The 70,086-nt window shown below is 37.8% G+C and overlaps 8 protein-coding genes, 1 long non-coding RNA gene and 1 other non-coding gene across 18 annotated transcripts in view; 6 read left to right on the plus strand and 4 right to left on the minus strand.

The window, feature by feature from the left end:
• Positions 1 to 10,968: 10,968 nt before the first annotated feature.
• LOC121795352 (F-box/LRR-repeat protein At3g03360-like) lies at positions 10,969 to 12,950 on the minus strand. Its single transcript, XM_042193878.1, has 4 exons — positions 12,528 to 12,950; positions 11,647 to 12,447; positions 11,347 to 11,490; positions 10,969 to 11,277 (listed from the first exon to the last, which is right to left on the minus strand). Exons 1-4 carry the CDS (start codon positions 12,642 to 12,644, stop codon positions 10,969 to 10,971), a joined length of 1,371 nt encoding a protein of 456 aa, XP_042049812.1. The 5' UTR covers positions 12,645 to 12,950.
• A 2,814-nt stretch (positions 12,951 to 15,764) lies between these two features.
• LOC121794205 lies at positions 15,765 to 22,682 on the plus strand. Of its 3 annotated transcripts, none has more exons than XM_042192269.1 (3): positions 15,765 to 16,059; positions 16,993 to 19,647; positions 20,389 to 22,682. In XM_042192269.1, exons 2-3 carry the CDS (start codon positions 16,999 to 17,001, stop codon positions 22,477 to 22,479), a joined length of 4,740 nt encoding a protein of 1,579 aa, XP_042048203.1. In that variant the 5' UTR covers positions 15,765 to 16,059; positions 16,993 to 16,998; the 3' UTR covers positions 22,480 to 22,682. The 3 variants fall into 3 exon arrangements, with proteins under 3 accessions (XP_042048203.1, XP_042048204.1, XP_042048202.1); XM_042192270.1 differs by having other exon boundaries at positions 20,680 to 22,682; XM_042192268.1 differs by having other exon boundaries at positions 16,993 to 22,682.
• On the minus strand, positions 17,611 to 17,717 carry LOC121797550. The gene has a single exon (XR_006049911.1). It is a non-coding gene; the product is annotated as a small nucleolar RNA R71 (small nucleolar RNA).
• Positions 22,683 to 22,962: 280 nt separating the features above from the next.
• On the plus strand, positions 22,963 to 25,225 carry LOC121794207. Its single transcript, XM_042192271.1, has 2 exons — positions 22,963 to 23,216; positions 23,684 to 25,225. Exon 2 carries the CDS (start codon positions 23,694 to 23,696, stop codon positions 25,020 to 25,022), a length of 1,329 nt encoding a protein of 442 aa, XP_042048205.1. The 5' UTR covers positions 22,963 to 23,216; positions 23,684 to 23,693; the 3' UTR covers positions 25,023 to 25,225.
• Positions 25,226 to 29,459: 4,234 nt separating this feature from the next.
• Positions 29,460 to 30,321, plus strand: LOC121796451. The gene is made up of 3 exons (XR_006049765.1): positions 29,460 to 29,674; positions 29,987 to 30,115; positions 30,194 to 30,321. It is a non-coding gene; the product is annotated as an uncharacterized LOC121796451 (long non-coding RNA).
• A 1,283-nt stretch (positions 30,322 to 31,604) lies between these two features.
• On the plus strand, positions 31,605 to 33,273 carry LOC121793813. Its single transcript, XM_042191850.1, has 3 exons — positions 31,605 to 31,643; positions 31,726 to 32,807; positions 32,917 to 33,273. Exons 2-3 carry the CDS (start codon positions 31,964 to 31,966, stop codon positions 33,261 to 33,263), a joined length of 1,191 nt encoding a protein of 396 aa, XP_042047784.1. The 5' UTR covers positions 31,605 to 31,643; positions 31,726 to 31,963; the 3' UTR covers positions 33,264 to 33,273.
• A 14,357-nt stretch (positions 33,274 to 47,630) lies between these two features.
• LOC121794208 (protein FAR1-RELATED SEQUENCE 4-like) lies at positions 47,631 to 51,627 on the plus strand. Of its 3 annotated transcripts, none has more exons than XM_042192273.1 (5): positions 47,631 to 47,771; positions 47,883 to 50,087; positions 50,162 to 50,218; positions 50,851 to 51,046; positions 51,166 to 51,627. In XM_042192273.1, exons 2-4 carry the CDS (start codon positions 47,979 to 47,981, stop codon positions 50,974 to 50,976), a joined length of 2,292 nt encoding a protein of 763 aa, XP_042048207.1. In that variant the 5' UTR covers positions 47,631 to 47,771; positions 47,883 to 47,978; the 3' UTR covers positions 50,977 to 51,046; positions 51,166 to 51,627. The 3 variants fall into 3 exon arrangements, with proteins under 3 accessions (XP_042048207.1, XP_042048209.1, XP_042048208.1); XM_042192275.1 differs by lacking the exon at positions 51,166 to 51,627 and adding an exon at positions 50,483 to 50,699 and having other exon boundaries at positions 50,851 to 50,983; XM_042192274.1 differs by lacking the exon at positions 51,166 to 51,627 and adding an exon at positions 50,483 to 50,714 and having other exon boundaries at positions 50,851 to 50,979.
• Positions 51,628 to 53,015: 1,388 nt separating this feature from the next.
• On the minus strand, positions 53,016 to 55,319 carry LOC121797121 (NDR1/HIN1-like protein 13). Its single transcript, XM_042195849.1, has 2 exons — positions 54,347 to 55,319; positions 53,016 to 53,219 (listed from the first exon to the last, which is right to left on the minus strand). Exon 1 carries the CDS (start codon positions 55,139 to 55,141, stop codon positions 54,365 to 54,367), a length of 777 nt encoding a protein of 258 aa, XP_042051783.1. The 5' UTR covers positions 55,142 to 55,319; the 3' UTR covers positions 53,016 to 53,219; positions 54,347 to 54,364.
• Positions 55,320 to 63,823: 8,504 nt separating this feature from the next.
• LOC121794209 (receptor-like serine/threonine-protein kinase ALE2) lies at positions 63,824 to 68,164 on the plus strand. 5 transcript variants are annotated; one of them, XM_042192278.1, is made up of 9 exons: positions 63,824 to 64,441; positions 64,775 to 64,861; positions 64,981 to 65,088; positions 65,166 to 65,252; positions 65,342 to 65,713; positions 65,805 to 66,080; positions 66,149 to 66,541; positions 66,617 to 66,860; positions 67,337 to 68,164. In XM_042192278.1, the coding sequence occupies exons 1-9, from the start codon at positions 64,384 to 64,386 to the stop codon at positions 67,950 to 67,952; spliced, it is 2,241 nt and encodes a 746-aa protein (XP_042048212.1). In that variant the 5' UTR covers positions 63,824 to 64,383; the 3' UTR covers positions 67,953 to 68,164. The 5 variants fall into 5 exon arrangements, with proteins under 5 accessions (XP_042048212.1, XP_042048213.1, XP_042048210.1 ...); XM_042192279.1 differs by having other exon boundaries at positions 64,778 to 64,861; XM_042192276.1 differs by having other exon boundaries at positions 63,825 to 64,441; positions 64,945 to 65,088.
• A 906-nt stretch (positions 68,165 to 69,070) lies between these two features.
• The window catches only part of LOC121794210 (protein HOTHEAD-like), a 4,282-nt gene continuing 3,266 nt past the window's right edge, over positions 69,071 to 70,086 (minus strand). The window contains exons 5-6 of the mRNA XM_042192281.1: positions 69,541 to 70,086; positions 69,071 to 69,383 (exon numbers count right to left, since the gene is read on the minus strand). The exon at positions 69,541 to 70,086 is cut by the window's right edge and continues 23 nt beyond it. Of these exons, the coding sequence (XP_042048215.1) occupies positions 69,329 to 69,383; positions 69,541 to 70,086 (601 nt within the window). The 3' untranslated portion in view covers positions 69,071 to 69,328. The remainder of the gene's footprint in view (positions 69,384 to 69,540) is intronic.

Raw genomic sequence — 70,086 nt, forward strand, 5'->3', positions numbered from 1 at the left:
CGAACCCATGATCTTTTATCGCTTGACCAACACACACTCTTATTTACTCGTACACATACTAAAGCGCTTCGACAAATGTATCCATCCAAAGCACCAGGACCAACACACACTCTTATTTACTCGTACACATACTAAAGCGCTTTGACAAATGCATCCATCCAAAGCACCAGGATCAGATGGTATGAATCCTAACTTTTATAAAAAAATTCTAGCATATTGTATCTCATGATACAATTCAAATAGTGATTGATTTTCTTAATGGCACCATCGAACATGCCCCTTCGGCTACAATAAACAAATATTCTGTTTAATTTTTTTGTCAACGTTGTCAATGATAGTTTTGGGAGAGATGGATAGTGGAAAAAACTAGAAGAAGACATTAATGAATAATTTAAATTAAAAATATCCAAAAGCAATAAATATATAGTACTCCCTCCATTCCGCGGTAGTTGAGTCATTTCATTTTCTGCACTCGTTTTGGAAAAATGATAATAAATAGTTAAAGTGGAAAATGAGTAAGTAAGAGAGAATAATGTAGAGAAGAATCTTATCTAAGTTATTTTCTCTCTTACCTTACTCTTTCTCTACTTTAACTATTTATTACCATTTTTTCAAAACGAGTGCAAAAAATGAAACGACTCAACTACCGTGGAACGGAGGGAGTACATATCTCAAAATTGTACATATATTAGTAGTTGTGAGAAATCAACAAAACCTTTAAAAATAAATAATACTCCTTCCGCCCCATATAATTTGTCACCATTTGACCCGACACGGGTTCTAAGAAATGTAATAGAAAGTGAGTTGAAAAAGTTAGTGACATGTGGGTCCTACATTTATATATTATTGTATAATAAAATATGAGTGAAAAAATGAGTTAGTGGAATGTGAGGTCCACTATCATTAAATGTATTACTAGAATAAACTTAACATTATGTGTAAGTTGGCTGAGCAGTAGAGACGCAATATCTGAGTCCAAAGAACTCGGGTTCGAATTGTATCTAATGACATTTTATTGAGTGACATTTCTGTATAAATTACTATATCATGAACTACTCCAATATTTTTGATCGAGAAATACTAAGAAACATTACTCCTCTTGTCAACTCAGCCTCAACCATTTCGCTTGTGGTCCTAAGCTGAGCCCTAAAGCTCGGTCTGAATTTATAGAAAGAAATCCAGTCCAACCACTTCACCAGTGGAGTTGGGCTAGGTCGACAGTCCACTTCACCGGTGGGGTTGGATTTAATCGGCCCTGATGACTGCCCAACCCATTTTACCGATGGTGGCCTAACTCAAACTTCCCACTTCACCGATGGGCCTGGGCTGAGTTGGACCCCAAGTTGCCTAGATATTAAACTCTAGTTTATGTGTTCTTGATTACATTGTTTGTCCTTGATACAATCATATCCATATCCCAATTATTTAGTTGCATATTTGATTTACCATATCTTTTCCATATTTGTTTAGATATTTGTTTCTTGTTCATTAAGTTAGTAGCATTATAAATAGGAGTTATTGTTATCACTTTATTCATTCAATGAATATATTATTTTCCACAACTTGTCTTGAGTAACAAGAATATCATATTATCGTTCCATATTTGCTGCCCAACGGAGAACGTCCGTGGAACCGCAAATCGTGGCCTTTCCTTCGAGCACGTCGAAGGTTCGATCACCTTATCTCTCCGAGAAGTTAGCCATCCGGCCTCGTTACGGAGAACGTCCGTAACAACTGGTGCTTTCATCCCGTGCTCATCCCCCGTCTTCGTTCATCCATATTCCCAAAAAAAAAAAAAAAAAAACAACAGTCACAGGACCTGTCCCGATCACCTCCCACTACCGAGCTTCACCGCCGCCGCTCAACGTCATCATGTCACGCAACTACACCGGATTGGGGCGTTATGAACACCTATTCGATCAATTGGATGCCGCTATCACCAGGTTGGAAACACGTTGTGACAAAATCGAACGGCGTAGGACAAACTTGCTTGCGTCTAAAGCAACGTATGCACAGCAGGCGTCCTACGATTTTCGCAGAGAAATTCGCACTCGTCCGCGGCCGGAGCCACCGCCACAGCCAGCTCAAGACCTGCCGTACTATTCGCTGCTTCCCTGGGACCCTCCGCGCCATCAGCAACAGTTCGGCCGGGCCGCATATGAGCCGCTTCCTGCTCGTCGGATGTCGCACCACTCTGGTCGCCGAAACCCAATGAGATTTCCCCCCTATGAACAGCCGGATCCCTACCGACGACAATACAACACATGTGCGTCCATTCAGCCTACCTGTCGGGAGACACAGGGACAACACACTCTCCGTGGGTACTCGGCATATGACCAGCCCCTGCCTAATTGCTGGGATCCACCGAGAAGGTGGCAGCCGCAGCGGGAATCAACCACATCCTACGGGGCGCCGACTTACGGTCAGCCCACCTGTTGGGACCCGCCGAAACAGCAGGAATACTCGTCACATGAACCACCGACACATGTGGATCCCCTTGACCGTGGGTTTGTAAACTTCCGACCTTTGCCACAGCCACCACTGCCGCATCGCTTGTGGAGTGAGGTAGATGATGGCAGATGTTATGGAGAGGTCGTTACTTACACGCATTCGCCAACACTAGACGGCGACGAGAGGCTTTGTGATTCAAAGGACTCCATATTAGATGCAGAGCCTTGTGATTTAGAGGACTCCATATTAGAGGAGGAGCATTGTGATTCAGAGAACTCCATATTAGAGACGGTAGCAAGGAAACTCATGGATCGTTGCTTGCCTAGTGAGAATCGGGGATCTAGGGAAGGTAGAGATGGTAGACTCGAAGACCAACAAGTTTCATCTTTTGCGGAAATCTACCCACAGCGCAGCCCCGATATGAGTAAAGAGAAGGAGGAAGAGGCATTGTTAGACGATGTAGAGGAGGACGATTCCACTGATGAAGTTAAGAAGGTCGTCGCATCACTCGATGCTGCTCGAATGACATCTCACGATGTTGTTGAGAATTGTTTTAGTGAAAATGGTGGTGCTTATCTATGTGCATTAGTTGGAAATAAAGTTGCACCGTCCTTTCCAATACAATTGAAGGAGATTGCCTTTATCTGTGGGGATTTGCATGTTAGGGGTGCTAAACGTCGGAATCCTCGATCAACATCGCTCGACACCGATGCGAGGTTGATCCCTCCGCGCAATGACACGTCATGTTTGAGCATTCTTGGAAGCGTTGGCAAGCTTTTTGTGTTGGCATGGAATTTTTCTGACCACATTGGGTCTCCTTTGTTGATTTTTGCCAAAGGTGATAAAGGGAGATATTTAGTTGTTCGATATGTGTTTGATCCAGGAGGAGATGTCTCGCCAAAGTCGGCTTTCAACTCTCTCTATTGCTTCGTGGTTCCCACCTTGAGGACAAGGTGGATTTCAACCGTGGGGGAGTTGATACGATCATATCCATATCCCAATTATTTAGTTGCATATTTGATTTACCATATCTTTTCCATATTTGTTTAGATATTTGTTTCTTGTTCATTAAGTTAGTAGCATTATAAATAGGAGTTATTGTTATCACTTTATTCATTCAATGAATATATTATTTTCCACAACTTGTCTTGAGTAACAAGAATATCATATTATCGTTCCATATTTGCTGCCCAACGGAGAACGTCCGTGGAACCGCAAATCGTGGCCTTTCCTTCGAGCACGTCGAAGGTTCGATCACCTTATCTCTCCGAGAAGTTAGCCATCCGGCCTCGTTACGGAGAACGTCCGTAACAACTGGTGCTTTCATCCCGTGCTCATCCCCCGTCTTCGTTCATCCATATTCCCAAAAAAAAAAAAAAAAAAAACAACAGTCACAGGACCTGTCCCGATCACCTCCCACTACCGAGCTTCACCGCCGCCGCTCAACGTCATCATGTCACGCAACTACACCGGATTGGGGCGTTATGAACACCTATTCGATCAATTGGATGCCGCTATCACCAGGTTGGAAACACGTTGTGACAAAATCGAACGGCGTAGGACAAACTTGCTTGCGTCTAAAGCAACGTATGCACAGCAGGCGTCCTACGATTTTCGCAGAGAAATTCGCACTCGTCCGCGGCCGGAGCCACCGCCACAGCCAGCTCAAGACCTGCCGTACTATTCGCTGCTTCCCTGGGACCCTCCGCGCCATCAGCAACAGTTCGGCCGGGCCGCATATGAGCCGCTTCCTGCTCGTCGGATGTCGCACCACTCTGGTCGCCGAAACCCAATGAGATTTCCCCCCTATGAACAGCCGGATCCCTACCGACGACAATACAACACATGTGCGTCCATTCAGCCTACCTGTCGGGAGACACAGGGACAACACACTCTCCGTGGGTACTCGGCATATGACCAGCCCCTGCCTAATTGCTGGGATCCACCGAGAAGGTGGCAGCCGCAGCGGGAATCAACCACATCCTACGGGGCGCCGACTTACGGTCAGCCCACCTGTTGGGACCCGCCGAAACAGCAGGAATACTCGTCACATGAACCACCGACACATGTGGATCCCCTTGACCGTGGGTTTGTAAACTTCCGACCTTTGCCACAGCCACCACTGCCGCATCGCTTGTGGAGTGAGGTAGATGATGGCAGATGTTATGGAGAGGTCGTTACTTACACGCATTCGCCAACACTAGACGGCGACGAGAGGCTTTGTGATTCAAAGGACTCCATATTAGATGCAGAGCCTTGTGATTTAGAGGACTCCATATTAGAGGAGGAGCATTGTGATTCAGAGAACTCCATATTAGAGACGGTAGCAAGGAAACTCATGGATCGTTGCTTGCCTAGTGAGAATCGGGGATCTAGGGAAGGTAGAGATGGTAGACTCGAAGACCAACAAGTTTCATCTTTTGCGGAAATCTACCCACAGCGCAGCCCCGATATGAGTAAAGAGAAGGAGGAAGAGGCATTGTTAGACGATGTAGAGGAGGACGATTCCACTGATGAAGTTAAGAAGGTCGTCGCATCACTCGATGCTGCTCGAATGACATCTCACGATGTTGTTGAGAATTGTTTTAGTGAAAATGGTGGTGCTTATCTATGTGCATTAGTTGGAAATAAAGTTGCACCGTCCTTTCCAATACAATTGAAGGAGATTGCCTTTATCTGTGGGGATTTGCATGTTAGGGGTGCTAAACGTCGGAATCCTCGATCAACATCGCTCGACACCGATGCGAGGTTGATCCCTCCGCGCAATGACACGTCATGTTTGAGCATTCTTGGAAGCGTTGGCAAGCTTTTTGTGTTGGCATGGAATTTTTCTGACCACATTGGGTCTCCTTTGTTGATTTTTGCCAAAGGTGATAAAGGGAGATATTTAGTTGTTCGATATGTGTTTGATCCAGGAGGAGATGTCTCGCCAAAGTCGGCTTTCAACTCTCTCTATTGCTTCGTGGTTCCCACCTTGAGGACAAGGTGGATTTCAACCGTGGGGGAGTTGATACGATCATATCCATATCCCAATTATTTAGTTGCATATTTGATTTACCATATCTTTTCCATATTTGTTTAGATATTTGTTTCTTGTTCATTAAGTTAGTAGCATTATAAATAGGAGTTATTGTTATCACTTTATTCATTCAATGAATATATTATTTTCCACAACTTGTCTTGAGTAACAAGAATATCATATTATCGTTCCATATTTGCTGCCCAACGGAGAACGTCCGTGGAACCGCAAATCGTGGCCTTTCCTTCGAGCACGTCGAAGGTTCGATCACCTTATCTCTCCGAGAAGTTAGCCATCCGGCCTCGTTACGGAGAACGTCCGTAACAGTCCTCATGACAATTGAATTATAATTGTTAGTTAGATGAAGTTTGGATTTAGTGTTGTTGTAGATAATTGGCACTGACATTGTTGTGAAGATTATGTAAATAGTTCTAATTTTTGTTTTATATTATGTGCAATAATATAAGACTAAGTCTGACTACATTGCTTTTACATATATTTTTCATTTTTTGAAAGGTTCCCTAGATTTGGTATGATCAACTTCATTTTTTTTGAAAGGTTCCACAGATCTGCTACATTGTTCTAATTTTTTTCATTGATCTTGTTGATGTGGCAGAGAACGATCTTTGTCATGGCTCGAGACAATGCTGATATGATTTATCTTGAATTCAGTTGTATATTTGTTGGAATCTGGGAAAACTTCAGTTGTTTTTGTGTTCATGAGTACATTGTTTGTCTTGAATTCATTATTTTAACTTCACTTAAGTTAGATGAATTCAGGACGTCTTTATTTCTTTCTAATTACAAGTCTGAATTCCTTTATTATGATAATATTCCCACTATGCAGCTGCACAACCCAAATTTACAGGCAGGGCTATTGCCTTGTCCAAGCTTAAGGATGCCACCGTCTTCATCAATGAAATCAAGGAAGACGGGGAGGAGAGAGTTTATTGCAATGTGTGTCGCGAGTTTGGCGATGGCAATAAAAATGCTTATGCTTCTTTGGAAGGTGGCCAAGGATTCAAGGATCAATGTGCTTCGAAGTATCATAAAAATTCAGTCACTGCGGCAAAAGCAAGTGGGAAGTATTTCTCTGATTCCGGAATAGAATGGCATGTTTAAGTGGCATGTTTTCTGTTTTTGCATGTTTTCTGAATGCACACAACCTGACTCAATACACATAAACAATTCAAACTTGACTAAATGTCCCTTTTCAAGTTCTCAAAATTTTTAGTACCAGTAGTTTTGGCAACTCATATTGAACTCGAGGCGACCAAACTCAGAGGTATTGTAGACGATGAAATGTGTTGTTATTGTTATTAAAAATAATCCAAGAACATTTCTACTAATTTATATAATGACCATAAGAGTTTGTTTATATGATTGTTGTAATCAAACTGTCGACTTGTATATACTCCTTATTTGATTAAGAGGAGCAGTTATGTGAAATTCTCTTTTTCTACAAAATTCTAAAATACCTTTCTCCCTCTCCTTTCTGATATGATCCCCATAAATAAATTTAAATATTTCCTCTCCGATCATTTTATGTGAAATTCTCTTTTTCTACAAAATTCTAAAATACCAATACGCATTGTACAAGTATATGCATGACTTTCTCTATTTTTGGTTGTTATTCAATTCCATATATAGCTTCTTTCCATATTACTGTGATGTTTTACAGATTACAATTAATAAATATAGTATCAAATTTTCATGTACGAATTTCATTATTTATTATTGAGATTAGTATGTATCTTTGGCTTTTTTTCTCAATTATTTGTAGCATATGATTTGAAAGTCAAAATTCATTAATCTAAACTCGTATCACTATAAAAGAAAAGATTCAAGGAAAAACGAATAAACTCTTAAAATTTTAAAAAAAATCCTTCATTAATGTGTATATTTCCTAAATATTTGTAAAGGGATCAAAAAACCCAAGTTTACCCACTAAATCGGCCCAAAATCACGAATAAATCAAAATAGCCCAAATATACATGAGACAAAATTGAATTTGGGGTGAAAATGTATCATATCAGAATTTGTGACATCGTTTATTCGGCAGTAATTATTATGCTGAAAAACATTATATTGAAAGTTTAAAAATCTTTCATTAGTTGACAACGAAAGATTAATACTTTAGAGTTTTAGAGTTTTCATGAAGAGTGGGCCTTCTATGAGGGAACAATTGCTGTAAATCTCTCATCTTGAAAGGGGTCTGTGTGTACATCTTTTCTTAGTAATTACAATTGCTTATGGAATAGTTTCAATGTTTGATTATTCCTTACACGTCCGGGTATATTCTTTAGTGTGTGTATTTTTTGTAAAATTTGTATCGTGTGTATCTTGTGTGTAATGTGTATAGTATGTGTATTTTGTGTATAGTGTATGTAGCGTGTGTATTTTGTGTAGTGTGTGTATAGTGTGAAATGTGTGTAGTGTGTGTAGTGTGTGAAGTGTGTGAAATGCGGGGAATGTGTGAAATTTATGTAGTGTGTGAAATGTGTGTAGTGTGTGAAATTTGTGTAGTGTGTGTAGTGCGTGAAATTTGTTTAGTGTGTGTAGTGTGTGTAGTGTATGAAATTTGTGTAGTTTGTGAAATGTGTGTAATGTGGGAAATGTGTGAAATATTTGTAGTGTGTGAAATGTTTGTAGTGTGTGAAATGTATGTAATGTGTGAAATTTGTGTAGTTTGTGAAATGTGTATAATGCGGGAAATGTGTGAAGTGTGTGTAGTGTGTGAAGTGTGTGTAGTGTGTGAAATTTGTGTAGTGTGTGCAGTGCATGTAGTGTGTGTAGCGTGTGGAACGTGTGAAATGTGTGTAGTGTGTGAAGTGTGTGAAATGTGTGTATTGGGTAGTGAAGCTATCTACTTTTAGTTTTGTGACTATTTGGAATTCCAATTTTCTTATTTTGATATGGAATTCAAATAATGGAATTGAAAATTTTAGAATTATAATTCAATTTCAATTCTATACAATTTTGTGATACCAAACAATGGAATTAGAATTGGAGGCTCCAATTCCAATTCCATAGCTCCAATTCCATGTTCTCAAACGCACCCTGAGATTATTTCTGCAATTTGTTTTGATTTTGGGATTTTGCCCTTTTCAAACTACTATTGTTTACTCCCTCCGTTCCCTCATAATTGAGAGTCATTTTTTTGTTTTGGGAAATTCCCTTATAGTTGAGTCATTTCCATATATAACATTTTTTTCTCACTTTTACTTAACTCTCTGTTATTTTAATACTCTACTTTATTCACTTTCTATTTTATTATATCTACCTTTTTCTCTTTCTTACTTTTTACCTATCTACCTAACACACTAATCATCCATTTCTTAAACTCCGTACTAAAAAGTTTCGCCTCAATTATGGGGGATGGGAACGGAAGGAGTACAATATTTTGAGATTGAGATTTTGTGTTAGTGGTCTTTACTTTATATTATCATAATACTATCATTTTCCCTTGTGTTAGGTTAATTAAATTTGTTTTCGTAACTATATTAATAATGTTACGCTACATTAATTTTGTTTTTTTAATGCTGATCAAAATCCCAATTCTTCATTTCGGTGTTGTTATTTTGTTGAGGCCCTAAATAAGGCCCAATTTCATAGCCATGAAAAATGTTTGCATTATTAAACTACTACAATCTTTTGAAACTTTTATATTTTTTTTTGGAATTAGTTGCAATATTTACTTGCATTTGTTCTCCCAAATTTTTTGATAGAGAAGGAAAATAATATGCGGATGTATAATTGGGCTCATTTTGAGTTATGTGTGATTTTGGGCTGATTTAGTGGGTAAACTTGGTTTTTGTGAGCCCTTTCCCAATATTTAGGATTTTTTTTTCTTCAAATTGCAAGGGTTTATTCACTTTCCCTTAAATATTAGTATACTTTAAAAACGGAGGGAAATTTACATAATAATGTACAATGTAGTGGAACTCAATCATATACTATAAATTATTCAAAAAATATTGAATATGAGGGTTTACAGTTAATGTATTTAGTTTTCAAATCATATTGGAGTACAAATTATCGTGAAACAAAACCAAAGATATAGTAATCTCTTGGTATCGATGGCGCACACCCGAACTCCACATTAGTATGATATTGTCCGCTTTGGGCAAAGCCCTCACGGTATGCTCTTGCAACTCTTGTTCATTCTCCGATGTGGGATATGGTTTGCTCTACCACAATCCTCCGATGTGGGATATGGTTTGCTCTACCACAATCCTCCCCTCAAACCAAGACCACCAGACCAAGATCACACACAGGTCACAGGCCCAACCCAAGACAACCAGACCAAGATCACACACAGGTCACCCCAGGTCTTGGTCGAGCTCACATAGAGACATCGGAGAACTTGCAAGCGCAATCCACCGAACCCGAGCCACACAGGCCCAGCCCCTGAACCAGGGCTCTGATACCACTGTTGGGTATCGGTGGCGCACACCCGAACTCCACATTAGTATGATATTGTCCGCTTTGGGCAAAGCCCTCACGGTTTTACTCTTGGGGTACTCCCCAAAAGGCCTCATGCTAATGGAGTTGGGGTAGCCCTTATATGCTCTTGCAACTCTTGTTCATTCTCCGATGTGGGATATGGTTTGCTCTACCAATAATCTTAATAGTAAATAATGAAATTCTTACATGGAGATTTGGTACTGCATTCATTAATTGTAATCTACGAAGCAATATAATACTCCCTCCGTCCCTGAAAATTTGTCCCAACTTTCCTTTTTTGTCCGTCCCCCAAAATTTGTCTCATTTCACTTTTACCATTTTTGGTAGTGGACCCCACATTCCACTAACTCATTCCTACTCACATTTTATTATAAAACTAATATATAAAAGTCAAGCCCACATTCCACTAACTTTTTCAACCCACTTTCCATTACATTTCTTAAAACCCGTGCCCGTCAAACTGGGACGAATTTTGGTGGACGGAGGTATTAATATGGAATGAAGAGAAGGAATCGAAAAACAACCAAAAATATAGAATGACGTCATACATACCTTTTTGAATTATATAGCTATTTTAAAAAATTCAAATAAAATCTACTTGGCTTAATAATCCAATTAGATCACCAAAATCGGGTGGTAGTTATTATTTAATTCTAGATATTACTATTTGATTGTATCATTTAAATATGAGCGGAATTTTGAAGAAAAATATTAGAATCTTGAATTGAAAATGAGAAAGGAAGTATTGCAAATAAAATTGTAGAATTGAAGAAATCTCCAGAATTTGGAACTCGGTGCAATTCCTCATGTACTAAACTCTCAATCAAGAACTCTAACAGCTCTACAGGAGTAATTATGATACTATTATTCATAAAAAAGTGATGTCGGCGGGAACGATCTTTGAAACGATAATCACTATCTTCAATAAACAAATACAAATCGATGCACATTTTTGTGCTTTGTGTCCATAATCAAAGGATCACATCACGTTAAAAAAATCACACAAAATTGGCAAAGAAAGTGCATTAGTATTATCTAAATTCGAATTCAACTTGATGAGTTAACAGGGACATAAGTTGTTGCATATGGACCATATGAGCTTGTCCCTTAGTCTCACTCATAGGTAAAGTATTACAATTATTTATCTGTTGATATGCATTGAAACAAACTGAAACATAGGTCATCAGTTCGATGATATCGGTCGCACACGATCCTCGAAACTTTAACATTTTGAGACGTTGGTGTGGGCATCTAAAATCATGTGATGGTCCATAGCCATGAATTGGCCTATATTCGTATTTGTATGGGCATCTTTCATCATCTTTATAGTACATATTAAACTGCATATATCCATATGTAATAAATGAGGAAAATATTATTTGACAACACTTTACTAATAGTATACCAACCTTGAACGTGAACATCTGAAGATGAGGACATGCCGATATTATAGATTTTACCGGCTCAAGACAGTGGTGCACATGGACACGTGAAATTACAACGTACAACTCCTTTAGATTAGGCATAAAAGGAAGCCCTTCCCTTAAAAGAATCTGCCAAATTAGTGAACTATCATCAGCACCATCAACCTTATAAATGATATGACAAAATGTAAATAACAAACCAAATACTTATATAATGCTAAAATGCTGGTTTTTAAAATGGAAGGACAGACTAAAATATCACAAAACTAAATGATTTTTCCGTACCTTAGATTTTGAGTATGGGATAGATAATATGAGTTTTTGGAGATGGGAAGATACTGTTGAAGCAAAATTGAATTTTAGACATCCAATTCCAAGACTTGCTATGGCAAGTCTTGGAGCATTCTTGAACCGTAGGGCGCCTGGTTTTGCATCATCGTAAACAACTTCATAAAGATGGGGAGCAGAAATTTCGATAACGGATTTCCTAAAGATGCATTCACGTAACCGAAGAATCTCCAAATCACCGGAGACATGAAGATGAGACGTGAAAGAGGATTCTGTGATATTGAGTTCCCTCAACAAGGGACTAGTTTTGAGGAAATATGAGATGTCTTGACCACTGACTTTCATAGCTGCGAGAGACAGAGCCTTGAGATATTTCATAGGCCTCGTCTCTCGCACCAAATCTTCTAACACAACCGCACGCCTTTCACTCCTAGTCATAGAGTTGAAGTTTAAATCCAATCGCTCAACTTGTCTCGACTGCGCGAATTGGAGCCATTTGGTTATGGTGCTATGTGCTGATTTGCTTGCGTAAATCGAAATTGTGAAGTGTTTAATGAAAGGGGCTTGATGTGATTGAAGAACCGAATTGACCATTTTGACACGGTGGCACTTCTCCGCACGCCATGAGTTGCGATTGATTAAAATATGGTGTTTGTCGTAGAAGTCGAGATTAGGAGTGTGCTTCCACAAATGGCGCCATCGGTGAGAAAGAAGGCCAGTCGCCGCAGCTTGTCTCAAGGGTAGGGAAGACAGTATGGTGTATATGATCTCATCAGGCAACTCACTTATTCTGTCACTCTATATATTAGTATAAAATAAACCACCCAAGTCAACAACACACAATTTAGAATAGTAATCATCAATATTTAGAATCCAACCTCGCTCTTTTTCCTCTTATTGCAGTCGCTTCCATCCATCAATTTGCTGTATACAGAGAGATATTGAGAAAAGAAATACAATACTATGTGGTATAAGGAAAGGTATATGATTCCCATATTTATAGGGATACAATTACTCACCCAAGGAGATACAGAGGTGAAAAGGGAAGGAGAGAGGACGCAGAGGGAGAGATATTGAATTTGAGGAGCGTCAAGGGAGGGTTTTTTTTATTTATACTTTATTCCATTTTAAGCCCATCGATGAACTGGGCTTCCCATGGGTCGACATGTGTCTCCCCTTCATCCTTCCCTCGCACCACACTCACTTTTCAGCCAATCTTCTTCTCGCATGCAAACTGTTTGACGAAATATCTCTATTGTTTTGAACTAGTTTGGGACGGGTTTTCGAATAAGCTTTTAGAGTCTTTCACACTTATTCTGCTATTTGCAGTGAAGTGAATTATAAATACTACTGAATGCTGCAAAATTTTTGCAACTTCTTTTATGAAGATGAGTAAGAATTTAAATAAAAAGGAAATATACGTACATATTTGATAGAATAAGTTAAAAAATATTACCGGTTTATTTTTGGCTTTATCTAAAAAGATAAATAAAATAATAAAATTGGATATTCGTGTTTATTTGCCTCAGTTTATTATTGGCTTTATCCCTGCAGCTCAATGCAGTCAAACTGTTTGTAGAAATGTCGACATAAGAATTTCAACAGCATCACCTAATAAAACTGTGTGTTTATGTAAATAAACCACATTTATAGCTAATTAGTGGATGCTTCAACTCCAAAAACAACAAATTAAACATAAATCCAAAGCATTCTGTTTAAATCTGATAAAAGTAGTATAGGTATGAAGGAAGCGTATTAGTTCTTAATGATTTCATTATACACATTATACCAATATATAATACTAGGAATCCCTATACATGGTAAACCTAATTACCTTAATTACATGATTGCAATCTTCTATCTTTGGTAAGAGAATGATTCTCGAGTATCCTCCGTCTGATATTACGCAATCTTCTCCAACACTCCCCCTCAAGTTAAGCGACAGGATTTCCGATGCTCAACTTGTACAACACTTCTCGAAATAGCCTCGAGTTTACCGCCTTTGTAAGAATATCTGCCAGCTGATCTTCAGATTTGACATACGGCATCTCCACTACCTTCGCCTCAATATTCTCCTTTATGAAGTGTCTGTCCACTTCCACGTGTTTAGTCCGATCATGTTGGACAGGGTTCTCTGAAATGCTAATAGCCGCCTTGTTGTCACAAAACAACTTACACGTTCGAGACGAGTGCAAGTCTAACTCTCACAGAAGTTTTCTCAGCCATAGTACTTCTGTCAGTCCACTCTTAATCCCACGGAATTCATCCTCCGCACTAGATAGTGCGACTACCTTCTGTTTCTTGCTTCTCCATGTTACAAGGTTCCCTCCAACAAAGATCAAGTATCCTGCAGTAGACGTCCTATCATTCGGATTGCCAGCCCAATCTGCGTCAGTAAATCCATGTATTTCTAAGTGTCCATGCTTCTCGAATAGGAGTCCATGTTCTGCTGTTCCCTTCAAGTATCGGACGATCCTTATCGCCGCTTCCCAGTGCTCCTCTTGCGGTGCATGCATGAATTGACTTACTATTCCCACGGCGTAGGCAATGTCTGGCCTTGTGTGAGATAAGTAAATCAATTTCCCAACTAGCCTTTGGTATCTCCCCCTGTCCGCCAGTTTCGCCTTTTCTCTCATCTGCAATCCATGGTTTTGGACCATAGGGGTGTCTACAGGCTTACAGTCTATCATCCCAACTTCTGCCAAAAGGTCGAGTATGTATTTCCTCTGGTTTATGAAGATTCCCTTTTTCGACCTTAGTACTTCTATTCCCAGAAAGTACTTAAGGAGTCCTAGATCCTTTATCTCAAATTCATTGAACAAGTTTTTCCCGAGCTCGGTCATCTCCTCTGTATCATCCCCGGTGATAATCATGTCATCTACATATATAATTAGACAAGTAATTTTACCTTCTTTCTTCTTGATGAATAAGGTGTGGTCAGAGTTGCTCTGTTTGTATCCATACTTCTTCATTACCTCCGTGAACCTTCCAAACCATGCCCTCGGGGATTGCTTGAGTCCGTACAAAGTCTTTTTCAGCTGGCATACCTCTCCAACCTGGAATTCATTAGCAAAACCGGGTGGAGGCTCCATAAACACAGGTTTTGGCAGCTCCCCATGCAAGAAGGCATTGGTCACATCAAATTGATGATGTGGCCAATCTTTGTTGGCAGCAATTGAAAACAACACCTTCACAGTATTAATTTTTGCCACAGGTGAAAATGTCTCATCATAGTCAATACCATAGGTCTGAGTGTATCCTTTTGCCACAAGTCTAGCTTTGTACCTTTCAATCGTGCCGTTCGGCCTTCGCTTTATAGTGAACACCCATCTGCATCCAACGGTCTTCACTCCTTCAGGCAACTTGCCCTTCACCCACGTATTGTTCTTCATTAGTGCCCTCATCTCTGTGTTCATTGCATCCCTCCAATGTTTGTGTTTCATTGCGTCCTCTGCCGACTGTGGAATTTCCTCTTCTTCATACAGTGCGACTTCAAAGGCTCGAGCCATCTTTGCTAAGTTCCCCTGCACGAAGTTGGCTACTCCATAACGGCTCTTTCTGCCAACCTTCTCGGGAGAGTATCTCTTAGGTGGGATTCCTCTTGTAGTTCGATGGGGAAGAGTATACTTTCCCGTGTCACTATCCACAGTGTTGTCTTCTTCCTCTGTACTTATAGAGTTAGGAGAAACTGAATCTTCAAGATGACTCTTGCGGCGGCAATGACAACTGGTTCTGTTAGATCCTCAATCGAAGAGTTTGGAAGTGGCACAACCCAACTTAGATAGTCCGATGAACTATTCGGTTCACTATCCCCTTGACTACTAAGGTGGGTGTGTGACAAACTCATAGTTTAGGATGTTTAGATGGGTGATTAACACATGTTGTTGAATCTTTTGAGGTATAAAGTATATGTTTCACCCACTTTTCAGCTATTTTTTAGAGTTAACAAGTTTGTCGGAGTTTTGATGCAAGAACAGGTCTAAAACGGGCAAAACGGAGCGAACGGGCTGACCACAGAATGTTCGCCCGACCGGGCGAATTTCATATAAAAAACGCCCGGTCGGGCGCAAGCCGAAGAAAACAGAAAGTTCGCCCGATCGGGCGTTGTTCATCCAACAAAACGCCCGACCGGGCGTTTGAAGCCTCATCGCGATTTACCCAGATCGCCCGACCGGGCATATTCCGACTTACAGATCGCCCGACCGGGCGATTTGTCGCTGTTGCCAACTTTGCCTCTTTCTTACTCCGGATATAAAAGGGTTCTCACTCATTTCCAAACCCTAACTCCCACACCACGAATCTTAGCAAGAAAGTAAGGTTTTGAGAGGATTTGAAGTCAAGGAGCTTCCCATTTCCAAGAGATTGGAGGAAGGAGACCCCCCACCATCAATTCCACCATAGGGAGTTCTAGTATCATTTCTATTATGTGTAGCTTTGTTTTCCTTGTTTTTGCTTTTATGTTAGCTTTGACTATGAGTAGCTAAGCTTTTAGTAGGGATTTGGTGAAGTTTGAATGGATTGTATGGATTGAATCTATGGTTGAATGCGTATCTATCTCTTTTGTTGGTTTTGTTGAACCTTGGTCTTTTAATATCTAATTGCTTAGCTACCAATTAGATAAATCTTGTACCTAATTGATGTTATTGAGAAATACAAGATTAGGATAGATGTGTAATCAACAACTCCGTGCATTATATGTAATCGAGAGATGCATAAGCTAGAGAGAGGGCTTGGGTCCGTTGTGCTTTGGAGTCAATCTCGAATTGTATGGACGAGACTCCTACACTAGAGATTGACCCACGTGTTAGATGCACCCGAGAGGGGGTCTAACCGATTATCCCGACTTTCCTAACCGCATTTGAGGCCCAATAGATGAGCATGACCCATAGATGAAATCCTTGATCCATTCTAACGGATCCATTTCCCTATACTTTCCCAATTTGTGTGAAAACCTATCTTTGTTTGTTTGTTTTTCTTAGTTAATTGTCTTACTAGCTTATTTGTTCTTTGATCTTAGTTAAGAAAACCAAAAACCCATTTTATTAGTCTAGATAGTGTTCAAAGTTACATCATAGTATTCAAACCGGCTTTTAGTCTCCGTGGATCGATAATTTAGCTTACCACGTGCTACTTAACTCGTACACTTGCGGGTGACGCTTTTGAATACTAAATTAGCACGAGTCAAGTTTTTGGCGCCGTTGCCGGGGACTATATTTGCTTTTGTGTTTGATATTGTGAAAAGATAGAGAATACTAGTTTAGACATTTTACTTGCTTTAATTATCTAGTTTAGTTTTCTAGTTTAGCTCTATTTTGACTTTGTTTCCTCTCTTGTGTTGTGTAGGTTTTTATGCTCACGCGCTCAAGTCGTTTACCCCTTGAGCCGATTAATTTAGAGATAGAAGCCGCCAATAGAAGAAGAGGAGGACGAAGGAGAAGAGCAAGAGCTCAACATCAAGTTGAGCCAATGGAAAATCCACATGGGAACAATGAGGGAATTCCCCCTCCACCTCCACCTCCATTAAATCAAGACCAAATCATTCTCCAACTACAACAAGAAATGGCGGAGATGAGAAGGGAAAGAGAGGAGGAAAGGAGGCGAGAGGCTCCGGTTAGAGATGCATTTGGGAACGTCAATATCCCACATCCACCCTATGATACAAGGGTGAATGCCAACAATTTTGAGTTGAAGACAGGATTGATTCAATTTGTGGAGCAACGTGTTTTCTCGGGAAGGCCCACGGAGGATCCTAATAGGCACTTATCTAAATTCTTAGAGATTGCCAATACAACTAAGCTTAATGGGGTTCCCGACGATACAATCAAACTTAGGCTATTTCCATTCTCATTGTCGGGATATGCTAGAGATTGGTTTGATAACCTTGAGCCGGGCTCGGTTACAAGTTGGGACGACTTAGCCCAAAAGTTTTTGGATCGATTCTTCCCTCTAAGCTCCACTCTCAACCTCCAAGCAGAGATCTCCCACTTTAAAATGAAGGGCCAAGAGTCTATGTTCGAGGCTTGGGAGAGATTCAACGCCTTGCTAAAGAAATGCCCCAACCATGGGTTATCTCCGGGCCATCAAGTGAGCCTCTTCTACAATGGATGCTCGGAGTTTATCAAGAGTCAATTAGACTTTGGTTCGGGGGGTTCATTCTTGGACAAGGGGGTCGAGGAGTGCAAGAAGATGCTTCAAAGGCTTGCCTATACTAGCAAGGGTTGGAGCTCGGGCCGAGATAGTTCAATGCCGGTGGCTTCGGTTGTGGATTCGGATGCATTCAATCTTCTCAACCAACAAATGATGTTGTTGAATCAAAAGGTGGATGGCCTTAGTTTGGGAGTGGCACCTATGGGAGAGCCTTTACATACCGTGGAAGATGTCAATTATGTGCATCAAGGAGGGAATCAAAGGAACTTCTACAACTATCGCCCTAACAATGGGGGTGGTAATTACCAAGGCTATCGCTCACCCTTCAATGCACATCCAAACCTTTCTTATGGCAATCCAAACAATGCTATCCAACCACCTCCACCACCTCGTTTCCCTACACCTAGTGGGTCGACAAGTGGGGCCGCTAATGTGCCCACCAATTCTAAACCTTCAAGTGATGATGTCACCCATGAGCTTCTAAAAGCTCTAATGGAGAAGACCGATGGAATCATGACACAATCTACTAAGAGAATTGATAAGGTTGAGACGGCGGTAGTGGAGGTCACCACGAGAATGGGGGCTTTGGAGCATCAAATGAGTCAAATTGCCCAAGCCGTGGGCCAACTTCATCAACCGGGGCAATTCCCAAGCAACACCATTCCTAACCCAAAGGATTGCAAGGCTATCAATTTGAGGAGTGGAACAAGCTATAAGAGCCCCCCTATGCCCGAAAAGGAAGCTATTGTGCAACCCGAAGAAGAAGAGACAATAGAAGTGGAGGCATCAACGAAGAGCCCACCAAAAGATCAAGCCGAGACAATAGTTCCTCCTAAGCCCACGGAAGTTAAACTTCCTTTCCCTCAAATGATGCAAAAGAAAAAGAAGGATGAACAATTTTCAAGATTTTTGGATATCTTTAGGAAAGTTCAAATTAACATCCCTCTTGTTGAAGCACTTCAACAAATGCCAAGTTATGCAAAGTTCCTCAAGGATGTGGTATCACAAAAAAGGAAATGGGGGCACTATGAGACGGTCAACTTGACGGAGAGTTGCAGTGCAATTATTCAAAGGAAGTTGCCGGCCAAAATGCAAGATCCGGGAAGCTTCACTATTGAGTGCACTATTGGAAATTGCTTTGTGGGGAATGCCTTGTGCGATCTAGGGGCTAGCATTAATCTTATGCCATTGTCCTTCTTCAACAAGTTGAATATTGGTAAATTGAGATCGACTAGCATTACTTTGCAAATGGCGGATAGATCGGTGGCATATCCCTCGGGCATAGCAGAAGATATATTGGTGAGGGTGAATGAGTTCATATTCCCCGTTGACTTCGTGGTGTTGGACATGGAAGAGGATAGAATTGTACCTCTTATTTTGGGAAGACCGTTCCTTGCCACCGGGAAGGCCATGATCGATGTTTCAAAAGGGGAACTTACACTTCGCCTCAATGATGAGAGCGTGACATTTTCGATATATGAGGCCTTAAAGAGGCATGATGCGGAACCGGGAGGAAGCCTACAACATTGCAATGTTGTGACCGTGATGGATGAGTGTGTTGGAGGAGTGGCACCGACCTCTTACTTGGATGATCAATTAGAGAGATGCATTTCTCATTCCATGTATTCTTCTCATTCTTTTGATGTTTTGGATGCTAACCCCGAGTTGTTGGAATTTGTAGGTGCTTTGGACTCGGCTAAAGAAATCCCTAGATCACTTCGTCCACAATTTCTACCTCTTAGGAGTGGAAGTGAAGATAGCAATAAAGATGGGGAAAACAAGAAGCTTGAGTTGAAGCCACTTCCACTACACTTGCGATATGCCTTTCTTGGAGGGAATGACACTTTTCCGGTAATTGTATCATCTTCTCTCTCTAGTTTCGAGTTGGATAAATTGTTGAGAGTTCTTAGGAAGCATAAGAGAGCCATTGGGTGGTCCATATCGGACATTAAGGGAATAAGCCCAACCGTTTGCATGCATAGAATTCATTTAGACGAGGGGTATAAGCCTAAGGTACAAAACCAAAGGCGACTAAACCCTATTATGCAAGATGTGGTTAGAAAAGAAGTGTTGAAATGGTTAGATGCCGGTATGATATATGCTATATCCGACAGTGAGTGGGTGAGTCCTACTCAAGTGGTGTCTAAAAAGGGGGGCACCACTGTGGTGAAAGGGAAAAATGATGAGTTGATAGCTACTAGAGTGGTGTCCGGGTGGAGAGTTTGCATTGATTATCGCGCTTTAAATTTGGCCACTAGGAAAGATCACTTCCCCCTTCCATTTATTGATCAAATGTTGGATAGGTTAGCCGGACATGAGTATTATTGTTTTCTCGACGGTTATTCGGGATATAACCAAATTTTGATAGCTCCCGAGGATCAACATAAGACGGCTTTTGTGTGTCCTTATGGTGTCTATGCATTTAGGAGAATGTCTTTTGGGCTTTGTAATGCCCCGGCTACTTTTCAGAGATGTATGATGTCCATTTTTCATGATATGGTTGAGAATATTATGGAGGTTTTCATGGATGACTTCTCTGTTTTTGGTATGACATTTGATAGTTGCTTGGATAATCTAACCAAAGTTTTGCAGAGATGTGAGGAGACCAATCTAGTACTCAATTGGGAGAAATGTCATTTTATGGTCCGTGATGGGATCGTGTTGGGACACAAAATTTCAGCCGGAGGACTTGAAGTGGATAGAGCCAAGATAGTTGCCATTGAGCAATTGCCACATCCTTGTAGTGAGAAGGCCGTGAGGAGCTTCCTAGGCCATGCGGGGTTCTATAGGCGTTTCATCAAAGATTTTTCACATATTGCTAGACCCCTTTGCCATTTACTAGCTAAAGATGTAAAATTTGATTTCACTCTTGAATGTGCGCAGGCATTTGAGAAGCTCAAGGCGGCGTTGGTGAGTGCCCCAATCTTGATCTCCCCCGATTGGTCTCAACCTTTCGAGATCATGTGTGATGCAAGTGATGTGGCGGTAGGCTCGGCTTTGGGACAAAAGAGAGACAAGATATTCCGGGTGATATATTATGCTAGTAGGACATTGGATTCGGCTCAAGCTAACTACACCACTACCGAGAAGGAAATGCTTGCGGTGGTCTACTCTTTTGACAAGTTCCGCCCTTACCTAATTGGGGCCAAAACTATTGTCTTTACTGACCATGCCGCCATCCGCCATCTATTTGTTAAGCAAGATGCAAAACCAAGGCTTATAAGGTGGATCTTGCTCCTTCAAGAATTTGATTTGGAAATCCGAGATAGAAAAGGGTGTGAGAATGTGGTGGCGGATCATCTTTCAAGATTGGAGCATGCTAGTGAAGAGGAAAAATTGAAGTTGGTCATCAATGAAGAATTCCCGGATGAGCATTTGTTTTATGTGGCCAAGGGTCAAGTGGCATGGTATGCCAATATTGTGAACTATCTTGTTGCTAAGGTGATTCCCGAAGGACTTGAGGACTATCAAAAGAAGAAGTTCTTCCACGACGTGAAGTTCTATTTTTGGGACGAGCCTTGTCTTTTTAGAAGATGTGCCGACATGGTGATTAGAAGATGTGTCCCTCAAGAGGAGTGGGAGTCCGTTATTATGCATTGCCACACCGCACCTAGTGGGGGGCATTTTGGAGCTAACCGGACTGCTATGAAAGTGCTCCAAAGTGGTCTATTTTGGCCAACCATCACCAAAGACTGCCAGGACTACGTGAGAAGATGCAACGAGTGCCAGAGAATGGGGGGTGTTTCTAAGAAGAAGGAGATGCCATTGACGACAATTGTTGAAGTCGAGTTGTTTGATGTGTGGGGCATTGACTTCATGGGGCCCTTTCCTCCATCTAGTGGGTTCCAATACATTCTACTAGCCGTTGACTATGTATCAAGGTGGGTGGAAGCCATTCCTACCCAAACTAATGATTCAAAGGTGGTGATTAAATTCGTTCAAAAGAACATATTCACGCGATTCGGCGCACCTCGGGCTATCATAAGTGATGGAGGGTCTCATTTTCGCAATAGGTGGCTAGAGGCGGTCTTAGCAAGGCATGGAGTGAAGCATCGGGTGACAACTCCTTATCATCCACAAGCTAATGGTCAAACCGAGTTGGCCAATAGAGAGATCAAACAAATATTGCAAAAGAGTGTCAATGCTAACCGTAGAGATTGGGCTCTCAAGCTTGACGATGCTCTATGGGCGTATAGGACGGCTTACAAGACGCCAATCGGGATGTCACCTTATCAATTGGTCTTTGGGAAATCATGCCATCTCCCGGTTGAATTGAAGCACTCATCATATTGGGCGGTGAGGCAAATGAACATGGACTTCACCAAGGCCGGCAAGGAAAGGAAGCTTCACCTCAATTTACTTGATGAATTTAGGAATGAAGCTTATGCTAATTCCTCAATCTACAAGGAGAGGATGAAGACGTATCACGACAAGATGATTGAGAGGCGTGAATTCCACAAGGGGGATGCCGTGTTGCTTTTCAACCACAAGTTGAGACTCTTTCCGGGCAAGCTAAAATCTAAGTGGTCGGGACCCTTCACTATCAAGGAGGTCATGAGCAATGGCACAATGGAGCTCAAAGGACCCGATGGAAGCACGTTCAAGGCAAATGGTCAAAATCTCAAGAGGTTCTTTACCAAGGAGCAACAAGACGAGGTCTTTGTGGTTGCCTTGATTGAGTAGTGGAGCTTGCAAAGCGTCGGGCAAATGACGTTAAACAATTGCGCTATGGGGGAGGCAACCCCTAGTAGGTAAAATTTATAGCTTTTGTGTTTTTGGTGTGTTTTTATTTTGTTCTTGTTTTTGGTGTGTTTTGTGTGTTTTAAGTGGAACAGGAGATAGGCTTTGATGGGTGAAAAGCGGACAAAAAAACTGGAGAAATGGCGAAATGGACTTGGAATCCAGAAAGTTCGCCCGACCGGGCGTTTTGCAAAGTGCAAATCGCCCGACCGGGCGTTTACAGAAATCGAGATTGTCCAGAAAGTTTGCCCGACCGGGCGTTTTGCAAAGTGCAAATCGCCCGACCGGGCGTTTCCAGAAATCAAGATTGCCCGACCGGGCGATGTACAAAATACGAATCGCCCGACCGGGCGTTTGATGAAATCGGGATTGTCCAGAAAGTTCGCCCGACCGGGCGATTTTCAAAGTGCAAATCGCCCGACCGGGCGATTTCTTCGCTCGATTTAAAGACGCAAACCAGGTCAGTTTTTACACTTTCAAAACCCTACCCCCATTTCTCTCTCGTTCCTCTCTACTCTCTCTCGCCCCTCCACCTTCAAATCTTCCACTTACACTGATTTCACACACATACCATCCTCCCAATCCATCTAATTCAAGGGTTGAACCGATTAATCGGTTGATTTACTCAAGAACAAGCAAAAAGGAGAGAAATCCGTTTTCTATCACTCTAAGCCCGAAAGGTATGATTTTTTTCATTCTTCTCTTACTTATGTCGGTGTTTAGATGATTATTGGTGAATCGAGGGTTGGAAACTAGCATGTCTTTCGTTTGTTTGGAGATTTCTTGACTAATTGCTAGTTAGAGGATGAATTTGGTTTGAATGGTTGCTTTGAGCATGAATTGTGCAATTTCCTTCATGGGTTTGTGGTTATTGAGTGTGGGGAACTAGCATGCTTTGATTTGTTGATGTCTACATAGATGCAATGTTAGATAAGTGATGCATGTTGGTGGAATGTTTGAGTTAAGCATGATTGAGGTTTATTGTTGTGGAAGAGACATTGTGTGACACAATGGGGGGTTGATTCTAGTCTCGATAAATGTATGAATGAGAAGTTCTTTTAGTATAGAGTATGTTTGGGGGAGAGTGTCTACATTAATGCATCTTTGTGGTTTCTTGTCGAATTGATCTAATACTCTCAATTTTTAGGTAGTGAACGATGGCGCCCAACCACTCTGGAGTTAATTTGAATGCCGAAGAGAAGAAGAAATGGGCCGAACTCTCACAACTACCCTACCGGGTAGCTAGATATCCATGCCCTATCACAATCCGACGGTTGGGCATTGAGCAGTGCTTCAATGAGCTATGTGAAGAGGGGCAACTAAATGGGCTCTTCATGGCACAGAGGAACCCCTCCTATCAGAGGCTTACACTGGAGTTCTTGTCTACCCTTGAGGTAATCATGAACAGGAGGGAGATAGTTGCCATCAAGTTTCGTATGTGGAATGCTGAGTACACAGTGACGATGGCACAATTCAAGGAGATCTTTGGATTTTCAGGGGAGGTGTATAGAGAGCCGTTTAACTTCAGTCACAATGCGAATGACTTCTGGAAGGCCATCACTACCGTTGATGACAACTTCGCCGCCAACAGGGCAAAGGGTTCTCTCATTAGGAACCCAGCCTTGCGCTTACTCCAGAAGGCGTGTGTATGTTACCCCTTCGCTCGTCATGAGCATGGGAGTGTGCAGAGAGACGAGCTCTTCCTGTTATGGACTATTTTGCACAAGGAGGCTCCCTTGAATTTGGGCCACTTCATGATCAAACATCTTGAGAGGGCTTCGAAGAAGAAAACCGGCACACTCTGTGTCGGTGCAGTTGTGTCAGTTATTGCACTCCATCTGGGAGTGTCGACGAGGGGCTTGGTCGCCGACATTGGTGACAACTTGATGGACTTCGGCTTTCTGAGAAGAACAAGGCTGGTCGGAGTGGACCAACGAGGGCAGATATATTTGATACAGAGGGCAGCAGATCATTACCCCCTCCCGGACACCGTCAACACCTATGTGAACGGTCCTTTCCACAAGGAAAACTGGAAGATGAAGGCTGCGGTCCACGAACAAGTCACGGCGGTGAATCCGCGGAACTTGCAATTTAGGGATGTGAGCCCGAGCTCGAGTGTTGATGAAGCGCCCCACATGGGCTTTCCCGAGATCGAGATGGGGGACGAGCAGAATGAAGAAGAAAATGAGGAGGAAGGTGAGGATCAACCGACCTACCAAGGGGGAGATGAAGCCGGGACAAGCACGCAGAGGACACGAAGCCGACAAGAGAGACAAGAGGAGGACTACAGCTCGATCAATGAGAGGTTGACACGGATGGAGTTGCGTCAGCAGGAATATTGGGTCCAGAATGAAGCGCGATGGGACCAGTTCGAAACCAACTGGACCCAATTCACTGATTTCAACAATGCACAATGGGCCAACATCAATGCCCGATTCGATGAATTCCGTGGCCAGTGGCAGCATCCGCCTCCTCCTCCGCAGTGAAGGTCCATGGGAGATCCACTCTCTTTCAAACTTATCCTAGCTTTGCTTGGAATAAGTTTGGGGGGTGTCTAGTGGATTCCCTCTTTTACCTCTCTCCCTCTTTATTTGATGATGATACCCCGGCCTGTACCCCTATTCTTTTGATGATATTTGATGATGATATGTGGGCATGTAAACTTATGTGGTTTTGTTTCCTTGTTCCACTTGTGTTTGTGTCTTTGTTTTTCTTTTTAGGTTTGTTTTTCTTGTTTCCTTTTGTGTTGAATTATCTCCCTTGGCTAGGATGATAGTAGGGTTGAGAAAAATTGAAATTTGAACGAGTGTGAGACATGATGGAGGAGTTGCCAATGATGATTTTGTGCAAAAACTTTCGAAAACCTTGTTGATATGGCTAAAGAACATGTGATTTTTCATTTCAAATTGCCTAAAGTGAATTACATGGTGCCTTGTCTTTTGCCAAAATGACCTTGTGAGAATTGAGCCTATATTGTTCCTAAATGTGTGATTTATCTCAAACATGTCGTATGTTTCTAGAACTTGCTCGCGATTTCTTTGAGTCTACATAGTGATCATAGAGATAAGGGAGGACGTTAGGCCATCCTTGTTAGCCAAATTCTACTTTTACCCGTTATCATGTTAATAATCTTTGTTAGCCCACTTTGAGCCAATAACCTTTCCTTTGACAAACCATGGGGTTGGATTTCTTGTGTTCTATTTTTGAAAAATCAAAAGGAAATGAAAGTTTGAAAGGGGGAATTAGCAAATGAAATAGAAGCTTATTGAGGTAGAAAAACAAAAGAAAAAGAAAGAAAGAATAGTGATGTTACCATGCAAAGCATGGAGAAAAAGAAAGAAAAGAAATAGAAAAAAAAAGAGAGAAAAGAAAAGAAAATTGAAAGTGAGAAATAGTTAATAATTGGCATTTATTGGAAAGGGTGTGTGAAGGTTGAAAAAGAGGTGAAGAACAAAAATGGAATGTTGGTAGATGAGAAGAGTCTAGGGAAGCCTAGAACTAGCTAGATTGGGGAAGAAAGTTGGTGAAGTTGAGCAAGATATTGGGAATTAAAGTCACTTTAGCCGAAAATTGCCTCACCTATCCAAAGAGCCTACATTACAACCTATTGAAAAGACCTTTCGGACCTTATATCTTTAATCACACCATAGTAGAGGAGAGTGTAAATTTCGAGCAAGCCTATGGTAAACTATGCATGTTTTGATGATTTGAGAGTTATGTCAAGAGTTTATATACTTTGAGAGTGAGTGAAATTTCTAAAATGCACATTGCATTTTCTCCTTGAGAGGGCAAATTGGCAAGGTTGAGTACATGATAGTAACTTGAAGCTATATTTCATAATACTTTACATGCATCCGAGGCCATTGATACTTGTCGTATTTTATTTCTATTGAGGCAATGATGACACTCCACATCCTTGCATGAGTTTGTATGTCTTGTTTCTTTCTTCTTGTTCGAGGACTAACAAATGTTTAAGTTTGGGGGAGTTGACAAACTCATAGTTTAGGATGTTTAGATGGGTGATTAACACATGTTGTTGAATCTTTTGAGGTATAAAGTATATGTTTCACCCACTTTTCAGCTATTTTTTAGAGTTAACAAGTTTGTCGGAGTTTTGATGCAAGAACAGGTCTAAAACGGGCAAAACGGAGCGAACGGGCTGACCACAGAATGTTCGCCCGACCGGGCGAATTTCATATAAAAAACGCCCGGTCGGGCGCAAGCCGAAGAAAACAGAAAGTTCGCCCGATCGGGCGTTGTTCATCCAACAAAACGCCCGACCGGGCGTTTGAAGCCTCATCGCGATTTACCCAGATCGCCCGACCGGGCATATTCCGACTTACAGATCGCCCGACCGGGCGATTTGTCGCTGTTGCCAACTTTGCCTCTTTCTTACTCCGGATATAAAAGGGTTCTCACTCATTTCCAAACCCTAACTCCCACACCACGAATCTTAGCAAGAAAGTAAGGTTTTGAGAGGATTTGAAGTCAAGGAGCTTCCCATTTCCAAGAGATTGGAGGAAGGAGACCCCCCACCATCAATTCCACCATAGGGAGTTCTAGTATCATTTCTATTATGTGTAGCTTTGTTTTCCTTGTTTTTGCTTTTATGTTAGCTTTGACTATGAGTAGCTAAGCTTTTAGTAGGGATTTGGTGAAGTTTGAATGGATTGTATGGATTGAATCTATGGTTGAATGCGTATCTATCTCTTTTGTTGGTTTTGTTGAACCTTGGTCTTTTAATATCTAATTGCTTAGCTACCAATTAGATAAATCTTGTACCTAATTGATGTTATTGAGAAATACAAGATTAGGATAGATGTGTAATCAACAACTCCGTGCATTATATGTAATCGAGAGATGCATAAGCTAGAGAGAGGGCTTGGGTCCGTTGTGCTTTGGAGTCAATCTCGAATTGTATGGACGAGACTCCTACACTAGAGATTGACCCACGTGTTAGATGCACCCGAGAGGGGGTCTAACCGATTATCCCGACTTTCCTAACCGCATTTGAGGCCCAATAGATGAGCATGACCCATAGATGAAATCCTTGATCCATTCTAACGGATCCATTTCCCTATACTTTCCCAATTTGTGTGAAAACCTATCTTTGTTTGTTTGTTTTTCTTAGTTAATTGTCTTACTAGCTTATTTGTTCTTTGATCTTAGTTAAGAAAACCAAAAACCCATTTTATTAGTCTAGATAGTGTTCAAAGTTACATCATAGTATTCAAACCGGCTTTTAGTCTCCGTGGATCGATAATTTAGCTTACCACGTGCTACTTAACTCGTACACTTGCGGGTGACGCTTTTGAATACTAAATTAGCACGAGTCAGTGTGGTAGAAGACCTCGGTTTCTAGGAAGTCACAATTCATGGTGGTGATGATTTTTTTAGTGTGGGGGTCAAAACATCGGTACCCTTTCTGATTTATCCCATACCCAAGGAAGACACATTTGGTTGCACAAGGCGATAGTTTGGTTCTTTCGTGTTTCGGAATATGGATATAGACGGTGCAGCCGAAGACCTTTGGGGAGAGGTTAAGGTGTTGAGGAATCTTGGTTTTTGTGGACAGGATGTCAAGGGGGGTTCTTTTGTTGAGGATTTTTGTAGGAAGTCGGTTCATGAGATAGACAGAGGTGGCTATGGCTTCGGGCCAGAAATGTTTTGGTACTTTGGATTCGATCATTAGAGCTCGGGTGATTTCAAGGATCGTTCGGTTTTTTCTTTCGGCTACCCCATTTTGTTCTGGAGTGTAGGCACATGATGTTTGGTGGATCATGCCTTTATCTTTGCAAAACTGGGTCATCGAACTGTTAACGAACTCCCTCCCATTATCGGACCTAAGAGTTTGAATGGTGGTATGGAACTGTGTTTGGATCATTTTATAGAAAAGGATAAATTTTTCGACAACCTCAGATTTATGTTTTAAAAAATATATCCATGTCATTCTAGTGCAATCATCCACAAATATCACAAAATATCGAAAATTTCCCCCACCAGTAATTGGTGCAGGGCCCCACACATCAGAATGTATCAAGGAAAAAATGGAATTCATACGAGTGTTTGTGGGTTTAAATGACTGTCTATGGCTCTTGGCCAAAACACATGTTTCACAAGAAAAATCAGTAGGAATTGAAATGTTCGGAAAAAGAAGTTTAAAGTAACCAGAGGAAGGGTGTCCTAGTCTTCGGTGCCACAGCCAAATTTCTTATTTCGTGGATCCGTGAGCCAGCATCGCATTGCCATGTTGAGCTATCTCATCCACATAGTAGAGTCCTTGCCTCTCAGTGCCACGCCCAAGAATCCTCCTCGTCTGAATATCCTGTAATATGCAAAAAATGGGATGCATTAGGAGAGTACAATTCAGGTCTCTAGTCACATGACTAATAGACATCAATCTCTGAGATAATGTAGGAACATGCAAACAGTTTGACAAACGGAGAGTAGGAGATATGACAAACGGAGAGTAGGAGATATATCAATGGTTCCCGACCCAACAACAGTAATTAATTCCCCATTTGCGGTTTTGATGTATGTATCAGTCACTGTCTCATAGCTACTAAAATCATCTCTTTCTGGGGTCATAGTGTCTGTGGCTCCACAATAAAAAATCCACCCTTTATCCTTTGATCTATCATTATTATAGACATGAAATGCAGCGGAAATATTTTCTAGTGGTGCAAAGGGATTTTTTGACACAAAACTACAAGTATTTGGGCCATTTCGAGTTTTAGTCAATGTCTAGGGTGGTAAATGATATTTCACAGAATCTGGGGGCCTAAGCTCAATAGGGTGGGGTTTATTTTCGAAATATACGTTTTTCATGGGGGGAAATTTATATTTAGGAAAAGGGTTAGGGTTTGGTGTTAAACCAAACCCTTTACCTCCATTACCGCCGCCTCCGACGCCTCGCAGCTCCTCCGCCCTCTCGGCGAAATTGCCGACCCCCCTCACGCCGCCGCTGCCGGTCGAAGCTCCCGGTGGTTTCCCTTGGTCAGCTCCGGTCGGTTCTCTATTTCCGGCGGATTGCCCCTTTTCGTTGATGGTGACCGCCATCTTTGCCTGAGCCGCTCGCACCTTCTGCTTCTCCTCCCACCACTCCGGATATCCGGTTAAGAGGAAGCACTCCTCCCGGGTATGTCTCGGTTTCCCGCAGTGAGAACAAACCAATCGGGATCACGTGCAATTGAATTAAAGTTATAGAATTCTAATTCAAATTACTTTTTTGTGAATCTGAGTAATTAATAGTACTGGTATTCTAATCTTTAACTGAATTGAAGTTATACTATTTATTTTTTGTAAATTTAAGTATTTAATAAAGTAGTATAAAATTGTAATCTAATCATAAATTTTCAGCATTGATTTCAACTGAATTTTTTATTTATGCTAAAAAAATCTGAGTCTTTTCTCAGTTCATTCTATATATTAACTAATTAGATGTTTGTAGGAGATAAACTCAATGCCTCCTCTGGGACTCCGACCGGTAGACAATGTAGGTGTGGGATCTCAAAATGACAAGGAGAAGATGAAGGCTTCCAATTTCCCAGTCAACGCCTTCACTATAGGAAAGTGGAAGGTAATATATACAATCCATTTCTTTCAATTATTCTATGATTTTGGAATACAAAAAAATCATCTGTTCTGTTGTTGGCAGAGGGAGTCTACTCGCAAAGGCGACTTGACTGCCAAAATCTACTATGTCAAGAAGAAGTTGGTGTGGGAGTTTCTCAATGGGCCTTTGAAGAGCAAAATGGAAGTTTGTTGATTTGATATCACTGCAATTAAGGCTGCTATGAACCCTAATCAATCCGGAATTCTTCGAAGTTTTATTCTTGTTGAATTTAATCTTAAGTTTCAAGTTTGAACATCCTTTGCTTTCAGTTTTTGGCCTTTATTTTCCCTTTTTTAGAAATTAATATTTGAATAATTATCCATGTTATAATCTTTTTAATCTTGCATGTCAAAGGTGACAAAAGTAATTTATATAAATGTGTTTATTACCTAATTATAATTTACACCCTAAACCTATTATCAAAATCGAGATCAAATTATGGTTGTCATATCTCGGAGTGTTGTTTGAATTTGAGGTTCCGTTTAATACCATGAAATTGGAATTGAGATGAACGCCTCACTTTTCTCAGCATACATTTTGTGAAAAATATGAATACAAAGGAGTGAAAAATAACAATTAATGGAATACAAATCTTACTTTTATTAAAATGAAATAGTTGAATATAAGGTCTATTTATAAAAAATAATGAAAAGTAAAAAAAGATGACACATGTACTGACAGACGGAAAGAGTATCTTTTAATTAATGAACTATCATATCCGAAAATGTGATATCTTTTTTCAAACACACATTTCTAACTACGAGTAACTTTAATTGTGGTTAGGCTCACTCTCAAACTTAAGTAAGCTTATGCTTACTTACATTAATTAAGCATTTATTAAAAGAAAGCCTATTTAATGGCTCCTACTCCCCACTTAAATATTTCCCGCCGTCATTAAAAAGTCCGATAAGTGGATATACAAGTTGAACTACTTATCATCCTCTCTCTCCTGCGCTTTTCACTCTCTGTCAAGAATCAAGTAACCCAAAGCTCTCCTTCGCCTTTCTTCTCTTCAGGAGCTGATCGATCTCCAATTCAGGCATACAATTGCCGGTTCAAGCATGGACGAGAACAATCAAGGCAGCCCTCCCTTTACACCACAAGATCGTGAGGTTTCTCTCTCTCTGTCTCCCTCCCTCTATATATGTATATATACGAGTGTGTATGTGTGTGTGTGTGTGTGTGAGTTCAGGTGAATGAATCATGATTTTTAGGGTTTTTATCATTTGATTTCTGAACATGCTGTGGATGCTGTAGTTTCTATCTAAATTTGGAGCAGGGTTTAATCTTGATTCTTGAATTTAAAGAGAAATGAAGATTTTACGTAGTTAAGTTAATTTAGTGTTTTATTGCCTATGATTTCACACCCTTTTTGAACCTAACAGTCGAAATCAAATTATGATAGGCTTCCAATTTGGGATCTCACATTGATAAGGAAAGGAAGGAGATTTCCATTTTACCAATCACAACCTTTACGGTTGGAAACTGGAAGGTATTATTTATACACAATCCATTTCTTTCAAGTTTCAAACTATGATTATGGAATAATATAGAAAATGATCTGTTGTTGGAAGAGGGAGTCTACTCATGAAGGAAACTTGAATGCCATATTCTTCTATACCTCGAAGAAGGTGTTGTGGGAATTTAAAGAGGTGCCATGGAATTGCAAGATGGAAGTTGCTTGGTCTGATATCACTGCCATTGAGGCTGTTATGAACCCTGATCAACCCGGAATTCTTCGAATTCAGGTCCCATTTCCCACATATTTCATTTTTATGAGCTTTGTGATGGAATTGAATTGAAGTAATTACTATGCAGTTGGCTAAACCTCCTCTCTTCTTCCAAGAAATCCCATCTCCACCAAGGCATCATCCCAACAGGCAGACATATGAATTTGCTGATGGTCAAGCCCTTATTTCGAGGGTCCATGAAGCTATATTCCCTCCTGGAGCACTGGATAAGCATTTCAAGGAGCTCCTCATAAACGATGAGCATTTGGCTGAGCTCAGTGGCATGCCCTTTCCGACCCATGATTCTGTTTTTCCCGAGCCAACATTTGTCGACGGATCATCAAGCGAAGTACAACATTTGTCGCCACCCCCTCCCCTTGCTGATTCACTCATGTCTGCCAGATACCGAGCCAAGTGGAACCCGGGCTGGTCAGATCAATTCAAGTGGGCTAAACCTATTTTTCCCAATGGAGTGCTACTCGTAAAATGTCACGTGTGTTGCTTGAACGAAAAGCGGGGCTTGAGCCCATTTGCGAATGACGGAGCTAAAACGGTGAATCATAAGTCTTTGTTGGCACACGGAGCTAGCAAACTGCACAAAGAATCGGTGGAACTCTTTCCAGACGTCTTGGCTAGCCTTCCCACGAGCGTTGTTCCATTCGAGGGTCCGGCCTCGAACATTCCTACGGCCAGTAGAAAACGCAAAGTTTCTACATTGTATGACTCGTTGTCAAACGACTTTCCATGGGCCTTCTTCCGAAAGAATAGTGCGGACGAAGAGCATGTTATATGCAAGTATAGCGTCTCGTTTGCAGTGAGTGCAAAAAGCAGCTTTGCTGATCAAGGCGGCGCTAGTTTTATACACCAATCCCTGGCCCATCATGAGGACACTACTGACCATAAAAACGCTGTACAAAACGCACCAGGTATAGACATGTAACCTTTGCTTTATCCTCTAGAATATCCCTTGAATCAGGTATAGTAACTATATCTTTATATATATATACTAATCCCAACTATATTATTCTCTTGTAGCATCAAGGAATGCTGTTGTCGTGGGGAATCAAATCGACAACGAGCCAGCATTTGTCGGCGGATCAGAAAGTGAAGCACAACATTTGGAGCAAGATTATGAAACTGTTGATGAGGAGACCTTGGCCGAGGCACTAGCAAGGGAGGCGGACGCAGCGTGTGATGAAGACTTGTGGTCGATGATCGACGAATATATGTCGCAAACTGATCAGGAAGATCATGGCAATGAGCTAGTTGGAGGTGGTTGTTGGAATATAGGAAATATATTGGAGGAGTATTTTAGTTTGGAGGAAATATTTGAGGAGACAATGGATGGAATATGTGGGAAATGTTTTAGGAGAAATTGGTGATGTGGGAAAACAAGGGAACACTCTTTATTTCTCAAATTCTCTCAACCTCTCAACTTTTTCAACTTATACAAAATGTTACAACTCACCCCTATTTATAGGCATCCCAACTCATTCTAGAATTCTCTACTTAATTCTTTTTATATTCTAAATATCTAGAATTTTCTCCTAAAATATCTAGATTATTTTAATGCCTACTAATTCTAGAGAATTCTACATAATATCTATTCTAGAGAATTCTTGATAATATCTAGATATTTATCATATCTAGATAGTTCTACTACAAAATCAAGTTTAATTATTTTATTCCAACACCCCCCCCCTTAAACTTGATTTGTCATTCCGAGCAATGTCCTGATCTTGATAAAGTCTTCATGATTGAGTGGCTTTGTGAAAATATCGGCAACTTGATCCTGCGATTTCACATACTCGACTTGAATCTCTTGATTTGCAATGCATTCTCTGATGTAGTGGTAGCGAGTGTCGATGTGCTTGCTTCGGTTGTGGAATACTGGATTCTTGGAGAGCGCAATGGCCGACTTGTTATCCACACAAATAGTTGTTGGCTCCTTTTGTGGCCACCCGAGCTTCGATAGTAAACTCCTGAGCCAAATTGCATGACAGACACTGAAGGTGGCAGCCACATATTCGGCTTCGCAGGTTGATAATGTGACAATGGGCTGCTTTTTAGACATCCAAGTGAAGGCAGTGTCTCCCATATAGAACACATATCCACTTGTACTCTTTCGGTCATCAGTGTCTCCTACCCAATCACTATCACTGTAGCCAACAAGTCTATAATCATTAGTAGCTTAATATAATAGGCCATAGTCGATCATACCTTTGATATATCAGAGTATTCTCTTCGCTGCCTTGAAGTGGGTAGTGGTTGGATTCTCCATGTAGCGACTTATGAGCCCAGTAGCGTACAATATATCTGGCCTTGTGCAAGTTAAGTACCGTAGGCTTCCAACCAAGCTCTTGTATAGTGTCGGATCCACCTTTTCTCCTTTGTCGTTCTTAGATAGCTTGACTCCGCACTCCACCGGCGTGTTGATTGGCTTGCAATCCTCCATTTTGAATTTCTTCAAAATCTCCTTTGTATAGTGTTCTTGTGTGATGAATACTCCATCTTCAAGTTGCTTCACTTCCACACCGAGGTAGTATGCCATCAGCCCAATGTCCGTCATCTCGAATTCGTCAGTCATGGCCTTCTTGAATTCCTCGAACATGCTTGGATTGTTTCCTGTGAAAATGAGATCATCCACATACAAGCACACTATTAAGACATCATTTCTTTTACTTTTCACATAGAGTGCATGTTCATGTGGGCATTTGGTGAAGCCGTTATCTTCAAGATACTTGTCGATCCTGCTATTCCATGCCCTTGGTGCTTGCTTTAGCCCGTACAAGGCTTTCTTCAACTTTAGAACTTTATCTTCTTGGCCATTCACCACGTAGCCATCAGGTTGCTTGATGTAGACTTCTTTATCAATGAATCCATTCAAGAAAGCCGACTTTACATCCATTTGATAGATCTTCCATCTATTTTGAGCTGCAAGAGAGAGTATTAGTCTAATAGTTTCTAGGCGAGCAACGGGAGCAAATACCTCATCGTAGTCGATTCCGGCTCTTTGGCTATATCCTTTTGCGACGAGTCTTGCTTTATATCTTTCAACTTCACCATTGGAATTCTTCTTAATTTTATATACCCACTTAACTCCAATGGCCTTGTGTCCCTTTGGTAGTGTCACTAACTCCCACGTATCATTCTTCTCTATAGCCTTAATCTCTTCATCCATTGCGACTCGCCAATTTTTACTTTCTGCAGCTTCTTTATAGTTGACTGGTTCACAATTAGCAAATAAGCAGAATAAGGTAAGATCTTCTAACCTTTCAGTGTCGTCATACACTTCAGCCAAATTTCATGCGCGTTGTGTGGCTCTTTCGTTCAAGAAAGATGGCGGCGAGCCTCCAACAGATGTAGCAGGAGATGCAGGTGGAGTTGTTTGTTCTTGTTGCTCCTTTCTTATTTGCTCGTCTATTCTTGGATCTCCAAATGGAGGTATGGAAGTGGTGTCATTGTCCGAGCCGAAATCCCATACTCCTTCTTCATCGAACTCCACGTCTCGGCTAATCATTGTTTTCTGTGAAGTTGGATCATATAGCTTATAGCCTTTAGTGTTAGAGTCGTACCCGATGAAGATGAATGGCTTGCTTTTGTCATCGAGTTTACTCCTCGTTTGATCCGGTATGTGTGCATAGGCTTTGCTCCCGAACACTCTTAAGTGTGCGATCCCTGGTTTTCTTCCGTTCCAAGCTTCTTGAGGAGTCATTCCCCACACACTTCTAGTTGGAGACCGATTAGACAGGTATACAGCGCACGCCACTGCTTCTGCCCATAGCTCCTTGGGCAAATTCTTCGTCTTTAGCATACTCCGAGTCATCTCAACGATAGTCATGTTCTTTCGTTCGGCCACTCCATTCTGCTGGGGGGATCTTGGAACCGTTAATTGCCGCCGAATTCCTCTTTCTTTACAAAATTCTTGAAACTCCCCGGATGTGAATTCTCCACCTCGATCGGTCCTCAATGCTTTGATCTCTAGACCGCTTTCCTTTTCTACGGCAGCCTTGAACCTCTTGAAAGCATCAAATGCTTCTGATTTCTGCTTCAAGAAATATACCCACGTCTTTCTTGAAAAATCATCAATAAATAGGAGGAAATAATTATTTTTACCGAGGGAACTTGGCTTGATTGGTCCACACATGTCTGCATGGATTAACTCCAATGGTTTCTGAGCTCTCGAACTTGACTCCTTTGGGAATGGCTTTCTGAAGTGCTTCCCAACTAAGCATCCTTCACATAGTTGATCGGGGTGCTTGATGGGCGGTAATCCTCGTACCATTTCTTTATTTGATAGCAATTTTAAGCTACCAAAATTCAGGTGCCCAAATCGAAGATGCCACAACCAAGACTTATCTTTGTAGCATGCTTGAAGACACTTCACCACATCATTTTGCACATTTAATAAAAACATTCTATTCTTGGACATTGGTACTTGGGCGATCAAATTATTTTTGTCATCTCTTATTGAAAGGCTATAATCCTCCATATGAATATTATAACCTTTCTCTAAGAGTTGTCCAAGACTCAAAATATTATTTTTCATATTGGGCACGTAATATACGTTAGAAATAAAATCATGAGCTCCATTCTTCAAACGAATTAGTATCTTGCCTTTCCCTTTAACTGGAATTTTAGATTCATCACCAAATGAGACGTTACCACTTACTGATTCATCAAGCTCCACGAACATGCTTCTGTTCCCGCACATATGATTGATCGCTCCTGTGTCGAGGTACCACGTATCATCTTTTCTCCCAGCTTCTCCTTTATAAGCTAGAAGGACACAACCATTTTCTTCATTCGTATTCTCCACGTAATTAGCCTTCTCTTCAACTTTTGATTTTGCATCTCTGCACTCGGAAGCATAGTGTCCATATCTATGACAATTGTAACACTTTATTGAAGATTTATCGTACCTTGACTGTGGGGAACTCCTTCCTCGTCCCTTATTTGGGAACTCCTTTCTTTCTTCATTGTTCGAAAAATATCCTCGTCCACGTCCACGAGCATATCCTCGGCCACGACCGCGCTCTTGTCTTTGTCCGCGACCTCTTCCTTGTCGACCACCACCACTGCCCGAACTTTCTTCTTTCTCCTTTGGGCTCACTTGCAACTTTAAAAGTTGCTCCACAATTTCCTGTTTCTTCTTTTGTTTCTCCTCATATGCTTGTAGCGATCCCAATAAGTGATCGATACTCATTTCCTCTAAATCTTTTGTTTCTTCAATTGTAACTACTATATGCTCAAAATTAGGAGTTAGAGAACGCAATATTTTTTCCATAATTCTAACATCCTCCAATTTTTCACCATTTCTTTTCATTTGATTTGACACCGCCAAGACTCTTGAAAAGTAATCCGAAATTGATTCGGACTCTTTCATATGCAAAGATTCAAATTTTCCTCTTAAAGTTTGGAGCCTTCTTTACTCGATCCGCTCCAATACACGAGATTTGGAGCTTCTTCCACGCTTCTTTGGCGGTGCTTGCACTCGAGATCTTCTCGAAATCGTCGTCCCCTAGAGCTTGGTAGATGAGATAGAGAGCCTTCTTGTCTCTCTTTCTCGCATCTCGCAATCTATCCCTTTGTTGTTGGGATAGAGAGGTCTCATCTTGTGGCTCCTCATAGCCACTCTCCACGATCTCCCAAACGTCATGGGCTCCCAATAACGTCATAGCCAAAATGTTACAACTCACCCCTATTTATAGGCATCCCAACTCATTCTAGAATTCTCTACTTAATTCTTTTTATATTCTAAATATCTAGAATTTTCTCCTAAAATATCTAGATTATTTTAATGCCTACTAATTCTAGAGAATTCTACATAATATCTATTCTAGAGATTTCTTGATAATATCTAGATATTTATCATATCTAGATAGTTCTACTACAAAATCAAGTTTAATTATTTTATTCCAACAGTGGTAATGTGAATGAAGCTTCTTCATCTGATCCTCCTGCTTCTTCCCCACCATCAAAGCCATGAAGAGTTGTTGTCTTTTCTTATAAATGATGAAGAATATTGGTACAAACTAAATTCAATCGGTTTCAATTCAATCTTGTTTCAAGTTTGAAGATCCTTTGTTTTCTGTTTTTGGCCTTTATTTTCTTTTCTTTGGAAGTAAATATTTGAATAATCCTTCATATAATAATCTAACAGATAAAAACTATTTTTATTGTCAATTTAATTCACTATGGTTTTTACATGAAGATTTCCTCGTAGAAAACTGTCATAAAGAAAAAAATTACTTATTTTTTATGTCAAAACGAATTACATGTGTAGTCGATCAATGTCTTGACTTGAGAAGTGGTGTCTATTCAGTATCACCCATAAAAGAAAACTATGAATTCAGTTTCCTAACCAAACAAGCCTCTTGCTGGACGGTACCAAATTATCGGATCTTTAACTTCATAAATAAACAACAAGCTAAGTACAACCATTGATCCTTAATTGGATCATATTACCAAATTCAGGGAGCCCTCAAATCACAAAAGATGTTGTGGTTTTGAGCAAGATTCACATTATTCAACCATCAAAGCCTAGATGCAACAGCACATAAATAGGATTCAAATCATCAACAAATAAGTTTGTGCAGGTGATAGACCCTTGATCTATCGGACTAGAGCACCAACGATTTGTAGCGAAACGAAGAACAAGATAAACCCTAGTTGAAGTGCTAGGGGCGATTTCCGCCAGAACCGAGAATGAGAACAAGTAATTAACTTTATTTCTCAATGTCCAAAAGACTAAACATAGTTCTCTTTATATAAGAATTCTACCGAGATGAAAATAGCTAATAAATCAAAGAATAGATATTAAAATATATGACTAACTAATCAAAGATATGTTTCCATCTAAAATAATATTTATTTGGAGACATAATCTTGATATCTAATTAGCTTGGATTCCATGGGTTTGATGTGGGCTTGATCGGTTGAAGAGCATTGGGAGGGCCAAGCCCCAATCAACTCCTCCTCCCAAGAAAACCTCCTTGTCCTCAAGGCGTAGATGACAAAAATGTAGCAGAACATCAATTTTATAACTCCATATTCTGAATCTCGAATTTGAAGCAACACACATAGCTTACTACGAGCAGGCACGTTTGCTTCCTCGCAGCTGATTCCCTAGCATCTAATCTTGCCATCGCTAACGCAATTTGAACAGCTAGCCCTTCCTCTGCACTTGCACTAGCTAGATTAAGTATTGGATCGGGCTCGACGCTAGGAGTCCCACTTGCATTCTCCTCTAAACGTGTATTCTTTGTAGTTGGAGCTTGAATCATTTGCAGTTTGCGGGGAGAATCTTGGCCAACCACGTGCGTAAATTTAGTTCTTGAGTATGTACCGATGTTGTGGCCCGTTGAGCACGCCAGGGTCGCACGTTGCATCGTGTTAAGGCACACCACCCGTTACCCAATCAAAGGTTGTCACATGGTATTATCTAAAATGGTCAAGGATTAATTATTAATATTATTATGGGCATATACGGAAGTGAGATTCAAATTGCAAACGCTTTAATTTGTAATAAAAGTTAGAGGTGAAAATTATTTTATGTTATTTTTCGTCAGTATATATGTATACATATATTGCTTAATGTCAATTCTTACTTGTACAACAATAACACCGGATATAAATTTAAAGTATTGTGTTAAAGTATTGCAATTATCAATATACTAGTAGTATAACTTTTTTCGTACTCAAATCAATACAAACTATTTGTTGTTTGAGGTTGTAAATAGTTGGATATCACAAGTACTCAGTATGTAGTTGGTCTAAGGATATCACAAGATGAAGGTTCAGGGGCCGTTGGATTGATTCATTTTGTATGTTTAAATCTGGGCCAACGATCCAGGGGCGGAGCCAGGAATTAAAATCAGGAGGGGCAAAAATATACATAAGCAAATAATTTGAAGACTTGAAAAGGGGCATTTAAGAAGCAATTCAAATTTGAAGAAAAATTAGTATAGATGTAAATTTTTTCGCCCATGCAACGATCGTACTAGGCGTTGGGACAAAATTGAAAAAGTGTGTTTGGGGAAGTGCCATGTCATCATCATGCCTAAAAGTCCAAGAAGAATATTCCTATTGGTGGAGAATTCAGATTGAATGATTGTAAATGTAATTTATATATGGTTTCACAAAATATTTATATTTATATATAAACATATAACAGGAAAAATTAGGAACTGTAAAAGATAAAATTGACTCATTCACTTTGCTACACACAAAATATATGTCAATAGATTTGATTTAGTTTCCTCAAGTTTGAGTATATAAAAGTATCTCTTACAGTAAGAATAAATTAACTATACCCTTCAAAAAAGATATTGTTAATTAATTAGTCGGCTTTATGAATTTATAATAAGAATTACACAAGACTAGAAGAACAAAAAAAAACCATTTATGGATAATTCATCCACAAGTTGTATATTCTATAGATATTTGCAAAAATGATTTATTCTATTTATGATGAGAACGTGTGCAATTTTATCCATGTGTAAAATTATGATGCCACGTATCTTTTTAGTATAATAAAACACAAATGTATTTTTCGACAAATCAAAAGATTATATTAGTACTAGTATTATTTAAGAGGGCTGGCCCATTAAGATCCCTCTCCACTGAGGCCCGTTTTATACTATGGGCTGTTGAATTTATTACAGCCCAATCCTATCTCTTTTTTTGCTAAATTATTCTATCCCAAAGAATGTCCATCGTTAAATATCTTATTTTATTTTTAAAATGTTTTATAAGTATATTTAATACACTACTAATTCATTTTCTTTTACTATATTATTATTATTATTATTATTATATAGATAAAACTAAGATTTCCTCACATTTCTTAGAATTAGCTCTTAGTTTGAATCAAAATTGGCCGAGTTATTTCTTATGAGTGGAGTCGTGGATATGGGGATGGAGATTTTTCTTGATTAAATTGTGAAAAATAATATACTGCAGTTTTCTAAAGTAAAGATACGTTATAACACAAATTCTCAATCTTAGAATATTGTACTACTACATGGAGTAATAGTTTGAAAAGGGCAATATCACAAAATCAAAATAAAATGCATGAATAATCTCAATGTTGAAATACTATACTTGGATGGTAAAGACAACGGTGTCGGTAACTTACTAATGATGCTAACGGGAAAGAATCGATAAAGAAAAGTATAAACATAAAAAAAAATCAAAATAGATAGAATCCATTCTTATCTTAAAACATAATCTCAAAACCTAATAGGTTTGGATCTCAATCGTTGGGGGCGTAAGCTTGGCAGGCAAGGCTTGGACTGTTGTTTCGGTGTTTTTGTAACGACTCTATTCGCACGCATCATATCATGCATATCTTCTTCTTCTAACCTTTTTAGTTATGTAAATCAATCCCTTTCTTTTCCGATTTGATCCCTTTTTCACATCCTAACTTTCCAAAATAAATTTAAATATTTTCTCTCCCATCCTTGATCCTATATTCCAATGTTTTTCAACAAAATTCCTAAATATTAACACGCATTCTAAAGGGATATGTATAACATTCTATTTGGTTGTTATTCAATTTCATATATATCTCTTCTTTCCATATTATTATACTATTTCATAGATTACAGTCGATGAATATAGTATCAAATCTTCATGTACAAATTTTCAAAAGATTGTAGTTTCATAATGTAAATATTGTCAAGGCCTCAGAATGTGGGCCTTATTTAGGGCCTCCACAAAATAACTCAACATCAAAATGAAGAACTGGGCTTTCAACCTTAAAATAAAAATAAATAAAGATGAAACGTTTTTGGTAACAAAATGGTTAAAGTTAAATCGAAAAGGGTCAGATGATTTTCAATTTCGAAGAAATCAACTTCTCAAAATTGCTTCGCCCATTTTATATATTATCTGTACGTATATTGTGCAGTATTCTCATTTTGACCCCATAATCCTTTGTTAACTTTTCTAGGCCAGAATTAAAATTTTATGAACCATTTAAGCTCAATACCTTGGATTAAAAATTTAAGTGGATGTTTTAGTTTCTAAATTTTTAAATTGACATGATAAATTTTGTAATTTGAATTACATGTGGCTAAATGGATAGCGGGTAACCGGTAATTCGCCCCGATCCCGCTACCCGACTACAACAAGAAACGGGGTGGGATCAGGCAGTGTGTTTTAGAGTTTTGCGAATAGCGGCCTAGCGGGCATACCCGATACCCGCGTGGGTATACGTGTTAACCTCCAATATACCATCTTTCAATACTTTATGTTAAATTATTGTTGTGAGACTTATAAGTACGCGTGGCCAAAAAAAATAAGCACCAAAATTATTATTGTAAATTAGGAAATATTGTTGGCTATTATAATTGGAAGAGTGAAAATTTCAATACTTTTTTATATATTATGCAGGGGCGAAGCTACACGTGGCCCAAAAGGGGCATTTTAAACATTTACTATATATAAGTATATGTATTCCTTAAATTTAATATGGTTCTAGTGCAGATGGCACAATGGTTGGTCTTTTGATCCTGAGGGTAAAGTTTCGATATTTTTACCTTTTATTTGTTTTATGTTGTTTTACGTTCTTTTCATTTAATTTCTTTCAAATACAAGTCCTTATTAATAATATTAAAAATATAAATAAATATATATTTGATTTATATATTTATCACTTATATAAATAAAGATTTTTAGAAAAAGTATTTAAAGAATATTGTAAAATTTTATAAATTATTATTCATCTCTCGTGTATTTTCTATCATCAATGTCGTAACTGTTTTCAGCAACATTGACGCCGCTAAATAGTCCACAATTGTTAACACTGACTTGGGGCCCCATCGGCAAAATCCTAGATTCGCCATTGATATTAAGGTATACTGTTTCTATTCTAGGAACTTTATACTTAGTTTAAATTAACAGCATACATGTTTATTTGGATACGACAATTTTATGTGCAAGGAACTTTATACTTAGTTTCAATTAACAGCATACATGTTTATTTGGATACGACAATTTTATGTGCAATTTTTATAATCAAACCGTCTCTTTATTTGGAAAAGGGATGAAGATCACTTTAATTAAGATGAATGTAGATTTGATTTCAAGTCTTCTTCCAACCTTTTTAGTTATGGAATACTACTTGATTTAATCCCTTTTTCACATCTAACTTTCCAAAATTTTAAATTTAAAAGGAGTATTTCCTCTCCCATCGTTGATCCTTTTCGATTCAAGAGTCCAATATTTTTCTACAAGATTCCAATAAAGAATCTCGATGGCATATTAGACAAGTGTTTGTGTTACAATTTTGGGAGCCTGGTTAATTCTTGATTATTAAATTCAATATTTTATATAAGTAAATAATTATGTTTGTTTTCTACTGTAAAATCTGACCCGTTCAACGAAAGGCAGAAAGGCAGAATCAATCATCTTGATTTGTTTCATTTGATTGGATAATTACTTTTAAAAATCTTTCGTAATACATCCCTCAAATAATTAATCAAAATCTGTGTTTAGTTTGTTGTGTTTTCCATACACATCACAAACTGCCCTATTAGACTAAAAATATTTATGGTTCCTTTCGTACAAAATAATAAATTAATCAAAATACAGTATATTTTTTGTAAAAGCACGTAAATACTACTCCGTATATTATACCATTTCAGTTGGAAAATTGGATATGAATGCCAAAAGCTATTGAACAAATCCCACCTTTACAACTACCCACATTCTCAAAGCCATTCATCAAACCAAAACAAACTGTGTTTAGTAGCATCTACAAGCTTTAAATGCATTATTTACCATCAATTTAATTAAACACAATTATACAATTAATGTGATTCACATATATTTCCATACCTCTGTATTCCACGATTTGAAAAAAAGAGGCAACACGATCATTATTTTTTAGCAAAGATGACATTTTAAAGGGGAAACCCAGGGGTTTTTTTTTTTGACATTTTGACATTTAATTATCCACCGGCTTTTGCTATTTTATCTCTCTCCTAATATTACTAATCAAGTTTGATTAAAAACACAATAATTAAAATCTGAATTATGGTTCTTAAATTGTGAATTTATCATTGCAATCTTATTTAAGTGATTCGATTAACATAACAAATAGTATCTACTATTGCAATGTGTTCGATTCAAACCTATAATTCATTTTTGGCAAAACACATCCTTAAATCCTTGTACTTTGATTGTTTATTTTAATTAAGGATGTCAATCGGGTTTTGGAATTAGGATATTAGGTGGAATATATTAACATTTTATCAATCCAATAAATAATTTTAATTAAGGATGTCAATCGGGTTTTGGGTTATAACCCAAAAGAAATCACAACCCGATTAGCCCGCACCCGAGTAGGGTTGGCCCGAAACCCGACGGGCTGGCCAGATTGACATCCCTAATTTTAATAGATCCTTATACAATTTTTCCGTTTTAATAAGTCATTGTACTTTTATATTCAATATATTTCAATCCTTATTTAACGGAACCGTTAACTTTTTCGTTATAAAATAACACATTATATATTAATTATTTGAATATATTCCACCTAATATCCTAATTCGAAAATATCAACATAACATAAATATAAAAAGAAAAAGACAAAAACAAAAATAAAACCTAAAAAATTCCAAAACTTTAAAAGAATTTCACGGATTTATATCATTGGAACCAAATAATAAATTAATTAATATTCCAACATTAATTAAATAACCTAGCCATATACCACTCTTCTTTAATGAGTTCCAACTCTAACAAATTTCTTTATCTTTGTGAGCCGGTTTAGGTTTATTTTTAATTTTTTTGTCTTTTTTTATATTTATGTTATGTTGATATTTTCCAACTAGGATATTAGGTGGAATATATTTAAATAATTCATATATAATGTGTTATTTTATAATGAAAAAGTTAACGGTTCTGTTAAATAAGGATTGAAATATATCGAATATAAAAGTATAAAGACTTAATAAAACAGAAAAATTGTACAAGAATCTTTTGAAACAAACCATCAAAGTACAAGGACTTAAGCATGTGTTTTGCCTTCATTTTTTTTACGTAATGTTTGTTTTAATAGGATGAACTACCTAAATGTGGGGTCTCAAAAATCTTTTTTCTAATTCAAGTTAAAAAAAACATTCCATTGTAAAGTTACATGCAAATGGAGACAATTAATTTTGTAGTATTACCTTTCTTTAAACCGTTTGATTTTACAGATCGAAAACACACACGCATATACACTTGACGCACTTCACTTATAGGAGTACGTACTAATACTATAAAAGTATTGAAAAAAAGATAGTACAAACTAACTAATTATAAAATGAAGAAAATAATTAAGAATCAACCGAGTTCACAAATTTGTAACATGCACACTATTGTCCCGATTCTTTATTACTACTACATTTCATATACTCAAGTAAACTTAATTAAATTAACTTGAACACATCGATCTCGTGTGTCTTAGTAAATGATTTGCTTCTCTTTTTGTCCCTCTTATACCTATTCTTGAATTTTGTTGTACTTTACACACCTACTATTATTTTAAAAATATTATATTTCTTGTAGTAACTAATAAATTATGGTTAATTAAGTGATTTTTTCATTTTTTAGCCTTTCATTTTAAGGACAAAACTTAGGTAAGTTTTTCTTAAATTTAATTATAATAAATAAAGTACCTTATAGGAGGAATATCATTTTAATTATAATTTACCCTATTTAATTTTATTTTTTATAACTAAATTGTTTTCCACTAATCTAATTTTGAGAACTTAGCTTTCTCATTGTATAATTTACCAAGAATCTCTTGCATATACTAAAAAATATCTTACATCACATAAATTCAAACTAAAAAATATTTAACAAAATTCAAAATGTTGTGATAATTCACGAAATGGTAGGGAAACTCGTTGAAATGTGCATATATGAAAATCAGCCCAAAATTAGTTTTTATGTTATAAAATATCTAAATATTATCTAGATTTGTGTAGTAAAATATCTACTAGATCATTTGTACGAGACTATCTACAATTATATAAAATTCTCTAAATATAGATATTATCTAAAATATTTAGATTTTTATAGAGAAAAAGCTAGATTACATACATGATGTGTTGTATATCCATTGTTTTAGGTTGTCCTTTTTATCTCATAATTGTCCACAACAATTATTTATACAAAACCAAAATATGAATTTAGTTCACATTGTCCACAACAATTATCTAAACAAATCCAAAGAAGAATTTAGTTCACATTTGTATGCATACATATAACTCATATTCAACCACTTGCTGACGACATCGATCCATTTGTTATTGATCAATCGAATAACTTACGTGGTTGATTCTATTATTCAAAATTGTGAAGGTCACTACGTCTGGGTGATTTCACCGGACCAACCTAACTCATTTCACCGGTCAATTATGTTTAGGACATGTTTGATACTCATGAAAAGGCAAGAAACCAGCTATTTTCTAGGATTTTCGGTGGTTTAATACCAACTTGGTTATGTGATCAGGCCTGCTAAAATTTAGTCGGCCCGCCGAGGCCCGAGGATCTATTCTGTGTTTCTCTGTATTTCTTTTCCTACCACTTTGGTAGGAAACTACACTGTTTGACCCAGTATTCCCAGTTAGCCCTTTTCATTTTGTCCATCTCTCTAAGCGCTCTACGCTTCTCTCTCCCTCGATTTAAAATCTGCATCCTCCATCTTCTATCTCTCGTTCTGAAAATTTGTGTGCGGCTGGCGGTAGGGATCGTTCTCACTCCACGGTTGTCGTTGCATTCGATTTTGGGTGCTTTCCTCAAACCTCGTTCGATTAATTGCTAGATTGTTTTAATTCTCGACTGCTCTTCGATTCTTTGCTGTTTTTATCGATTTAGTTTCAACTATTATTTTAATTCTCAGCTGCTCTACGATTTGGTTCTCGGCAAAGTTGAAAAAAACCACCGGAAAACCTGCGATTCCGAACTAAAACCGCAACCGCCGGTTTTGGAACCGTAACCGCGAATCACCCTCGTGGTTCGGTTTCGGTCCGAAAATTTCCAAAACCGGAACCGCCGGTTCCGGAACCGTGGGCATCTCTAGTGTAGGATGCTTGGAATTTCTGGACTTTATAACTTTGATATTTTCTCAATTGTCTCATAGCAAAAACTTTATCATGCTACACATTTGAATATGTCAACGTAATGTGTACTTATGTTAAAATTAACAACGTAAGCGACTAAATATATTAACTGACGTCATTTAAATAGCTAAATGTTTTAATTCACATGATATTTTTCATTTACCAAAAACATAATTTCCCCCAAATCATAAACTATGAAAAAAATGAGAAAAAAATGTCAAAGTTGTGATATAATTGGCCATTTTTTTAAATTGTGGGATATAACATAATTCAACCAAATTTCATGATTTTTTTTACCACCATTTACCCAATTTTAATCTTCAACTCTTATCCATGTATATTTTATTTAAAGTTATAAAATATCAAATCTTCAAATCCATCTTAACTTAAACACAAATGCAAAAAAAATGATTCACACTTATATTCAAATTACTACAAAATTTATTATAGCAATTTACAAATATATAGGGCGAAAATCCACTTAGATTTATATCCAATATTGGGCTTAAATAGTTTATAAAGTTTTAATTGAATTAGGGGTCAAAATGAGAATACTAAACAATATACGTACAGATAACATATAAAAGGGGCGAAGCAATTTTGAGAAGTTGATTTCTTCGAAATTGAAAATCATCTTACCCTTTTCAATTTACTTTCACCGTTTTGTTACCAAAAAGGTTTCATCTTTATTTGCTTGCAATCAAACGTTGCTCGTCCCAGAACCTTCCACCAGCTGCGGCAAGCAAGGAAAAAATCTTTTCCCAATTTACGGTACCAATTCGTGTTCCCAATTCCGAAATTTAATTTGGGCATTTATCCACTCAACGAGTCTTAATTTTCCTTCAGTTAATTGATTATGTTTCTGCATAACTGTAATTGTAGGTAAATTTTGATGTTAATTCTATGAAGCTTAAGATTTGTTGCCGCCCTTGGTAGAGAAATTTTGATTAGATAGCTTTTTTTGTTGCAATTAAGAAAATGGAGGCGAACAGCAGTAGTGTTGTAGTAAATTCGAACTTAGAGCCTAGGGGTGATCTTGAATTCCATACACACGACGAAGCATACGCGTATTACAAAGAATACGCGAAATCGGTTGGGTTTGGTACTGCTAAATTGAGCAGCCGTAGGTCTAGGGCTTCAAAGGAATTCATCGATGCCAAATTTTCGTGCATTAGGTATGGGAATAAGCAACAATCGGATAATGCTGTTAATCCGAGGCCTTCGCCTAAGATAGGGTGTAAAGCTAGCATGCACGTGAAGCGTAGGATTAATGGGAAGTGGTACATTCATAGTTTCGTGAAGGAACATAATCACGAGCTTTTACCAGATCAAGCGCACTTTTTTAGAAGTCATAGGATTGCTGATTCTGTTAGCAATGATGCTAAAGTGAGGAGGAAGAAAGTTCCTCCTTCTGTGTTGAAACAGTACGGCGCTTATCAGTTTCTGGGGTCGTGTATGGAGAATGTGATCCGGAATCAGCATGATAGGGGGCGGTTTTTGAGTTTGGAAGATGGTGGTGCTCAGCTTTTGCTAGACTTCTTTTCACAAATGCATGAAGAGAATCCGAAATTTTTCTATGCGTTGGATTTCAACGAAGAGCATCGGCTGAGAAATGTGTTTTGGGTTGACGCCAAAGGCGTGGAGGATTTCGTGTACTTTGGTGATGTGGTCTCACTTGACATAACCTATTTCACAAGCAAGTGTAGAGTTCCTTTGGTTCTTTTTATCGGGGTGAACCATCACATCCAGCCTACGTTGCTTGGTTGTGGGTTGATAGCAGATGAGTCAGTATATACGTTTATTTGGTTGATGCAATCATGGTGTTTGGCAATGGGGGGACGAAGCCCTAAAGTTCTACTCACCGACCAAAATGAGGCTGTCAAAGCTGCTGTTCACTTGGTCTTTCCAGAAACTCATCATTATTTTCATTTATGGAACATTCTGGAAAGGTTGCCAAGAAGGCTTGAGTACCGTAACGTGTGGCATGAGTCTTTCATGGGGAAACTAAATAAATGCTTATATAGATCATGGAACGAAGAAAGTTTTGAAAAACGATGGTGGAAATTGACTGAAAGGTTTTGTGTTCAAGAAGATGAATTTTTTCAGTCCTTATACGAAGATCGGAAACTCTGGGTGCCTGTGTTTACAAAGGATGTTTCTTTTGCTGGGTTGTCAGCAGCTTCGAGGTCTGAAAGCTTGAACTCCTTCTTCGATAGGTACATAAATGGGGAAACTTCTTTGAGAGATTTTATAGGGAAATACGAATCGATTCTTGAAGACAGATATGAAGAGGAGGCTAAAGCAAACTTTGATGCGTGGCATGAAACGCCAGAGCTGAAATCACCTTCGCCTTTTGAGAAACAAATGCTGCTAGTTTATAGTCATGAAATATTCCGGAAATTTCAAACGGAAGTTCTAGGAGCAGCAGCTTGCCATCTGAAAAAAGAAAATGAAGATGGTACAACGATAATATATGGAGTGAAAGACTTCGAAAATAATCTAGGTTATTTGGTGGAATGGAATGAATTGAAATCTGATATATACTGTTCTTGTCGTACATTTCAATCTAAAGGATATCTTTGTAGGCATTGTATTGTAGTTCTCCAAATGTCCGGTGTCTTTAGCATACCTTTTAAGTACATTCTGCAACGATGGACAAATGCTGCCACAAGTAGAATTCCCCTTAGTGAGAAATTGGATGAAGTGCAAGCTAAGGTCCGTCGTTACAATGACCTTTGTCGACGAGCTATAATACTGGGGGAAGAGGGTTCATTGTCAGAGGAGAGTTATAACAATGCTGTGGCTGCCATAAACGAAGCTCTCAAACACTGTACTGTTGCAAATCAGCCTTCTAATCAGAGCGGTCTGACACCCAACGTTTCTGCACCTCTCGCCATACTAGGTGCTGGAGACGTTTCTGCACCTCTCGCCATACTAGGTGTTGGAGGGTCGGACCAGAGTGTCACCATCACGTCTGAGCAGCAGGTGCCTACAGCTAAAGTGATCGACACAAGCAAAGGTTCAAAGAGGACGAATTCCGGGAAGGAGCCCACAAGCAATGGTGGGATGACTAGTAAAAAGGGGAAGGTGTGTATCTTATCCGTTTATATACTTTTTTCGTGATGTACTTAATAATCTTCTTTTTTTAATCTGTGGATCAGGTGCCATTGGAGCCTGCAATTGCTAATATCGGGACTCATGGCATTTTTCAGTACATGGTGCGACACTTCATCTCTAAATAGAGATTTTATAATTATATTTCTTTTGTTTGTGAAAAAGAAGCGTTCCTCTTTTCTGCTAATATTACAGAAACGTGAGAAATTTTCGATAGTTTATTTCTCAATTAAGTATCTTCATGCTTTTCCACTGATGATTGGGTGTCAATGTGGTTCAAATCTATCCTTTTTAGCTTACACTTTCTCTTATTTTGTAACAGTTTCCTGTTTTCTAGAATTTGTTTGAATTTGCATCTGGACCCGCAGGTTTGTTGTCCCTGCCTAGGCGTGGAATCTCGACTAAAGTTTAATGGACTCGATGAAATATGACTTATATCCACTGTTTAGATATGCCTACGGTGCAACACAATTGACTGATTGCTGCCTAGTTTAAGCACTTAGTTAGCCAGTATGTTTACGAGCGTATTTATACAGAGACAATTTATGTCGTAAAAGAGCTTCTAACACGTTTATACAACAGTCGGTCAGTATACCTGTGGTAATAGTTAATTTTTCTTTCCCACTCTCTTTACTGAAGTTTAAAGATGCAATTTTGGAAAGTGTATGTCATGAGATGCAACGAGTACGATTATTGATTAGAATTAATGAGAGATACACTTCGATTTTCTATCCAGGATGTGCCTGCTCCGTTGGATTATCCTGCTATGTACCCGAGATTCCTCACAGCGTTGTTAAAAGGCGGCGAGATGTCCAAGAGAGGCGTGGAGATGCTGGGCGAGATGTTGGAGGAACAAAGCTGAAAGGTACAAAGGTCATATAGAAGATTTCTGGATATGAGCACAAGTTTTTTTCCTGCTCAAATCTATGGAGGTATTTCATTGATTTAAATGATTTCTTTGTATCAAAGATTCAATTTTTTAGTGTTGGGAAAAGCTCTTTCCTTGTTAATGCAAAGGTGTTAGTCGATTAACCGTTTCTTCTCTGAACAGCCTCGTACCTCGCTGATAGCCTCTCCTTTCGTTTCTGATTGAGAGGAACAACTCCTACTGAAGCGCTCCGTCTAGTCCCAGACTACCAAAATACCGGCTATGGATGCTGAGACGACGTCCATTCAGATGCAAATTCTGCCTCCCCGTGACTAGATCAAGCCCAGCTTTGGAAACGGGGCGTCTGCAAAAAGCCTTTCGATGCTGTCAGAATGGGGCGCGGCCCACTCTGCTCGACGCCGCTGTGGCCAGTTCAGAATGTTCCAAGGAGACTCGGATCAAGATTGTGTGTGTGTTGGAAAATCATGCCCAATTAGATTAGTTAGTAGTTAATGATTTAATGAAGATTTGATGGATCTTTAATCACCAATCAAACTTGTACTATTCATTTTGATTGGGAGATAGTGTTTCTAGAACATGGTTTTTGAATTTGAATGATTAAAGCTTTCCTCTCTCTTGATTTTAGTTGGTTGTGAATTAGTATCTAATTTGAATGATTGATTTAGATGAGTTGGAAATTTGTGTGTCCAATTCGTGTCACAGCTTGCTTTCATTCCTATTCATCATAGAATAATTCAACCTCTCTCTCTCACTCGTCATTATCCGCAATTATCAATAACAAACTGTTCCGGACTCAATTCCCACATCGGTTGTGAGAACAACTGATGTGGTGGTCCATATAGATTAAATGAGCTCTTTCTCGTAACAGGCTAGTCTTTTGGGATGAGTTCTCCTGTTTGGTTTGTATCACAAACCCTCTCTTTCACAGACAGACACAAACCTATACTTTATATTGGAACATATGTACATATTTAGGTTTATATTGTTCAATTGCGAATGTATGATTTTTAATCAAATAAAGGAGTAATCATTTATTACTCAGTTTGTAAATTAAAATATTTAATTTTGGCAATGAAAAATCTGATATGAGACAAAAACTGAATTTGGGGTAAAAATGTATCACATCAACACCAAATGCCACGTTTCTTTGCCCCAAAAAAATAAAACATGGTTTCAAATGTGAAGTCGAGGGTAACCATTCGATTGTTAGTTCTTTTTTTTTTCAAAATTGAAAAATCATTTTTGTTAAATTAAAACAGAATTGCATTAAAGTATTTATAAAAATGACCCAAACTGAACAAAATTGCATAAAATATCTAAAATATACGACGAGAGTGAATAGGGAAGTAGCCTTAAAGTCGAAGGATCTAATTTTCACTTAGGATCGATTGGAAATGTTCTGGTCGGCCTCCTTTGCAGAATTTTTAGTTTATGAAGAACATGGAGTATTAAACGATGTCAATTTGATTTTTTATTTTGTAAATTACGTTATTAAATTATAATTTTAGTTCTAATTAAAGTAAGAAAAATATATCTTTCGTGGTAGCTCACTTCATGAGTTCATGTTACATGTCTACCCAATAAATTTGCCCTTAACATGAGAAATCACTATAGATAATTTTTAATACAAAAATATAAATAAAATAAAATAAAATAAAATAAAATAAAATAAAATAAAATAAAATATGTTTGTAATGATGGAAATACTAAAGCATGTTATCACATGCCTTCCTTTTTGTTATGCTTAACTAACATGTCCACTTCATACATTCTCATTTGTGCAACTCTTTCTCTCACTTTCTACCGATTCCAATTACAAGTGGTACTTATTTTAATAATTAAAAATGAGGAAGTTTAAAAGTAAAATATCCAAAGCGTATGATGGTTGAATGATACTTGATTCAAATGAAATTCACAGTAATATTTCATTTTTCTTGGCATGTACATAAAGCAATGCCTGAAGCAATTCGATAAAATATTTATTCAGTTTTGAATAAATTTCCATCTAATGATTAAAATTTAAGTGTCGAAGTTGTTCATTTCAAATGCACATTCTTTTGATTAAAGTCAACAAAACATATAAGAATAGGTACTACTATTATTTTTTAAAGTTTTGGGGTAATTGGGTTGTCCCTACATTCAACCATAAATTATTTACTAATTTAATAAAATTAATTTCCACCGACGCTTGCACCCACCGACTGTCGTGAATCCACCTGCCATTTACATTAATTTTGCACACCACAAAATTAATAAACATGTGTACATTTATTTTTTCCAAATTGAGTAATTTTATAGTATTAATATTCATGGAAGGGAGACTTTTCAGAATTTATAATTATTAATTAACATTACATTTTGTTGAGTAGTGGAGTACTATACAATTTTTAGATGTCACAAAATATGTGCAAAATGATATTTATAATTTAAAATGCTAAATTATACATATATATTTTATATTACTATATAAAAGAAAAAGAAAGAGTAAATTGATAAATATAACAAATTCGAGCTCATTTACTTATGGCCAACCACTTTGTTTTTCCATTCTAAGTGTGACATGAAGAATCATTTCCTGTTTTCTTTTTAGTAATTCCGAAAATATGATTATATTAATCACAAATTCACTATTGTATAATAATAATAATAATAATAATAATAAGATTCATGAAATAATTCCTTGGTCTTGATACTTTGGGCAAAGTGTAATTTTAAATTTTCATGATGTAATTTTGACAAATTTATCATTTACGGGCCGGGCCTTCTGGCATTCTGACACAAATAAAATCATATGAAATCTGAAATCGAACATTAACTCATGTGAAAAAAAATTAAGTCAATTTCAATATTCAAAGATTTATCACAAATTAATTCAGCAATTAATATCTTACAAGCCCCTTTATTAGTATACTCATATTTACTGTACTAAGTCAATTTCAAGCAAGAAATTCAGCAATTAATATCACACATTCCCATAAAATAAAAATATTTTGTGTTAATATGTAAAATTGAATCACTACAAGGATAGATTTTATATTTATAGTTCAATAAATTGTGTTTTTAGTAAATTACTCCGTACAAAAAATGGGAACAATTTATTCCACTTGTGTGATTAAGGAAATTTATTACCTCAAAACCACACAAACTCAAATGGAAAAAAAAAATCATCAAAATTGACATTAAAAACTAAAAAAATATGTATATATCACAAATTAAAATTTGAGAAGTCCTAATTACCTCCTAACAGCAACAATCATATACCAAATCCAAAAAATAATGCAAAAAGAAATTAAAACAATCAAACAGAAAGAAAAAAAAAAATTCCTCAAAAACAAAATCACACCTTATGCAGCAATTCTGCTCAAACTGTCCATTTGATGATCTTAATCCTTGGATCGACCTTGCATTTGACGTGCGAAGTCGTCGCCGACGTCGCCGTTTTGCCATTGGGGATCGAGATCTTAATTCCGTCGCAGGTTACCCTAATTCTGAGATTCTTCGTTTTGATTCCCCCAATTTTGACCTTCACTTTGGTGTCCAGCTGAATCTTCAGCGGCAGGCTCCTATTCTTCAAGCTCGATTTCAGCTGCGTAGTGTCGGCGCCGTCCGCGATCTGATTTTTCGAGCTCGAAACGACGCTTTTAAGCGTCGTAACGTTCCTCCTCCCGTGAGTGAAGCCGGGGAAGGATCCGTCGGCAATGTCGAGATCTCCGGAGATGAATTTGACGGCAATTGAGTCGTAGAAGAAGGTCAATTTTTTGTTAGGGTTCCGCGCGGTGACGGAGAGGTTGAACGAGGAGGTGATTGAGTTGTCGGTGAGGTTGAATCTGGAGAGCTGGATCGAATTCACAGCGAAGGAGGGGCGCTGGGGGCGGTAGAGGACGTAGATCGCGGCGCCGGCGATGGCGGCGAGGAGGAGGATGAGGAGGATCGCGATCGTCGACCAGAGGCAGCACGAGCAGAGGCAGCTGCGGCGGTGGCCGCGCTTCGGCGGCGGCGGCGGGCGGTAAGCCGGGCGGCTGGAGTTGTAGAGCTGCGCCTTGTTCGCCGGAAACGCCGGATTCGCCTCGCCGTTCGCCGCCGCCGGAGCGCCGCCGTTGGCGGCTGGCTTCGCCGACGGATGCACTTTGTCGTTCATCTTTTCTCTCTCTAAATTATGAATATATGTATGAGCTGTATGTATAGGTGGAGAGAGAATAAACTAGAGAGAGACAGATGGAGAGAAGAAAGGTTTGGAAGAGAATATAAATGGAAGATTTGAGTGTGAGACTGTGTTGACTAGTGTGTGACTGTGTGAGAGAGGGAAGGAGATAAGAACTGCTTAACTAATGCGTAATTAATTTGGAGTAATTACAATTAGTGGCTGTTTTATAGGGTTAATGTGTTGACCAAAACCTCATCAATTAGGTTCGTGGTCAATGTCGAGATTAGGTTATTATACACTATTCGTGAATTTGGGTAACATGTTTTTATAAATTAGGCTGCCAGAAAATTAGTTTAATTAATTCAAATAAAATACTTTTCTTTTCGTAAATTATTTGTAGAGTATTGAAAAAAATCGTCAATTTTAAAATCATAAATATTAATATTATCTCTATTTTTTCGTTGGGTCTAATTTATGAAATATATCTGATGTGTTACCAAATAAATTCTGCGAGGACGAGTAAATTTTATTATCACTTTTTTCAACATACTTAACAAATCACTTTGATTATGGCATCAATTTAAAATACGTCAACGTCAAATTAATACTAACATATTACAAATATTCAGAATATCTATGACTAGAGCAATAGTTTCAAGAAAAAAAAATATTTTTTGAGTTTTTGTACACAAAATTATGGAGGAGTATTCTATTTTGGCTTCGACCCTATCGTGGATACTTTATCGAGTAAATATCTATAATGACTATCACATTAATTGATGCAAAGGAGCCAACAAAGTTGGCGTAATGTATTTGGTAAATGTTTTAAATATAGTCTTGCATCACATCGATAATCGTCGTACAAATTCAATTTTGTAAATTTTAGTATAATACTAGTAACAATAAATTAATAATCATATGTTATAATATACTCATTCTAGATATTCAGTGAAAATGATGATATTTTAACTAATGAAAATTTTAATTATTAAATTTAAGATCGTAGTAAATCATACTCCCTCTATCCCATGTTAGTTGAGTCACTTATTTTTTTCACTCGTTTTAGAAAAATTATAGTACTACTAGTTAAGATGAATAGAGGGTAATATAAGAGAGAGAATAAGAAGACGCTTCTCAGTATTATTATCTCTTTATTTTAACTACTTTATTATCATTTTCTAAAAAGATTGAAAAAAATGACTCAAATAATATGGGACGGAATGAGTATTTTAAATTGAAACTAGCATTTCTATTAAATAGAAGTGGAATAAAGAGTAAATTTTGAAACCTAAAATTGATAGTTGTATCTCACCCACTATATATATTGGACTACAGCTTTAATTCATTTATTTTAGTATTGATGGCTGCAACGAATCTTCTACTATTGCTTCCTAAACCATGTTCTTATTTAAATTAGTAGTTCTACTATAATTGTAATTCAAAATTAAAACTCAATTAATATTGCAATAGTTTAATTTCATCTAGTTTATAGTAGTTTATAACACATGATTTACAAATTAGGAACTAAAAGGTCAACTTTGCAATCAGAATTACTCCTACAAATTTGTACATAACTGATAAACTATAAAAACGAAACTCGTGGAGTCAGACACAGTGAATATAGTCGTCATAAAAATCGAAACACTAAACTGATGCAACTCTCGTCATTAGCAATGTATGGCGGACAAAGGACAAAAGTGACTGTATATATTTATAGACACATTTTTATGAAACTCTCATTAAAGAAAAAAAAAATGACAACTATTAATTTGATATACTGAATTAGGTGTTACTAAGTTTTTCCTTCTCAACTTGCGGATTTACATTTTAAGATGCTTCATCGCAAATACAATAACGACAATTTGTGGATAATGATGCTTTATCAGTTAAAATATTTTTTTATTTAAGTGAACAAATTACAATAATTTCGACATGATATATTACGATTATATAATGCTACTAATATTATTAATATAGCTGGCTTCAGGTTTGATTTAACATGAGAGAGTTAGTGGGAGAGGAACCTTACACCAGTCTTTACCTAATTAACATTTCGATTGCTTTCAATTTTTCCAATCAATTATTGTGAGTATGAATATTTTAAAAAAATGGACCAATAGGATTAATTTCGGTTGTTTTGCTAATAATTTCTTACTTTTAGCTTACTATTATTATTATTATAATATTATTACTATAGTCAAGGAATAATAATGAACTTTACATGGTGTTAATTATGTTTCCCTCATAATCACGATTCACGCTACCTTAATTATACTCCTATGAGTTTTTAAAATGGTGTTTTTCCCTATGTAGTTTATATTTTCATTTATTAAAATAGTAGAATTATATTATGTTTATAAAAGTATACATGTCCCTAATAAGTAATTCTATGTTGCTTAATAAGTATGGTGTTTGAATTGTAGATTTGTAGTCATATTAACACGTGACAAGAGTTGACATTTCCATTCGAACTATTATGATGTGATTATTCTTAATAATGCATAGTTACCTATCCTAGATATATAGGTATATTAACTAGTGCCCCTTTGCATTAAGTTAAAGACTAGTAGTAATATTTAAGATGCTAAGGTTGATGATAACTTAGTTATGCGCAGGCAAGACCGGCTCAGACCTGACTTATATCTGATTTAAACCCAGCTCATACTCTCCCCGACTTCGAATAGGCCAAATTTAAATCCGAATTCGACCTGCGACACAATCCCATAAATCCATTTATAAAAGTGGGTGTACATAATACATTTGTTACGAATCAAAGTAAGTACTTGTATTAAATAAAAATAACAAATGTGAAAGTTACTATTGCTTAGATAAAAATTATTAATATTGTTGTTATTATATTAAAAATTGTTATTGAAAACTTGTGAATTATATTTATAGTTGGTTAAAAAATGATTTTATGCTATTAATATAAAGTAAATTCTTCTAAATAAAAAAAATCAAGAGTTGCATATATTTAGTGTCAAGTTTAGCATATTTTTTCTCTAACTTAGAACTATTATTTGTCCTTCAACAACTGGTCCACTAGATACGACGAGTTATATATGGGCCTAGATTATGGGTCAAATCAAATAAGCCCATATACTATCAGAACGACAGCCTAAATTTTAATCCCCGATAATATCCATCATTTTATTTTTATTATGTAATTGGTTCTATAATCTGCTGAAACCCCACTAAAAAAAATATTAAAAAAATATTATATAATATAAATATTTAAAAACATCTTGAAAATATACTTAATATTCGGAAAAAAGTAAGAGAAGAAACTATGAATGATATGTGGGTTTTGCTTTCACAAAAAAAAGAAAAGAAAAGAAACAGATATGTGGGTTTTGCTTAGAATTAAGGATAAATTTGAATAATAAATATGGAAGCATAGTAGGAAAGCATGATAAAAAGTTGAAATGTGAAAAGAGCAAGCACTGTGTATTGGACTTATATTAGCCATTAAAGTTGGGTTGATAATATTACTAAGAGTACAATATTTTTATTCTTTTCTCTGTTTAACACATATCCACAAATATATATTTCTTTGATGAATGAAAATGTTAAAAGCCAACTAAATATGATGACATCACAAATAATTGCATAATCGACACATCATAAAAACAATTAAAAAAAATCAAATATAAACATTACACATCAGCACTACAACAGTTTAGGAGTGAGCAACAAATCCGAAAACTGAATATCCGAACCGATCCAAACCGAAAATTTGAAATTCGGTTCGGTTTGTTCGATTTTTTGGTCCGGTTTTAAATTAAAAAAATTGATTTTTCGGTTAGGTTCGGACGAGAAAAAAACCCAAATAACCGAATTTTTTTAATATATATATATATATATATATATATATATATATATATATATATATATATATATATATATATATATAACTTAAAAAACCTAACCCTACTGCATATCATTTTGTAGTTTATTTTATTTTATTTTATTTTTTTTTTTTCACACACACATACACATCAGAGTTCGGGATACATTTGGCAAGCGAGCTAGTCCTCCTCCAGCCCCTCGTGGTTCGAATACTTAGCCCTCCCAGCCGGGAACCGGCCCGTTAGCGTAGTCTTGTTCAGACATGCCGTCAAGCCTCCCTCCGACGTGGTCCAGGCCCGTAGACTACCCACCACCCTCAGACTGGTCTAGGTCCGCAAGCTTGCCAAGCCCCAAGGCAACCAGCCTTGTAAAGGCCCACAGGGGAAATTAATCCCAAGTTGCACCATCCAGGATTCGAACTCAAGACCTCCTGGATGGTGCCATATCATTGCCTCCCTTCTCAACCAGTTGAGCTAGGAGACTTGGATATTTTGTAGTTTATTTGAGTGTTCGAGATTTTCCATAAAAAATTTGTGGATTTCTTCAATCTAGATCTTTTAATATTTCTTTCTCTTCCATTCATTTTGTAATTTTTTTAAATTTTGATCATTTTAATTATTTTTATACTGTTTGTTGTGTTATATATAAATTAAGATTTTAGGCCTTTATTTAAATATAGATTACAGTCATGTCTTTGTGTATACATTTGTAGACTTTTTTTTAATATTTTATATATTTTCAGCTTTTTTATATATTTTATATAATTTTGGTTTTTCGGTTTAATTTAGTTTTCATAGTACGGTTTTCGATTTTTCAGTTTTTCGGTTAGTTCGGTTTGATTCGGTTTTCATTTTAGGAAAAATCAGTTTTTCAGTTCGGTTCGGTTATGGGCCAAAACCGAACCGAAAACCAAATGCACACCCCTACAACAGTTTCAAGCCCTTAGATTGCAATACACAACGAGTCCAAGCGATGTCGACTTAAAAACAAACACAAAAACTTCAAATCGCGTTACGATTACAAGTAACAAGAGCAGTGACAATGACAAAATTGACATGCAGAGGGGTAAAAATATATTTATAAACAAATTTTATAGTAATGAGAAGGCCTTTGAAGTTTTTAAATAAATTTATTTTTTAAACAAAAATAAATTCTCATTAAATACCCCTAGAGGTATTTAAAGAAAAATTTAAATAAATTTTTAAAATTTTAAAAAAATATCATTATTATAAAGTTTTGAAGAGGGGCAAATGTCCCACCAACACTCCAATTAGATCTGCCCATGAACCAGAGAATAGCTGTGCACGAAAATAAAAACTACTCCAAATCACAATCCTAAAATAAGCGCAGCGCCGCCTATCCAAATATAATATCACAAACTTACATCAAGAAAATGATTAATCTAATCCAGACTTATTATACTCACAGTATCACAAACTTACATCAAGAAAATGATTAATCTAATCCAGACTTATTATAATCACAGTCTCACATACACTTATTTCTTGACGCTACGATCATTCTTTCTTTTTACGTGGCATTCCATATTGAAATAAAGTTGTTCCAAATGGATAGGATTGTTAGGATTAAGTGAAATAAAACAATGTCCAAAATATACAACTTAAAGCTTCAGAGTTGATCATTTATAACACTTTTAAAAAAGACAGAGAGAAAGAGCAATAGCGTGATGTCATTAGTATGACGGGAGACTCTTAATTTTGTTAATTTTCTATAAACTTTCGAAAAGTTGGATTTTTACCACGAACTTTAAAATTGGCAAATAAAATCACGAACTTTACCCTGAGTTTGTTATTTCACACTAATGAAAAAATTTCGGCAAATAATATCATGATATGGATTTTTTTTCGTAATTTCTCGACAACAACTTCGAGAGCTTCAAGTTTTTCAATATTTGAGGATAGTTTTTCTTGAAGCACACCCTCGAAAATTGTTATTCAATCTATTAATATAGTTGGAATTTTTTCATTAGTGGGAAATAATAAATTCGGGGTAAAGTTCGTGATATTATTTGGCAATTTCAAAGTTCGTAGGAAAAATCCAACTTTTTAAAAGTTCCATGATATTAGATGTCAATAACCCTTCTTTTTAAAAGTTTCATGATATTAGATGTCAATAACCCTTCTTTTAATTGGTTTGGAGGAATCTCTTTTTTTTCAGAAGGATTAATATTTAAGTATCAAGTCTCGACCTATATTACATCCACTTTTTCGAAAATAAATACAGTACCTATATTACATCCTCTTTTTCGAAAATAAATACAGTAGCTTCTTTGATCTTTCCATGAAATGTCGGCGCAGTTTGTTGGATGCCAATGTAAAATTTATATTCTTATTTAAATAATCCTGCAAAAAACGATGTAGTTTATCTTAATACTTTAAAACTAACGACTTACGAGTTACGACAATATTTGGTGCTAAGAGATATTTTTAATTAAATGTTTCTTAAAACCGTGGAAGGAGGATACGAGAGTGATCAATTAATAATCACAAATTAAGATTAAATTTTAGCTATTAAATTAGGAGATATATTGGTTGAAATAATGTCACATAGATTACATTTTAAATTGAAAAATTATTAAATAAACTTAAAGAGTATTAATGTCAATTCTCTCTCATCAAAATCATCTCAAAACTTTAAATTTACGTAACTCTTTTAATTTAATTTTTTTTGAAAAAATATATTAAATTAAAGATAATTTTATAAAGATTCTAACGAGATCTCAATTGCATATGTTCCGACGATGTTCGAGTGATGAAATTTGATAAATTATATTTCTATTTTCGTATATGTCGATAAACAGATTTTATCAACAAATACAAAAAAAAAACTTAATATAGTGTAGGTAAAATATCAATAAAACTGTGTTAATATTTACTTTGATATTCTCATGTCATATTGTTGATATTTGTAATACACTATGTTTATATAAAAAACACCAATGAAAATTATCATATGATAACACAATGACGATATTACCCCTTTGTTGATATTTTGTCTACTATTTATTGAAATTTATGAGCTTTAATCTCATCAACTCATTTTAAAATCTAAGGGTATAGATTTAGTCTTAGTTTTTTTATTATAGTGTTATAAGTATTAGAAGAGGACACTCATTCTTAATAATGTGGATATAGTTTTTTGATTTAAAGTGATATTTCCCAAAATTAGATTTAATACGATAATTTAAGTTTTAGTATTTTATTTTCAAAATTAGATTTTGTCCATATTTAGTTGGAATTTCTTCCTACACCGAATAGAAAATAATATATCTTCAACTTTCTCCTCAATTATATTTGACATTATTCACCTTTCAATTATTGCTCTTTTTTCACAGTGACAATTATATTTGACATCATTCACCTTCCAATTAATACTCACGCAAATCGCTTTAAAAATAATACTACTCTCACACAAAAAAATGACACAATTAATGGGACAGAAGAGAGTTACTGTATAATTAAAAAAATCTAGACCCTCTCTCCTCCCTCCAAAAAAATCAATGATTTTCTTCTTCTTCTTTTCTTCTTTTTTAATTTGGGAAATTTTTGCTCTAAAAATCAATGAAAAAACTTTTTTAAAATATGGGAAACTTTTACTCCAATAAGTCAAATAGGAAAAACTTTTACAAAATAGGGAAAAAAAATTGCACCGACATTGAGTGGGACATTGAATATTATGCAGTAATAATTTAGGTCAAGAGACATAATTAAGATCCACCATTCCACCCTCCATTATTTTGTGATAATACACTAGAAAAAAAAAAGTATGGTCTCCAAATACCACATTCTTTTATATATAAACAACACCTACCCAATCTGGGGACATTGGACAATCCAACAAGAAATTAATGCCATTGATTGAATCTTTTATCCCCACATTTTTCATTTCAAATATGGAGAAAGAAAGAAAGAAAAAAAAGACTTCATTTTTTTCCATCTCCATCCTCCAATATTTATTTAAATCATTTTTACATACCACACACATGTGCTTGTGTGACCCTTTTCACATGATATATTATGGTCAAAATTCCAAAGCAACAAACATTGAAATAATTTCTTTGAGACCAATTGGGAAGACTTGAATAATTATATGTTTGATGTTTACGTGATTAAGAAAAAAAATATAAGATGGAAAATTGAATATTTTTTAAAATTAAAATCTCTTCTGTAACCCATACATTAGCCTATGCTTAAGTAAAGTGAATTGACAAAAATAAGCCAAAAAAAGTGTATTGAATCTATTGATTGTTAACTAAAAAATAATATATGTATGAAATTCATTTTGTAAAAGTATCTATGGCTTAACCCCAAATTTTTGAGAAAAATATTATACTATTATGCAACAAATCCAACACCTTAGACACAAAAACTTAGTTACAACTCTGTTATTTTAATTCACTGTTTATAATTAATCTTTAATTTTATTTAAGTTATAGATACTTTTAAAATAAAAACGATTAGAAAACTAAAAAAAACTATTGCACTAAAATTCTTAAGCAATTTGAAATAGGTAACGCCATTGTCAAATGGGGCAAAGAGAAGGAAAGGACAGTGTTAAACAGAAGAAAAAAAGTTGGTAGTACAATGCATAAATGCAGTAAAAAAAACATTCTTGTTTATTTTAATGAGTAAATTGAATGCATTTTCCACTATTGAAAGTGGTCAAGAGCCAAATTTGAGAATTCAACTCTGTTAAAATCCACCAAATTTCTCCGTCATAAACTGTTTGTGAAAATGCCAACATGACAAAATCGTTTCCATTAACTAGTTATAATCACTAATTAGTTTTGATTACTTTATTGAATTCCACCTCAAGAAACGGAGAATGTTTTATTAAATTTGATTAGACTTTGACGAAAAAAGAGTCACTGTTATGCTAGTGGTCTGCAACTGGTTTTATTGGAATGTTGAATTTTGCTCTCAAATTCAAATAGGTTTAGGCCATTTTCACCATTAGCACATCAACTAGCCATTAATGTTATTTTGCTGTTGTTGCAAGAATCAATTTTTATCCTTTTTAATCTTCTTGATTTCTCCAGGCTCTCTTTGATCCCCACAAAACTTTAATCCCTTTTGCAAAAGTGATTGCTGAAAGATTGCACTGTTGTTTCCCCTTTCCTTGATCAGTTTCTTTTCACAGCTTCATATTTTTTTCACTTCAAGATTTATCCTGCTGAAATTTGGCCTTTTCCTCAAACCTAACAGTCCTATGTTTTTTGCTGCTTCACTGTCTTCTCATAACTTGAGTAGTACTATATGTGGGACTGAGCCTTTGTTACTTTAATGCAACTATATTATGCTCTTGATTGAAATGGGAAGTGAATGATTGGTGATTCTTGAGTTGGGAAGTCTTTTCTGCTGGGAGATATGGAGCTGTTGTTGAGCTTTGTGATTCTCTGTGCTTTCTTGTTTCAAGAATCTGCTGGTAAATGGATACTATACATGTTTTTTCCTTTTTCTAGTTGTCTATATTCAATACCAGAATTCAGATCCATTTATTTGTTAGAGAAGGTTATTCTTGATTGATCATATGTTGATTTTTTCTAGTTTGTGAATGAGAATTATTGATCACTTTTCCTTCTTGGTGGATATAGAAAATGCTCTGTTTTAGTATGATGTGCTTAGTTAAATTCAGCAAGAATCTGCTTGTTTCTTGAATTTGTTGAACTCTTTATGATTTAGGAAGAATGGATCATAGCTATGGCAAATATCTCGTCTTGAATTCGTCGTTTTTAAGACTTATCGCAACGCATTTTAGTAGGTCTTTGTCTTCTTCCCATCAAAGTTGAGCCTCTTGATCTAAGTCTCTACGGAGGCAGAAGCCGACTTCTGTTTCAACTCAACGGTAACCAACGCTTCCCCCTCTCCTCGTTGCTCGTCTGAGTTGCTGTTAGTTACTGAGATGTAGTATGAAATTTCTCAATGCAGTTCCTCATCCCAAGACCTTCCGTTTTAGGAATGCAGATGTGTCCTCCACACTGTCTGACTCCATGCCTCCGTTGCCCGTTTCAGCTCATCACAAACACCATTTAAGGAAAAAAAACCACCACATTTCTCTTGCACCCCACCAAGGTTAGACTCTGGCTACTCCAAATGCCTCTCGTTTCTTTGATTCGTATGCATACTAAACCTTCGTCTCTGTCTACCAGGGCCGGCCATTTCGCCTACTGTTTCTCCAACGAGCTCCCCTTCAGCGAGCAGCAGGAAATCTCTCCCACCTTTACCTCCTAATAAAGGTATCTGTTTTTCACTTTTTCTTGCTTAAATCTTCTATAATTAGAGAAGTTCCATAGAAAAAACACGAGATTTATGCGTTATCTTGCAGGATGTGTGTCTGTCGCGTGCACTGAGCCGCTGACCTTCACACCACCCGGAACAACATGTGCTTGTGTTTGGCCTATTCAAGTTAGACTCCAGTTCAGTATCTCTCTGTATGTGTTTTTCCCTATGGTATCCGAGCTCGGTCAGCAAATCGCTGAAGCTGTCCCGTTGAATCAAACTCAAGTCCGTATAGTGGGAGCAGATGCAGCAGATCCAGAGCTGGAGAAAACCACTGTGCTCATCAATTTGGTACCTCTAGCTGAGGCATTCACATCGGCTGCCGCCTTTTCGATTTACAAAAAGTTCTGGAGCAAAGAGCTCTCCATCAACACTTCCACATTTGGTGTTTATGATGTGCTATATGTTCACTATCCAGGTACACAAACATGAATTGTAAATGCTGTTTAGTTATATGCGAATTTACAATCATTTTTTGCGTTTATTCATGTTTGTGAGGTTATACGCAGGCCTACCGCCTTCTCCACCAGCATGGCCCTCTGGCTCTGCTACAATCGATGTGCAACCTTATCCCCGCAGCACGAGTGGCAACGACCCAATAAAGCCGTTCGGAGCAGATGTGCCGAGAGGGAGGAGAAACGAGTCTAGCAGAAATATGATCATCATAATTGTTCTGTCATCAGTCACAGCCTTTGTAGTGTGTATGGGATTTATGCTGCTGGTTCTGTCGAAATGGCGCGACAGTGCTCGGCAAGGGCTAATGCCACAGGAAGGAAAGGAGTCAGGTTTGGCTTGAGACAATAGAAATGATTCAGTTAAATGAAAATGATGTAATGGGATGTGGATTTGGCAGGTGGTGGTAGGTTGCTGAAGGTAACGAGCCGGCCGAGCTCAGCCTCTGTGTCGTTCAGCTCCAGCCTTATGGTGTTCACAGGGACCGCGAAAGTCTTCAGCATCGAGGATATGGAGAGGGCCACGGATAGCTTTGACAGTTCAAGAATCGTGGGTGAAGGCGGGTTTGGGCTCGTTTATGGTGGGACTCTTGACGATGGGAGAAAAGTGGCGGTGAAGGTTCTCAAGAGGGACGATCAGCAAGGCGGCCGTGAGTTTCTTGCAGAAGTCGAGATGCTTGGCAGACTCCACCACAGAAACCTTGTCAAGCTGATAGGGATATGCCCTGATGAACACTCTAGATGCCTCGTCTATGAGCTCGTCCCCAATGGCAGCGTCGAGTCTCATTTACATGGTCAGTTTAGGTTCAAATTCGAACGAAATTCCAATTCCATGGTACCGAACGGATCCTCAAATGTTACATATGCAGGGGTTGATAAGGAGATTGCTCCTCTTGATTGGTCAGCTAGGATGAAAATTGCGCTCGGTTCAGCCAGGGGCCTGGCCTACTTGCACGAGGACTCGAGCCCACGTGTCATACACCGGGACTTCAAGTCCAGCAACATCTTGCTTGAGCACGACTACACGCCTAAAGTCTCCGATTTTGGGCTGGCTAGAGCCGCTATGGATGAAGCACACAAGCACGTTTCGACTCATGTCATGGGAACGTTCGGGTAAGACGTTTTCCTTTAAATTCGGGCATCTCAGAAACATGCACTGCGCGCACACAATGCACACACTACACATACACACAATACCGCACACACAAAACACACAACACTCATACTACGCACACACATAACACACACAATGCGCGCGCACACATAACACACACAATGCGCGCGCACTGCGCGCGCACACATAACACACAATGCACACACTGCACACACACCGTAAAAACACAAAATGCGCACACACAATAGACACACTGCACGCACTTCACACACAACACACATATTGCGCACACTCGCAAACTCAACATCACACAATCAACACACACAAACAACACACACACCATATACAATCACGCAAACAACTCAGAATACACTGAAAAACAATGTCACAAGAACTTTCGGATAAGAAATTGTCCTTTCAAGAAAACACTCAAATTCAAGAACTGTCTGATAAACTTACACTCACCGTGCTGCAGTTACTTAGCTCCTGAATACGCGATGACGGGCCATCTCCTTGTCAAGAGCGACGTCTACAGTTATGGCGTGGTCCTCCTCGAGCTGCTCACAGGGAGAAAGCCGGTTGACCTATCCCAGCCTCCAGGGCAGGAGAATCTAGTGGCCTGGGCCCGGCCTCTCCTCGCAACGAGGGAAGGTCTCGAGGCAATCATCGATCCGTCTCTGAAGTCAGCTGTGCCGTTGGAGAATGTGGCCCGAGTTGCAGCCATAGCATCAATGTGCGTCCAGCCTGAGGTCTCCCACCGCCCCTTCATGGGGGAGGTCGTCCAGGCGCTGAAGCTCGTGTGCAACGAGCTCGACGAGACGAGAGAGCCCGCGTCCAGAAACGTCAGCCGGGATGACTTCTCCATTGAGGTGGATGAGCAGTTAGAGCAGAGTCTTGGGGCGGAGATAACGCTGTCGGGCGTGGATCTGTCGAGCTCGTCAGCAGCGCTTAGAGTCCGCGAATCGGAGTCGTTTAGGAGGCAGTTTAACTCTGCTCCTTTGAAGGTGGAGAGGAAGAGGAAGTTTTGGCAGAGGCTGAGGGGACTCTCTGGAGGCAGCATGAGTGAGCATGAGTATTCATTGCAACCTTAGATTTGGATATCAAAGTCTTTGATTTTCAGCTTGGCCCTTTTTTTAAATTTTGGCCATGTGAATTTTATCTCTAGATAGGAGAGTTTAGAAGTGCTATTTGATCTTGTTGTTGTTTAGATTGGAAATTTGGGAGGCTGTTTGATTTTTATTTTTTTAAATGTATTCGTTTATTGTAAAGTTTTAATAATAATTGTGATGATAATTATTTTCTTGATGTTTGTATTGGGCACAAAAGCCTTTACTTGATCTTTTAATTAATTGATACTCTTGATACTTGTGAACAATATATAGTAAATACTAGCATGGTTCCATTCATTACTTGATTTTAGGATCCTATGTGATCTCTATGCAAAGTCATGTAAATGCTGAAATAGATGAAAACAAACATTTACATATGTATATAAACATGAATGGGAATTATGAGATCATGTGTTTTGAGCATACAAGAATACAACGGCGAGGTACGATTTATATAGTTGAACCACAAGTGAAATAATGGGAGAAATTAATTATGATAATAATTATAATTGTTAGTGTAGAACAGTAAAATATAGATATAAGCGGAAAAGTAGATAGACATAGTAGATAAAGTAGTAGTGTATTTGGTGTATTTTATTACTCAACACATTCTACATATATATAGTACAAGAGACTAAGCTAGGCTATGTTAGCTAACCGATGTGGGATAGAATTCATATACTATATTAACACTCCCCCTCAAGCTGGATCATATATATTGATCAAGTCCAGCTTGGTACAAAGTTCTGGATCATATATATTGATCAAGTCCAGCTAGGTACAAAGTTCTGAGAAACGCTTCACAGACAACGGTTTTATGAAGATATCAGCAATCTGGTTAGACGATGAAGTGAAAGGAGTAGTAATTGTCCGATTCAAAACACACTCTCGAATGAAATGACAATCAACTTCAATATGTCAAGAAATCTCCCGGCAACGGATTGTTATTCAAAAAGAATGGACATCTAAAAATTGAAGTAAATATAGATATAAGCGGAAAAGTAAATAGACATAGTAGAGAAAGTAGTAGTGTATTTAGTGTATTTTATTACTCAATACATGCCACATATATATAGTACAAGAGACTAAGCTGGGCTATGTTACATAACCGATGTGGGATAGAATTCATATAATACATCAATTCGTCCAGGTCATTACAAATACAATATCTAATACAGAACTACCGAAAAAAAAACATTACTACATCATTATATAATTAAATAAAAAGGAATACACATTCTTCACACATCATCACCATTACCTACCCCTTAAATTAACCCTAGCAAAAACAATCAAGATTAAAAGAATTACAAGTTATTTCCGATATCATTATTTAGCTTAGCACAATTCATGATTCCTCACACTCCAGCTGCTTCTCCCAGTCTCCCTCTCAAAATCTTCACTCCGACATACCTGCATTCGCCCAAAGTTTAGACCCGAAAAACCGAACCGAAATGAAAAACCGATTTTTTTCTAAAATTGAAACCCAACCAAAAAACTGAATTTTTTTTCTAGAATTGAAATCAAACCGAATTAACTGAAACAGCAAACGCGTTAGTGAATATCTTACCGGCCAAGCATCATGACAGTCGCCTGAGGATTAGTCCCCGGGGAGTCAAAGAACGTCGAGGTATCCACAACCCGGAGCCTCCCAACGCCAAGGACCTTGTACTCGGGATCCACCACCTTGCCCACGTGGCAGCCACCGTGGTAGTGCCAGATGGTGATGACGGTGTCCTTGCAGAATTGCTCGAGCGATGTGGTGTCGTTGGTATGCCTTGGTATGAGGTTGATGTTGGCCTCGATGCTCATGTTGATGAGCTTCTCCATCGCGTGGTCCTCGAGCTGCGTGTAGTCGGCAAAGGGCTTCGACTTCACGAGCTTCTCCACGACGCGGAGGCCCTCCACGCACCGGGCTAGGTCGGCCGGGTGGCTGAAGTAGTTGAACGTGACGGTGGGGTTGGAGTCGACGTTGGTGTTGGAGAGCGTCACCTTGCCCTGAGAGAGCGGCCGGGCGACCTTCTCCAGGATGAAGCCTCCTTGGAAGGCTTCGACCGGGAGGTTTTGCTTCCGGTTCCGGAATTCGTGGATCGCTGCGTGCGTCCGTTGCTTCGGA

The sequence above is a fragment of the Salvia splendens genome, chromosome 3 (genome assembly GCF_004379255.2).
Source record: "Salvia splendens isolate huo1 chromosome 3, SspV2, whole genome shotgun sequence".
NCBI classification, from domain to species: domain Eukaryota; kingdom Viridiplantae; phylum Streptophyta; class Magnoliopsida; order Lamiales; family Lamiaceae; genus Salvia; species Salvia splendens.

What these genes read in the sequence shown, in the direction of transcription:
- LOC121795352 (XM_042193878.1), bottom strand. Translation starts at nt 12,644, where the DNA reads ATGGGAATCATATACCTTTCCTTATACCACATAGTATTGTATTTCTTT. An exon ending in ATAAGAGGAAAAAGAGCGAG is followed by an intron (nt 12,448 to 12,527) that starts GTTGGATTCTAA and finishes ACTAATATATAG; the next exon opens with AGTGACAGAATAAGTGAGTT. An exon ending in TTCAGATGTTCACGTTCAAG is followed by an intron (nt 11,278 to 11,346) that starts GTTGGTATACTA and finishes GGATATATGCAG; the next exon opens with TTTAATATGTACTATAAAGA.
- LOC121794205 (XM_042192268.1), top strand. Translation starts at nt 16,999, where the DNA reads ATGCTCACGCGCTCAAGTCGTTTACCCCTTGAGCCGATTAATTTAGAG.
- LOC121794207 (XM_042192271.1), top strand. Translation starts at nt 23,694, where the DNA reads ATGGCGCCCAACCACTCTGGAGTTAATTTGAATGCCGAAGAGAAGAAG.
- LOC121793813 (XM_042191850.1), top strand. Translation starts at nt 31,964, where the DNA reads ATGCAGTTGGCTAAACCTCCTCTCTTCTTCCAAGAAATCCCATCTCCA. An exon ending in CGCTGTACAAAACGCACCAG is followed by an intron (nt 32,808 to 32,916) that starts GTATAGACATGT and finishes ATTCTCTTGTAG; the next exon opens with CATCAAGGAATGCTGTTGTC.
- LOC121794208 (XM_042192273.1), top strand. Translation starts at nt 47,979, where the DNA reads ATGGAGGCGAACAGCAGTAGTGTTGTAGTAAATTCGAACTTAGAGCCT. An exon ending in TGACTAGTAAAAAGGGGAAG is followed by an intron (nt 50,088 to 50,161) that starts GTGTGTATCTTA and finishes TCTGTGGATCAG; the next exon opens with GTGCCATTGGAGCCTGCAAT. An exon ending in ATGGCATTTTTCAGTACATG is followed by an intron (nt 50,219 to 50,850) that starts GTGCGACACTTC and finishes TTTTCTATCCAG; the next exon opens with GATGTGCCTGCTCCGTTGGA.
- LOC121797121 (XM_042195849.1), bottom strand. Translation starts at nt 55,141, where the DNA reads ATGAACGACAAAGTGCATCCGTCGGCGAAGCCAGCCGCCAACGGCGGC.
- LOC121794209 (XM_042192276.1), top strand. Translation starts at nt 64,384, where the DNA reads ATGGAGCTGTTGTTGAGCTTTGTGATTCTCTGTGCTTTCTTGTTTCAA. An exon ending in TTCTCTTGCACCCCACCAAG is followed by an intron (nt 65,089 to 65,165) that starts GTTAGACTCTGG and finishes TCTGTCTACCAG; the next exon opens with GGCCGGCCATTTCGCCTACT. An exon ending in CATGTCATGGGAACGTTCGG is followed by an intron (nt 66,861 to 67,336) that starts GTAAGACGTTTT and finishes ACCGTGCTGCAG; the next exon opens with TTACTTAGCTCCTGAATACG.